This window comes from Cynocephalus volans, chromosome 12, assembly GCF_027409185.1.
Source record: "Cynocephalus volans isolate mCynVol1 chromosome 12, mCynVol1.pri, whole genome shotgun sequence".
NCBI classification, from domain to species: domain Eukaryota; kingdom Metazoa; phylum Chordata; class Mammalia; order Dermoptera; family Cynocephalidae; genus Cynocephalus; species Cynocephalus volans.
The window spans coordinates 31,775,257-31,847,345 of record NC_084471.1 but is presented as its reverse complement, the minus strand read 5'-3'; the positions used below and the strand labels follow the sequence as shown (position 1 = coordinate 31,847,345).

Here is a 72,089-nt window from a genome sequence, read left to right as displayed (position 1 = left end):
GGGCTGAAAAATGGAAAGACGAGAAATAAGATATTTACAAGAAAGAGGTTCAAGTAGTAGATTATGAAATTTGGACATATTACTGATTACAGTGAAGCCAGGAAAGATTTGGCAGAGTGGAAGAAAAATGAATGTTGGAGGGTCTGAGAGTCTCAGGGAAGTCAAAGAAAAATGTGTGGTTAGCCTACAGGGAGAGGGGGCAGGATGGAGAGGGGAGAAGAACGCCTGCACTTCCTCACCTCAAGTTCCAGAATGGAAAGTGTGTGTGTGTGTGTGTGTGTGTGTGTGTGTATGTGAGTGTGTGTGTGTGTATGTGAGTGTGTGTGTGTGTATGTGAGTGTGTGAGTGTGTGTGTGTGTGTGTGAGTGTGTGTGTGTGTGTGTGTGTGAAAATGTGATACCATCAAAAGTACACAAAATTAACTGCAAAAGTTGTGAAACATAAAACACTAGATAATTTGAGGTGACAATGTAAAACGGTCAAGAGAACATAAATATCTCTACCGCATTCAAAAAATCTATTTCTCTTTTTTAAAAAGTTGTCAGTCTTTATGAGAGTGAGACATTAGAGAACAGAATAAGAGAATGAAATTGCCAAAGAATAGGGAGTTAAAATTTAAGATTTCATTGGTCTGGGGGCTCCTCATTTTGATGAGCCTCAGGACATGATCACAACGTGTAGTGATGAAGACGGAGTTGAAGGTCAGTGGGGTGGAGGTGCAGTGAGAGACCGTCGTACATGTTGTCAGCGTAGCTAGGTGGAAGGTGGGATCTGAGGGCGGAGAGGAAGACTGCACTCTAGAGGCAATAAAATGACCAGTGCAAGGTGGATACTGTACAGAAGGCTGATGGACGAAGAGGACTGTGTAGCTGAGCCACAGTCCTGATGTGCATCTCTTTACACTAAGATGGTAGAGTAATGCTTTATAAGTGAGGCAGTATTGTGGAGCTGGGACTCATGCCTCCCACCCCCACCCCAGGTCCTATGAGCAATGTATGCTCAGGCAACTTCAAAGGAAGCCAAGTACCTCCTAGGAGCACCAGATTTCAGGAAGATGGAGGTCTGATCTATGAAAAGGTTAAGAATGTTGGGCAAGTTGTTTTACCTTGGAGGGGCAGGCCCACTTTCAAGACTGTGCTCTCAGTTCACTCAAAGGGGGCTTCACTTTCAAAAGGGGATCCTGAACTTGGGGCTCAATGCTCTGTCCCGCGTCTGGAAATTCTTAACCATTTTATCTTTGAATTTGTGTTTTGTAAGTGAAGTCTGATGGAATATTGGATGTGCCAGGGCTTGAAACCTTGGTTCACACGAGGTCCCACCTCCCTGCCTTCCCAGGATGATCTCAGCAACCTGGTTCCCTACCCCTGCCCAATGAAAGCTGCTGCTTCTGCTGGAGGCCTAGGCATGTTCCTGGGGAGGGATGGGGTCAGGCATGTGAGCCCCACAGCTTGAGCTGTGGGTGGGACCCAGGTGCCTGTGAGGGTCTGCACTTGCTCAGCGTGTATCTCCACATCCAAGGCAGAATGACATTAAATATTTTTTTTAATTATATATATATATATATAATTTATATATATTTTTATACAGACACGCACACACACATAACACGTTCAAGAATGAGATGCTGAAAAAAAGTAAAAGCTTTTTTCTGGCTTTCTGTACAGAGTCCTGTAATAACCTTTTGCAATGGGCCCCACAAATGATGTAGCTGGTCCTGATAGGAGGTTTCCAAAGGTCACTGTGGAAAGAGTATAGAAGGAGGGCAAAGGTGAAGCTGTAGAAAGAGGGAACATCAATGAGACTTCAGGGGAGGATGGATGGAGAAATTCAGATAATGGGGGATGATGAATTTTGCCTTTTGGGCAGTGGCCAAGAGTAAGTTTGTGAGAAACAGGGAGGTCTGCCTATCAAAGATCCAAGTGGAACACTGGCCAGAGTTTTAGTGAGTGCACAGAACTCCGGTGCTTAACTTTATTGCGGATGGCCTCTGCTCAGGGCACCAAACAGAAAACTGAGAGGTTCCATTAATCCTTTCCCAGGGGCATTAAGTTAGAGGAACTTCACTTTAAATGTGAAACAGCTCCTTATGGTGAATACAGCAGTAACGTCACCGCATGTGTGGGCAGGAGGAGGCCAAGGCAAGGCAGTGGGGACGGAGAAGGTCTCATTGTAGACAGCTGGTCACAGCCACACACCTATTGAGCTTAGAAAGGGAAAAGAAAAGGCTTTGAGTCCTGGTTTTTCAGTTCCTGCTCTTTAACTCTGATAAAAAATTTTCATTCTTTTGAGGTTTATCTGTAAAATGGGGATAATTCCTGCTTTCTGACTGCTTAGGGTTGTTGAAAGTGTCAAAGTACCTAATCAATGTGAAATTTCCTTGCAAATAGCTACATTAATATTGTTACTTTAATTCTGTATCATTTCTTTTTTTTGGGACAGATTACAGGGTGCTTCAAATTACTCTGACAGCTTTTAGGACAGAAGCTGCCGCTGTGATTCTTCATTGCCAGCCCCATGTCTCTTGAAGGTTAAAGCCTTAGGGTTGAGCAATGGAAAATTTAAAAGTAAACAAAGCAAAAGCAAAAGGTAAAATTCCAAAGCAGAGGAAGGCTAAGTTTATACATAAAAATGTCAAGTGCATATGGGTGAATGTCTTGGGAGATTTATATATTGGGGTAAGATGCCTTTGAATAGAGGAAAAAAGGGTCTTATTTTTCTGAATTTTAGAATTATTTTTACTTTGAATCATTCTTCTACATCTATGTAGTCTCACTGTTTTTCTACATTATTGCCTCTTCCTCTTTTTCAATATTCTATGGGAAGACCAGAGGTGCAGGTGGGCTGAGCCCCCGTCCTCATTCACCAGTGGAATACCCATAAGAAGGAACCATCACAAAAGAGCTACTATAGACAGAAAAAAAGATAAATAAATAAATCAGTCTAAAGTGATCAACAAAGCATCGCATTTAATAACAATGCCAGGGTTTTAGAAAAGAAACTATTGACAATTAGCCCAGAAACTAAAATCTGAGTATCATTTTTCAAAGCCACTTTCATAATTAACCAAAATCTTAAAACTGATGTTTTTGAACAGTTTTCTCAAACAGGTACTTAAGTTTCTAAAGTCAATAACATCCATATCTCCAGTTTTATGAGATTTTGAGAAGAGGCTTTACAATTGTGTCCCAAAATTGTATTTCCCCCGCCTCTGGAGATAAAAATAGTAGCTAGAGAAGGTGTATGTGTATCAACTCAACTGTCTTCGGTGGAGGTGCCCGCATAGCTTCTTTGAAAATATTGCCACCTAGCGGACAGGAACGAGTCATTGCACCATCTGCAATGCACCACACTGCTGCGCAACACGTAGTGACATACGTAAGAAGAAAAAAACATGCAAAGTTCTCATGTAGTGGGACACCTAGGAAACATATTCCACCAAGTAGGCCTGGGTAGTTTTTATTTTTATTCCTGACTCACATTAGAACTACACGTAGCTTTTATTTATTCATTAGGGCTTGATTTCTGTTTTTTCCCTAAATATCTAGAAAGGTTGTAGAAAATAGATATTTTTAGAAAGTAGATATTTATTTATGAGAACAAAACTTACATTTCTGGCAAATTTTTCAATTTAAAAATAATAAGTAGTTTTAATTAGTACCCCAAATGTGTTTAAGATCCTAACATGTAAAAAAAAAAAAAAAAAAAAAAATTCTGTGTGATTTAAATCTTAAAAATTAACAAAGTATTTCTCCTTAAACTCACTTATTTGTTTCTGAAAATTTCTGACTAGGTCTCCAAATAGGAGTAAGTGAAGTGGAATATAATTTACTCAGTTGATTCAAAACAAACCATTTTTCTTTGCTTCCATTTCTGATGTTTTTGATAAACGTTTTAGAGAATCACTGCATTTTCTGAAAGCATATTTCACATTACATATGATCCATGTAGCAATATTCATATATGTGTATTAGTCCATTTTTGTTGCTCATAATAAAATACACGGAACTGGGTGATTTATAAAGAAAACAAAATTTATTGCCTACAGTTTCTGAGGCTAAGAAGTCCAAAGTCCATCTGGTGTTGGCAACAGTGACCCAGGGGTCTCACTTTGCAAGATGGTGGAAGCAGAGAGAGAAGAGAGTGAGAGAGCAGAGAGACAGATTCTCCTTGCGTTTTAATGCCCTCAGAACTACGTCCCTAATCACCATTTTTACTCCATTCACTACTGCACAGTCCTACAATCCAATCACTTCTTCAAGGCTCCACCTTTCAGTTACCCTAATAGGATTTCCCACCCTCTTAACAGTCTCAGTGGGAGCTAAGTTTCTAATACATAAAACTTGGGCGACATAATTCAATCCACTACACTATGTTACAGATATGAGAACTTGAGAGAAAGCAACAAATCTTTAAGATAGGTTCAAATGGATGATTTAGTAGCTATGAGAAATTTATGTCCTGTTTTAAAAAATATGTCACTACTTTCCTTAAACCTACCTTAAAGGTTTGTTGCTTTCTCTCAAGTTCCCATATCTGTAACACAGCATATGAACATTACTACATGGATCATATGTAATGTGAAATAAGCTTTCAAAAATGCAGTGATTCTCTAAGACATTTATCATTAATTTCAAAAGTCAACTCCTTCTAAAAGATCCTAAAAAAGGATTTTAAATTAAACCACATATTCTAAAGATAACAATTTCTGGTTAATTACACGCCTCTAGGTTATGGATTTTTAATACATCAAGAATTATGCAGTAGGCAAGAGTCTATATAGGGAGAAAACTATGGATTGGAAAAAGGTTTATGTATGCTGTGTTTACCCTTATTAGATCAGTTGTCATACTGTTCCGTGACTGCCTATTGACTCATTGTATTAGTCCATTTATGTTGCTTATAACAAAGTACACGGAACTGGGTGATTTATAAAGAAAATGAAATTTATTGCTTACATTTTCTAAGGCTGGAAGTCCAAGTCCATCTGGTGGTGACGACAGTGAGCCAGGAGTCTCACACTGCAAGATGGTGGAAGCAGAGAGAGCAAGAGAGAGAGAAAGACAGACTCTCCTCCTCTTTCAAAGCCCTCAGAATCACTCCCCTAACCACCATTTTTAATCCATTCATTACTGCATGGTCCTACAATGCAATCACCATTTCAAGGCCCCACCTTACAATTACCATAATAGGAATTCCTACTCTGTTGACAGTCACAGTGGGGGGTAAGTTTCTAATACATAAAACTTGGGGTACACAATTCAAGCTTCTTTGAGTTTGGGGGGATATAATTCAATCCATTACACTCATCAATCTTCCCATTAAGTGATAAGCCCCTTGGGGCAGATACTATGTTTTATATGCATTTATTTTCAGGGTGCTATTTAGTGTCTTTTCTGATTAATTGGTGCCCATAGAACCAGTGGTTAAATATTTTTAATATAATGCCTAGATGTATCTATTGCACTTAGAATAATGCCTGACATTTACTGGGATCACAAAACACAATAGGTGAGTGAATGAATGAATGGCCCTCTAAATTAGGCCTGCCCTCTGCTTTATGTGTATGTTTATGGAATATACGCCCTCCCTCCCCCTCAAACTAAAGAGTTATCTACTGCAGAAGGCATGATTAATATGTGTAAGGAATAAACAAAAATAAATTATTCTCATTATCCCTTTTGATATTATTGCTTCTCTAATGATCTTCATAGATAGTCAACAGTTAGTGGTACACCAAAGGGAATTGTTTTTGTCAAATAAATTTTTATATCTATATGAAATTTTAAGAACCGGTAGTATATTTGGTAATAGAATAAAAAGATTCTTACATGAATTGAGACAAATTTATGTACCTAGAAGACTAAACTTGACATGTAATCACTGTCTGATAAAATTATTTAAATTACTTGGCAGTCCACATGTAACACTGCTAAGTTATGCTAAATTCAACAAGCATTGATCATCTTCAGTTTGCAAAGTAGATGTGTTACAAGTGTAAACTTTTGTGTTCTATAGTTTTTGTATAAAAATGGTTAATGATAATAAGCACCCTAAATATTGAAAAACTCTGCATTCTGAAACACAGTTGGCCTCAGGGACTTTTAGCAAAATCCTAGTGGGTTTGCCCTGTGAATGTAATCTAGACCAGCCAGCTTCCTCCGCCTAGCCTCTATCCAAAATGCACCAACATCATCATAAAATTGTATCTTGTTCTATTCCCTACAGGCCCTTTTTTCTTCTAAGTCAATAAATTTGCTAAACTGAATAAACTAATCCATGCTAATATATTCATTGCGGATTATTCATTGCCAACTCTCTCCTGATAAATCTAGAATATAATAGTAGGTATATAAGAAGAAGAAGAAAAATAAAATCTGTGTTAAACTAAAGGAACAGTGAGGCTAAAGATGCAACGTTTAAAATAGATAAGAACATGCCATTGACAAGTAGAGGGTATTTTGAGAAAAGTAGGATTCTAATGTACACCACAGGTTAAACTCCCTGTCCTTTGCCCATGCTTATGACTGGGTATGATGAAATAGGTATTATTCCTAGCTAAGTCCTTATTTTCTATCAAGTCTAATCCATATTTTCTATTTTGATTCTTGCCCACTTTGTAATTCCTGATATTTTTCGTAGTGAACCTTTTTCAGCTTTGTACTTTGATTCTTTCTGATAATCATCGTCTTTCAACAGACCTCCTTGTAGTGACTACTAATTTTATTTGTTATACTGTATTTTATTTTATTTTTTTTCTATTTGTGACTGCCATGTGGCAGCCCTAAAGCCCTTCTGCCAGTAGCTAGCAATTTTCCATTTCCAACCACTTCCATTAGTGACAGCTAATTCCTGATTTAGAGAATTAAGAATTCTGTGATCAGAGTGAGCTTTATACTTTCACCTTAGAAAAAAGGAAAAAGGGGCCAGGAAACTCCTCTAATGATGTGAACATTCTAGCACAGTTTTGCACTCTGCTTCTTTTCTCTTTTTAAAATTTCTCATCCCATAAATAATTTATCGCAGAACCTTTTGGACATCAATTACTGAGACTCAGCATTTTTCCAGGACAGTATTACAATATCCTGTATGACTGCAAAAGTTTGGCTTTGGTTATTGTCTCAAAGTTATGTCCTTAAATAATCTGAACTGAATCTAAGATGTCATCATACTCCCCTCCATTTCAGAGTACAGTTCATGATTTAAGGAAACAGACCATGTGGCTTACAACCCCTGTCACCTATTAACTGTGGGACCTTGGGTAATTTTCTGAATAGCTCCTCAAATTGGCGTTCTCACTGGTAAACTAAGCATATGCGCTCAGCACAGGCTCTGGTACAGGGTAAGAGCTCAGCAAAAGTAAAAAGAAGTAAAATAATAATAAAAATATACAAAAAAATGTTTAATGAAACAAGTAAACGGATACAATAAGTACTGGCCATTTCAAATTCCTAAACCAAGTATCTTAAATTATAGAATGATAAAAATCTTAAAATGTATATGCAGGAGCACTTTAAGAAGGGAAACATTGCTGTGAGCATTTTTGAAGCAGCTTATCTTATGATGATTGTGTGGCCCAGCAAGTTGGAGCAAAGAACCTTTCTGACATTAAAGAATTTCATGTTGGGCCGACCCTGTGGCTCACTCGGGAGAGTGCAGCGCTGGCAGCGCAGCAGCACTCCCACCGCGGGTTCGGATCCTACATAGGGGTGGCTACTGCACTCACTGGCTGAGCGCAGTGTGGACGATACCAAGCCAAGGGATGTGATCTCCTTACCGGTCACAAAAAAGAAAAAAAAAAAAAAAATTTCATGTTGAGTTCTTACAAAGATCTATCCACGAGTAGATCTGACTATTGTACAACAGAGTTTAGAGTGCAAGAGTTATGGCTGGATCCCTACTCACTTTTCCCTGTGCTTTCCTACTGGAAGTGGATTTAGTACACAAGTGAATAAGTAACTGTGCTCCTCCATTAGAACTACTGTAGTTTATTTCATATATTTATTTTTTTGTTGTTGTTCATTTTTTCTTAAGACTGAAATTATGTATTGGGGGCTTATCGGCAGTGGAAATAAAGAGATGACCAATTCCTTGCTTTTCCAGGCAGAAGAGAACCACAGACTAACTATAATTTTAAAAAGAATAATGGAAGCACCCATACAGTGAAGTGTTAAGGAAGTACAATGTGGGGGTACCTACTTTTTCTAGATGTGCTCTGGAGTAACTGATGAATGCATTACTAAGAAACTTGTAAATGCAGAAACTGGCTCTCAGGCTGAGGCAGAGCCAATTCTTAGCACTGATTTATGCTCCCAGTAGAAGTGGCTAAGCAGCTGGAAAGAGCTGGAAATAGGGCCGTAATAAAAATATTAATTATCCTGTGGGTGCCAGAGCAGCAAAAAAGCAGGGTTTTTTTGTTTTGTTTTGTTTTGTTTTCCCTAACAAGTTGTGCTCTAATTAGTGGCCATGACCATTAATAAATTAAACAATGCTCAAGTCCCAGGGGGTGATTGATTATCACAAGTCCTGCTTTTAAAACTAGGTCAGTGAACACATATTCTCATTTTTAAAATTTCAGTATTAAAGTACTAAGCATTATTTAGTTTAACAATTTGGATTTAAAATTTAAGCATATAAATCACAAATTTGTTGTCTTCTTTCCTGTCAGTATTCAAAGCAAAACAAATATATTCTCCCTGCAGATTGCTAATGTTAATTAGGGGCGTTAATGTCAAAAGGAATTCAAAATAAATTCATTGTAGAAATGCCTTTAGGTAAAATATGATTAACATTATAAAATAACATTATAAAATTATTATACACCCTCTGGTAGTTTATGTTTATGGCTTAGTCTCGTTGGTCAAAAAGATAATAATTATTAAACACAGAATCAGATGGTAACACATTTAAATAAACAATACAGATATCTTAATATGATGCTTTGTGCCAACATCATTACAATACTCTTTGTATATGTATTAATATGTGTCCCCCCAAAAATGCATCCGTAAATGCAATGGGAACACAGTGATCATTAGTTCACATTTAAATGTTTTACATTTGCCACTAGGTGGCGCCTATATATTAATAGTTGAGAGCATAAATTCTGCCTGAGAAGGCGAAATAGAGACTAAATGAGAGAAAGAAAAGCTACTTTTACTAACTTTCTTTTGTATTTAAATATTTGTGCAGGTAATAGTGTGGAATTCACAAAACTTTTTAGGAAAAAAGGAAAATATTAAATATTCTTAAAAAAAAAAAAAAGAAGAAGAAGCATCGACTTTGGAAAATCCACAGTCGGAAAAAAAAAAAAAAAAAAAAATAGACCCATTTAGTCTTGACCTCCGCTTGCTATTCTATATTATAATCTCTCAGCTCACGGAAATGATGCCATCAATAAAAAATTAACAAGAAATAAAAGCCTACAATTATATACGGCAGCATTAAAATTCTGCTTTTGGAAGTACTACTTAATGGTAAATGTCATATGAAATGTCCAATCTAATAGTGATTTTTGTGAGAAATGGTAAATTAGCACCACTTAAGAGTCTTGAATTACTAGGACTAAAAATGACATGCAAAAAATCTAAATCTGTTCATAGGAGAGAATACTCATGGTAACAGAATTATAACTCATTATCAAAACTTCAAATGTCATATGAAAACATCAGAAGATGTCAATATTAATCGTTTAAATAACTTCTAAAAATGCCACTTGAATGTCAATCTAAAATTTTTAAAGAGAAATGTAGATTTCTATTCTTAGAATTTAGACGTTTACTCAAAGTAACTTTACTGAGATACTAAAATATCACCAATAGAATTTGAAAGACATGAAAAAGTAAAAGAACATGGCAGTAATCATTAAATTTTTGTTACAGCTGTCTAAGCTCTCTTAAGTATTGCATTGCATTTATTTATTAAAATCAAAATATTGGATTTAGATAGCACAAGCTTAAATAGAAAACACAGTGATATAAAGCAGAATAGAAATACAGCGTCCGTTATCGTGAGCAGAGTACACTTGCAGTTGGTGATTGGTGTCTTAGGTTTAGAGTAACTAATTTTAGAAGCAACATTCAAAAGTTAAAGGGATTTAGAATGACGTAGCCTAGCAAGATGATATGTAGAAGCCTATGTAACTAACAATTGCAAAGGTATAAAGAATTAGAGGGGCTTCACCAAATGATGGTCCAAACACACTGAAGTCTTTGATTTAAAGTTATTTGTTTGTATTTTAATATTTTACAATAACAATGATACTTGTTAGGTACTCTAGGAATCAGAAACCAGAGTTAGAAATACATATATGGTCTGCATGCTGGAAATCAGTTTTTCATACTAAAGTAGACTCACTGGAGCACTATAGCATTCACTGGAGCACTATAGCATCTGCAATATAGAAATGACCCTAACAAGCTGTAGAATTATACTTAGGGGCTCGGGCTCTAAATGACAAGGCACTAGAAGCTAGTGTTCAGTGTAACATAGCATATTGTAGATCTATTATGAAATATCCTATAGCTAATCTGGACATTTAACCCAGTTTATTAGAGTGTGGTGCTGATAACACCAAGGTCTGGGGTTCCATCCTTGTACCAGCCAGCCACTAAACAAAAGAAAAGAAATATACTGAGGCTGTCCAGTACTGAGGGAGGGCAGGTAGGGCAATTGTCAGTCTCTCCTCTTGGGAATCCTTCTGCATATTGAATTTTTTTTTAAAGGAACTCTGCTGTGTGCCTGTATTTCTACATGCATTTATATGTATGTGGATTTTCTAAAATGGTTGACATCCAAAAGTTAAATTCTGCACTTGTTATATCCATCTTGACTGAATGTATTCTGACATAAAAGTATGCTTGATTTGAGGCATTGCCAGAGAAGTATTTAAGTGTAGTTTGGTCCAGGAATACATTCATCTCAAACACTCCCTCCCTGCATCCCACCCTGCCCCCAGTAGTAGAAAAACTATATACTATTCCTATGCAGCAACATATAGGTATAGCAGTATATTCTAAGATGTCTTTCAGTATCTTGATTCCTCCAAATAAATCCCCTTTAATTCCTTTTGACCACATAAAAAGCATTCCTACTGTAGGTCAATCGATTTTAGCCTTAGTGGCCTGGGAAGGGTGAATGAACCTCGCATACCACACTCTCAACATTTGTGTGTGCCAGCATAAGAATTACAATTGAGGCACAGATATCAGTATCTCTTCCTTAGGTGCCTCTATTACCAATCTCACACTGAATACACTACAACCTTTTCTACCCTTCTTGAAACTCAGGTCGAAGTTATCAAAGGAAATTTTGTTCCTAGATCTTTTTAAATAAGGCAACTGGGAGGTATGTTCAAGTAATACAATGGATCTACAACTTTGAACTAACAGTAGTGAAGATGGGACCTGAAACAATTTCTTTCTTTGAATTTCAGATCCTTCCTCTGTAAAAGGAAAATTAAGCATTAGTTCATAGGGTGCCTATTCGTTTTAATGTGATAATGTATGTGAAGAATCTTGTGTAATTGTTTTTTCAAGTCTAAGGTTTATGCTCTGATAGTTTAAGTGTTCTACATAGGTGACTTATAGCAGGTATTTAACATTGTTTGGCATTTTCATATATCTATATATATTTATCTATAATGAGTTTACCTCTAAGTATAATATAAAACAGAACCTTCAATAAAGTGGTCATATTCTGAATGATAACCAGTTATCTTGCACACCTGTAAAATTACCTATAGATTCTTAAGAGTATTTTTCTAAAATAAAATTTTGATTTCATTTTAATCATACATGAGAAGCAACACAACGTTTAGATCAATTTATCCCACTTAGGTATTTTTCCCACCAAATATGTACATATTGACACACATATACATAAAATATCAATCTATAACAAATTGTCATTGTATGACTTACATAGACTATTAACCACTAACAGAAATGGTTTCTTCAAGTATTATAGATGCATGCATTTTGATTTCAAAAAGATACATTTTAATATTCATTGCTTGTATGGGAAAGAATGGGTCGTTCTTAGTACCAGCGATTAGAATATTAACGTCACCCATAAGAAGGAAGAAAACATTGTTGACCTGGGAGTAGAGGTGGAGTTGAGGGATAGAGGACAGAAAATGTTCTTTTGGGAATGAGTTCAGCTCTACAGATTTCATTGGTTCTCATAGTCTGCACAATGGTATGTGCAGCTCAAAGTAATATAAGTGATTGTAGTTATCCCAGGGAAAACAGAATAGAGTTAATGAATCATTTTGTTAATTATCATGGGAGATTTTATATTTATAGTTGCTCTGATTACTAACAAGTAACTTTTAGATACCACATAATATGTCTATGGTTGCATTTGTCTATTTATTGAATACTTATTGTTACAAGTAATAAGTATTAAATGTCACTGTTCTGAGTACTTGGTAAGTAATGGCCCATTTAATCTTCATATCTCATTTAATCCCTTGAGGTATTTACTATAGATGAGACAAACGAGAAGCCAAAATTGCAGTAACATGCCTGAGGTCACACAAGTAGTAAATGGTGGAAATTTTGAATGCACAAACCACAATCTTAATCACTGAATTCCTACGAGGCCTCTGCAATGGATCTAAACCCTAAACCACAGAGCTTCTAGATCTTTAATGTGCATGCATATCACTTACAGACCTTGTTATAAAACATATTCTAAGTCAGTAGCCCTGGGGGGAGCCTGGACTTCAGTATTTCCAACAAACTGCTAAGTGGTGCCAATGCTGCAAGTTCACAGACCACACTTTCAAAATTGTCACTAGACTGCTGCATTTGCACACTGTTATACCAGAAGCCAAAACCTAAATTTCAGGAAGGGCAAGTTGGTTCATGCTTAGTTCAGTGGTAAAAAATATAAAATATCTAGATAGCTCAATCCAACAGGAAGGCAATGAGATGAGAGTTCCTGGGCCTTGCTTATGAATCTAGACTGATCTAATGTTCAGAATTAAGGGAAATGATAACTTTGATTATAAATGCAGTTTAGTGTATATTGATTAACAATGAATTACAGCCTATAATATAACTCTTCCTAAATATTGAGTATTTGGTCTTCACAACTAGCCTAAATGATACTGGAGTATAATCTCTACCTTTGAGAAAAGAGACCCAAGGCAAGTTGTTACCACCACAGGTCTCTTAGGTGGCAGGATGACAAACATCCAGGCCTTCCCACCTCATGCCCAAATCCTTTCCTTCTCTTCCATCAGCTGACCTTGATATTGGGATATATTTCATTAATTAGTTAAAAAATAACTAGATGCAGAAAAATGCTAGTACTGAAACATCTAAGACCCAGCCACATTCCAATTTTGCCTTAATGACACAGATAATGAAGGCCAAAGTGATTCGGAAGCAGTAAGACTAATTTTCAATTGTTTTACATTAATATGATCCTGGATAAATACAAATAACATAGCTACATGTATTATTTTATGTTGCTAAAATCAAAATTAAATTTAAGATCCCTTGCCCCAGATCACCTCCGGGGTGATGTTTGCATCATTTACTTTCCACATCTGTTGGTTGGGTGTAGCTGACAGGAGATTGGTTATTTTACCTCTTGTGTTTATTTTAATGAAATTATAAATATATTGGAAATACTGTCTTCACATACAGATGTTATAAAATTTTATGATATCATACTCAGAGCTCACAGTTGATCTCTACATGACAAGTGTATTTACTATCCTTAGAGGGTTAATATTTTCATAGACAAAAAATCCCTCTAAGTTACTGTGGAGACAAGGTAATGAAAATAAATCAAGAAACACTGACATTCACTACAAGAGGACAATACCAGTAACTCTACATGTGAAAACACCTCAGAGTAGACAGCAAAGATGCTTATCAAGCCTAGGCCTTCTATTCTATTGTTTATAATTTATATTATTTTTCTGACAATCGACAAAATAGTGGCTCCATTCTTGAAATAAATGCCTAAGTGGCATCTTGTTATCATCGTGTTCACCCCATCAAATTTTGAAATAACTTTAACAATGAACTTATTTTGGGAAACTGTTTTTTTCTTCAAGTGTACACTTACCTCTAAAACAAAATACTGGGTTTATCCTGAGCTGTACTCCAGAGCCTACTGACTCTTCATCAAGTTGCACTGAATAAGCTGTGTGGAGGTTCTCCTTGGGAGCTGCGAACTGTGCTGCTCCAATCATGCTGAGCGACAAACCCTAGTGACACTTATGACGTGATAGTGAGAAGGGAAGTCTCTGAAAAGTGTAATGATGGGTGTGGCCAATCCCTCCAACCCCAGCATGGCTTAATCATTTCATCTTTGCCTTCAGGATTAGTAAAGGGACCATCACAGTATGTGGCTAATAAAAAGAGTTCAGTTAGGGAATCACTGAGGACTAACGATTTAGTCATCATTTGGTTTTCTCCTTTTGTTAATTTTTGCTGGTGTCTATTACAGAAGATATGGACAGCACAGGAATGAGCAGATGACGTGGCTTCTGCCTACTTCTCTACTTCCTACTGGCTGCCTCTTCCAGATACTCCCATCCTGCTGTCATCAGTTCCTCAAAGGCACCATGTTCCTCTCAGTTCTCTGCCTATAGATTCAGGGCCTCCTCTGACCACAGTCAACATCCCCAGCCTCACTCTTGGATACCCTAGTGAACAGAGCTCCTACACTGGTATATTTCCTTCAGAATACTTGCAGTGAGCACTTTGTCTAACTCTTCATTTAACCTGTGCCTTTTCTACCAAACTGTAAGTAACATGGGAGTAGGAATTTTCCTTATTCACCATTGTATCCTTATTGCTATTGTGCATGCGGAGGCAATTGATATGTGCTGAATTTTTAAATTTAAAAGTAAAATCCTCTGCAGGAAGAAATTGAGAGTTGTCCAGATGGGATTGTAAAGAAATTCAATCCTAAAGGAAAGGGTTTCTTTAATAAGAACATACTTGTTTGACCTAGTGATTGAGTATCATGACTAAAGGATTTATGAACTATGACTTGTAATGACCCATATCAGGAGCAGGATCCTTGGTTTTCTTCTACTTGTACACATTAGAACAGTAATAGAAATACATATGGATGGCCAATTTTAAACTACTCTTATAGATCATTCAGAAATTGCATCTTGTAGAAAGCAGTGGTTTCTCAGAGTATAATTAAAAGTTTGGTTATTCACTGTTGTAATTTGAAATGTTTGGTGTGATTTTAAAATTCCTACAGTATATATTTTTCTTCTTTTCATCCTTTTGGCCACTGAAGTACTGGACTTATGATATTTAGGTAATAAGAAATAAGAAGCAGGGCATTTGCATTAAATAATTCAATTATTTATATTTTGAATTATTTAACAGCTTAAGCTTGTCACCTCAAAAGCTGCAATACACCAGGATATATGAGTAAAAATCAATATCCAGGTAAAATATCACTAGTCTTCTCTTCAACAAATTAATGCTAAGTTGTGATTCCATCTATACTTAGACATGTAATTTTTGAGAAGGCAGGTGCAAATTCCTCATCTAGGGATTTTGAGGAAATATGCTATAGAGGAATCTTAAGTGCCCAGCAAGAAATGTATTATTACTTCCTGAAAATGTTGGAAAGTCTATTATTTTGAAAGATGTATTTTTCATATGTAATTGTTCAGACATCACCAGAAAGTAGTTCTCACGGTTTCACACTTACACGTCTTTGTTGTACTCTCCTTTATAAGGAAGATAATTTGGTAAATAAAATAAGATATTCCACACCCTCAAAAGGCCCATAAATTAAAAATAAAAAAAAAATCCATTCTGCAAAAATATTTTTATGGTTCCTCTGAACTTATGACAAAGAATATATCCAGGAACAAAGCTTCAAAACCTAAGCTCTGTTCCATTGTTTGCAGTTACCTTGGATTTTAACTAGATGTGCAAGTTGACTTCTGACCATGGTGAATCCTCTCCATGCATGAATTATGGATTGTCGAGGCCATGGCAGATAATCAGCTCCACAGAAGCAACTTCATGTTCTTCTGAGGAAGATCCATAGCACTGTATAGAACAAGGAGTATAAATGAGCAAAACCACAGAAGACTGCAAATGGGGTACCAAAATACAACCCTCAAAAATGAACTCTGCAGGTGAAAAATCTACGAGGAAAAATATTTTAGAAAAATAGAGTTTTAAGATGGCTTCAGTCATGTTAAGAGCACTGGGGGACATTCTATAGCCAAGGCATGTGGTTCTTAAGCATGCAACAGTCAAAATATACGTTGATTCCAAGCTCATTAAGTAGATAAGTTGTATAAATTTGTTACAAAAAGACACTCTTTCAGTTTTAAAAAATCCCAGTTGTCTAGAGAAAACACCAAATGGAAATATTCAAACTATCACCAAATATTTTTAGTGATAAAATATTTGGCCTTTAATCATTTCCAATGAAATTATAGTTGAAAGTTTCCCCGCCCCCACCTATAGTCATACACACACAGACGAACTTTTAAATATTTTATAGTGGCCAAAGAAGGGGTTTACATAGACACGTTTATGAATGGAACTCCCTTTTTAATTGGTTTTAATAAGCTGCTAAACCATTTCAGCTTCAAATGCTCCATCCCATTCCTCAGTCCCTTTCCTGATGTCTAACAGTTAATGTCCTGTACCATGAGCACAGCCTCCTGAGGCGCTTTGGGACTTTTCTGTTTGGGACTCAGATAGGTGCAGTTCATAAAATTCTCTGTGTCTTCTTCAGCTTCTACCAGGATTGATAAAGGCAATCCCAGGGGCAAGTGATTTTCTTCCTCTCTCTGCTCATCCTCCAGTTCCTCCTCTTCCTCTTCTAGCTCCTCCTCGCCCTGCTCTGCATAGTCAGCCTCTTCCATCTCGACCTGCCCCTCTTCCTCCTCCTCTTCCTCCTCCTCATCACACTCCTCCTCATCACACTCCTCCTTTCCATCACACTCCTCCTCATCATCTTTCTCCTCTTCCTGCTCCTTCAGCAGCTGTGGGGTGGGAGACTGGTTTTCCTCGTCTAGGGCAGAATTGAAGCCGAGAGAGGGATTCTGCACAAAGCTGAACAAAGTCTCCTGCAGCTCCGCGTCCTCCTCGCCGCCGCTGGGCGCCGCATCGTTTCCAGAGGAGCCGGCGGGGGAGACGGCGCCGCCCTCCTGGGCCTGCTGCGCCCGCAGCGCCTCCTGCTGGCGCTCCAGCTCCTCTTGCTGCCGCATGTCCTCGTACACTTGGTTCATGATGAACTGGGTGGTGTTACGCGGCGCGCGCATGCCGGGCGCCCGCCACTCGTACAGGCTGACCGGCCGCAGCAGCTTGCTCAGATCCACCGGCGGGCTCCTCCGGGAGGGGCGGCGAGGGTGGTGGCGCAGGCCGCGGTCCCTGCGGCCCCAGCCCTTCTTCCTGCAAGGGGGCCATGCCCAGCCGGGGTGCCAGGGCCCGCGCCAGCAGGAGCAGCAGCAAAGGCAGAGCGGGGGCAGGCCGTACACCTGGATCGCTTGCGCTGGGCCGGGGGGCTTCCAGAATCCCCCTGCAGGTGGGCACCAGGGCCCTCCCCAGGTCCCCCAGTTAGAGGACATGGCCCAATAGGGCCGTCGGGGTGGATGGAACCAAGGACCTGGGCCGTGCTGTTGCTTCGGCTGCTGCCTAGGGGGCTCATACTCGGCCTTGGGGCCACAGCGGTGCCGCCGCTTGTAAACGGGAGCGCCCTTGCGCCTACGGTGGTAGGATGACCAGGTACCTAACGGGGCCCAGGATGTGCAGCCGCCAACCAGGTTAAGAGGATCCTCCCTTTTGTTGAGGGTCTGGGTCATGGTTCAGGGAGCTCCGAGAAGTCTAAGCGGTAGCGTCAAGTGTGGCCAGATCGGGCGGTCTGAAGGGCCTCGTCGCCCTGTGTCTCTGTGCGCAGCGCCACGCGACTGCTGTTGGGATCACGGCTTCCTCTCCTGGAGGCCCTTCTCCTCTCCGCTTGCTCGCTCTTCCCCTGTAATCTCTTGTCCTTCGCACCCGGGTTGTCTCGCCCAGTGGGTTGAGTGGGGCTGGGGCTGGGTAAGGATGGTGGGGGAGGAAGGTGTTGGTGGCCGACGCGCAGTGAGACCCGCTCTCGGGTCCCACATACACCCGCCTCGGCAGAGGCGCGGGCTGGGGACGGGGAAGGCAGGGGTCGCGCGTCACCTTGTTGCTCCCTCTCAACCCAGGTGCTTCACCGTCGCCGTCCTGGCCGGACTGAGGTGGTGCGGGCAGCGGCAGCCTTTAAATACTGGCTGGGGCCCCGCGTGCCCACCGCGTCCTTGGTTGCCCAAGGCGACAGCCAATCAGAGTCGAGATCGTTCTCCCGGTTCGTGGGAGCTGGTTTCTGGCCAGAACAAGGTGCCCCGTGAGCATTCTCAGGGGCTTGTGACGCGGTATCTGAAGGGGACAGCGAGGGGCCAAGGATGGGTGTGTGCTGCCCGACTCAGGCGACGCTTGAGGCAATTTATTTGAACACTTTGTATCGCCTTGAGGCGGGGGGGTTTAGGAGATAGGCCTTCAGCTAAACCCGGGTTGGGGCGGGAGGACTTGTGTATTGAAAGACCTAGAGTCTACACCTTTGCAAGAAAATCTCCAAGAGTCAGAAAGTTGGGCCTCACTCCTGACGTTACGGCCGTGCCCAGTGTTCTTACCCCCGGAGTAGGGACTCATCACACATAACACAAGACCACAAACGTGTACTGTGTACGCTAACTGCGGGCGGGGTGTGAGGGCTCCTGCCAGGCACATAATCACATAATCGTCACATCTACCCCAGGGGTAGGTAGTGTCACCACGTTTCACAGATGAGGTTAGGGAACCAGGTGGTTAATTTGAATTTCACGGCTAATATTTGAGCCTAAACCTGTTTGACCCCAGAGAGAAATTCTTAATGACAATGTTATTCTACCAACCCACCTTAAATAGGACTCTTGTGGTAAGCAAATGAAATACACATGGAAAACACCTTGTGAATTATGATATACACATGTCCGTTGATCAAACTCACATTATTATTACCAGGATGAGTACCATGCGTTCTTGAGAATGGTCTGATTATGTCTTTCCTTTTGTATCTTCAATGACCATACAGCACATACATTGGGAACCTTTAAAGCATCGTGGTTAAGCATATAGGTTTTGATTTAAATAGATGTGCTTCAATTTCACCTCATCAATCATGAACCTCTGTAAGCCTCAAGTATCTTACCCGTAACTTGAGTATAGTTATAGTTCCTATTCCATAGGGTTGTGTTAAGTATTAAATAAAGTTCTTCACTAAAGCACTTAATGCAGGTACCCATAAGTACTCTAATAACTGTCGACTATTATCATCATATTGGAATATTTTAGGACTTTTAAAGGAGTCGGTGTCACAGATGTAAAGATACCTAACTCTGTGTCAGATGCAAAAATAGGCCTCCCCACCCTGTGTCCTTTTCTTGTCCTACTTTGTAGAAACATCAAGGAAGTGCCACCAGGCTTGATCCTAGATAAAACGTCCCAACGTATATCCCGTTATTACTTTCCTGTAGTAGTGGCATTTTGTGAAATGGAACACGGCCTGCTGGGATCCTCAGTCTTTACAAGTCTCCATTAAATGCCGAAGAAGTAAAATGTGCGAAAGCCCTGAAGCTTGCGAAGGCCATTTTTGCACTCCTGTCTGAAAATTGAGAACGGTATGGGAGTTCTTGGATTAGGACTCCAACGTTGCCTCGGGACATGTCGACTTCAGGGGCTTCCCTCAATTTCCTTTGCTTTGTGGTGTGCTGAAGACAGGCCCGCTGCCTTAAAGTGCAGAGTGCTGACACTTTTAGCCTCCAGTATCCTTACTAGATGCAGACTCACACCATCAGCAGTTACTCTAACCCTGATCTGCTTAAGTCAAAACGGAATGGTGACAGTTCAGATTTATTTTCCTAAGGGCATAAGTGTTATACAATATTGCGTTTCATTTGAGAGCTTTAGAAAATGACTATTTGGATGTATTGGAATTCCCATCGGTTTCTTTTTGTTTTAAAAAAAAGACGACTAATTCGTCTTACAGATAATTAAAGACATCATTTTTTGTTCAGTTCATGTGACCTTTATACTCATAATACTGGCTTTATACACTTTTTCCTTAGAGAAAATATTCGTCCTCCCTACTAAGAAAACAATGACTCAGTATTTTTTTGCCCCACTCTGCTTAAGACAAGCAGAAAATTATGATTTGTGATTTTGAGTTTTTCTATGATTGAAGATATAATAAAAATTTTTTATGTACTGGTAAATCATCCAAGAAAATTTACTACCAGAGCATGTTGAACACGACAGTTAGAATCCAATTAAGGAATTTTTAAAGACACCTTTCTAAAAATAGTTTCATTTTATTTTCAGTTGACAAATAATAATTGTATATATTTATGGGGTACACTGTGATGTTTTGATCCGTGTACACATTTGTGGAATGATCAAATCAGGCTAATTAGCATATCTATCACCTCAAATATATATTATCCTTTGTGGTGAGACCACACTTACAGTCCTTTCTTAGCTATTTTGAAATATACAATACATCATTATTTACTGTAGTCACCTTGCTACGCAAAAGAACATCAGAACTTTTTTCTCCTATAATTTTAACTTTTACTAACTAACTCTGTACCCATTGACCAATGTAAAAATATATATTTTAATTGATCCATATATTAGGGTTCTCCACAGAGACAGAACCAATAGGATATGTTATATATATGAGAGGAGATTTATTAGGGGATTTAGCTCCCAGGATTGTGAAGAAAAATCCCATGATAGGACATGTGCAAACTGGATGCCAGTAGCGTGGTTCAGTCCAAGCCCAAAGGCCTCAAAATCAGGGAAGCTGATAGTGTCCTTAGTATAAGTCCTGGAACCCAAAAGCTGAAGAGTCTTGAGCTCTGCTGTCCACAGACAGGAGAGAAGAGTGTATTCCAGCTCCAGTGGACAGAGAGAGAAATTCACCTTTTTTCTCGGCTTTTTGTTCTCTCTGGGACCCCAGCAGATTGGATGGCTCCTGCCCACACTGAGGGTGGGCCTTTCACACCCAGTCCACTCAGGCTGTCATACTAATCTCTGCTGGAAACACCCTCATGGACATACCTAAAAAGATAGCCTTACCAGGTTTCTCGGCATTCTTTAATATAATCAAGTTGATACCTAGAATTAATCTTCACAATCCATATTCTTCAAATACTACAAAATGAAATATTCTGACTCAATATTAAAATACAATATGTTTACCACATTGTTATATATTGTGCTAGTGTTCTGTTGCTGCATAACAAATTACCATACACTTGCTACTTAAGACAACATACGGTAACAAAGCTGAAAAATTCCCACCATCTAAGGGATGTTATAGCCATCGTAATCACATAGTGCAATGCATTATTCACGTGTTTGTAGTGATGCTGGTGTAAACTAATCCATCGCAAAATATGTCGAGGAGGAGTACCCAGCTTACCCACGGGGTGACCCTTCCAAAGGTAGCTCAGACCTTTAAGATAGAAAGTCAAGCATTTGATACATTAGGGCTGACCCCAAATGAAAAGGTTGTTGTCTGTTTTAGATTCTTGCATTTTAAATGATTCCCACCCCTCCTTACAGCAATGTAATAGGTAATAACAGGTAAAAAATCACTGAGCGCTTGCTGAGTGCAGGCACAATCCCTACCTGCAATTTAATTTCCTTGACTTGTGTGGATGGTTTTATTCTAATCTTCACTTAACGGCTGAGGAAAGTGATACACAGAGAGACTTAGTAACATAATTAGAATGCCCATGCTCATGCAACCAGTGGCCAATGTAGATAAGAGGGAAATTCATTATTGTTCCCTTTTGTAATACACTTGAGAACAATGACAAAATTGTCTAATGATGCATTTCTCAGAATGTATCCTTGTAATTAAGCAACACATAACTGTACATTTATTATCTCAAAGCCAGGTGCTGAGTTTAGAAACAGTTTTTGGGTCTTCTGCTCAGGATCTCAACAAGATGTAATCAAGATGTTGACTGGTTTGGGCTCACATTTGGAGACTCAATTCAGAGAAATCTTTCAAGATCATTCATGTTCTTGGCAGAGTTCATTTACTTGTGACTCTGTGACTGAGGCTCTGCCTTTTTGCTGTCTGTTGGCTGGAGGCTACCTTCAGGACTTGAGAGGGCACCCACACATCCCAGGGGCCCAAAGCGGTTCCTAGACACTGTCCACAGTTCCTTACTATGGGCCTCCTCTACATGGCTGCTCATTTCAAGCCAGCTAAGAGAATCTCCCTAGTTCTTCCTAGCAAAATGGATATAGAGATACAGATAAAGATACAGATGCAGATATATACACACACGAGTGTGTCTGTGTCTGTGTATCATAATCTTGGGCTAGACATTTGTCCCATTCATCACTTTTGCCATATTCTGTTGGTTAGAAGCAAAGACCAGGTTCCACCTTTACATGAGGGTGGCGGGGGGTGGGGAGGGGGGAGCGGTGGGGTTTGATAACACAAAGGAACAAAGAAATAAACACTAGGAGGTAGGAAATCATTAGGGGTTCATTCACTACATAGATGAAGCAAATTCAGTAGACTATGTCCTTCATATTTACTAGTTATAACTTTATTTGGAAGATTTTAATCACATTGTTCTCATTTTGAAATTCCAGTCAGTGCCTTATCAGGGCATAGATTATGCTATGCTTTATGTTGATTAGAGTGTTATGATGTTAATTGGAAAACACATTCAAATCTTGGTGCTAGGATTTGTGCATTTGTGTGGCTTAAAAAGAGTGAATTCTAACACTTGATGGCAGTAGTAGCTCATTCAAAATTTAATCAGCAAGCGTCCCTATATCAAACAAACTGTGAAAAGGAAACACTTTATTTTTGTATTTTATTATGAATTCCATTTTTAAACTATTCCAGGTTGCCAATATTAATTACCCTTTATTCTGATGCAGTGGAACTGGGTACATTTGTTAGATGTTAGCATTTTTAAATTGGTATTTGAAAATAAACTTCAGCTAATTAAACTTGCAAATAAAATTCTTCAGAAAGAAGTTGGATAAGGCTGATCTATTTGGTCAGATAAATGAAATTCAACAAATATTTTTTAGATCTATCTATACAACTAATGCAGTGCTATGAGATGCAAAACTAAGTAAATAAATAGAACACATTTTAATCAGACACCTTCTTCCACCACAAAGACATCCACACACAGGGATTTAAAACCAAAGGCCAGCTCTTCCTCATGGTGACAGAGGCTAAGTATAAGGTAGCAAGCCTTTCTAGCTTTTCAAAGGTGAGACAAAGAGATTCAATAGAAAAAAACGGCTATGGTTACTAGAGGCAGGAAAGGGGAAGGGGACAGGGAGGATATTGAGAGATTGTTTAATGGACACAAAATTACAGCTAGATAAGAAAAGTAAGTTCTATTGGTATACAGTAATGCTATGCATCTTTACTTAAGAATAATTTATTGTATGTTGTCAAATGGCTAAAAGAGAGGAGTTTAAATGTTTTCATCACAATGAAATGACACATTTTTGCTGTGATGAATTTGCTAACTACCCTTATTTGCTCTTCACACATGGTATATGTGTATTGAAATATAACTCTGTACCCCATAAGTATGTACAATCAGTATGTTTCAATTAAATTTTTAAAAATTATTCATTGCTTTCTCTCAATAATTTGGGAAGTTGTGGGATTAATTTGAAAATTTGTGAGATGTGTTGTGCATCAGGGAACACCCTTGTGGTATTTGTCCATTTATGAATCCTCAAATCATTTTAAGCAAATTATGAAGAGGAATTTAACTTCGTGATAACTACGAAGACAATGATTCTAGATCTAGAGAAAAGCAAGGATGTCAGTTTTAAATCCATAATAGTCCTATGTGTAGGTATTTGCTATCACCTTTTGGAAATATTATTAATTAATTCTATAGCAACTCAAGATTTTCAGAGGATTAACACAACATATTATAGTTATGACATCTGTGAAACGTATATACTCAGTAATGATTAAGTAGAAATTGTTAGCCTGGAAATGTTTGCTTATAGTTATAAAGTACAATATATTATGGGGCAATAGATTTCAGTGTTTTTTCCCCCCTCTTGGAAAATGCTTGTAATATTTAGATAAAAATAAAAATGTATATCAATTAAATGGGGAAAAAAGTTGGATTATTAAAAGATATATATTGTGTATAATCAGGGGTCAGTTTTAAAATTAGAGCTGTCAATTAAGATTGTGAGCAGTTTAAAATGGTCAGTTAAATATTACACTGTTAGACATATTGCTAAAATGTTATCATCACATTTTTGTGGTTATCGTAAGCACTTTATCCTTCTAGAGTTCATGGGGACATATGCAGAGTAGCCTTGAGAGTAGCCAGTCATAATGCCTGTGAGACTGTCAGTTAGCACCATAACATATACATGATGATGCTCTTTCCATTACAGCATTTTATTTTATTTTGCTTTATTTTATTTTTATTTTATGCTACAAAGTCCCCTGACTTTGTATTAATGGTGTGCTGAGAAGGCAATGAGGACAGAAGTATTCCATAGCATTTGTGGGGCAATTTGATATCATCAGTAATGTTCATACAGGCAAGGCCTCATTCTGACTTTCATGGGCCCCTTCCTTTGTAAAAAAAAAATTAAATAAAAATTATATTTTATGGCTTTCTGCTATAAAGAGTATAATCCAGGTTAGATGGATTACTGCATATTTATTATTGTTATTACCATGTTCTCTCTTTATATTAAAATAAATAAAATTAAACATTTTCGTAGGTTCCTAATACTATTGTGAGCTCTAGGCACCAAACCTATTGTCCCTATTGAATAAGTCATCCCTGCCTGCTAGGAACTCATGGCCCTAGGGATCACAATCCATCTTTCTGTTGATTTTCCAGAGGACAGGTATCTGGAGGACTACTCTGATCCCAAGAAGTGGTTACTCTACTGTGACTTGAAAGAAGGCCATTGGTCATTTGTAAGTCACCATAGCATTAAAAAAAGATTATGCTGATTTCTGCATCTTTGTCCAATCTGTACACCATTTTCTCGTATCACAAAATAGGAGAAAGGCCATGTCTGTGGTATTTGAGGCACAATGTGGTGGAATAGGACAGGATTTGGGAGTCTTCCCTTGACCTAGGGCAGGTTATTTAATCTCTCTCCTCTGGTCTATTACTTGGAATAGTTATTATGCCCAGCTCCTAGGATGTTGTGAGTTAATACAGGCTGAACATCTCAGTAGAGTACTGGTACATATTTTGTATCCAATGATTGATTGTTATACAATGATGTGTGTATATATGGACTAACTTTAAAGCAACATTTAATATGCTTTAAAGTTAAATTCTAGGCCGAAAAATAATTTTCTGACACTATCCACTCTTACAGTCTCTTGTATTTTACCATCTTCTTTTTTATAGGAATGATGTGCTGTAGCTCTTAATATTTTAAATACTTTAACATTGTTTAAATTTTTCATAATAGCTCAATGGATATTCCAAGAGCTAACAATTTGTCTACTGGTAGTGTTAATCATTTAACCTCATTAAAACGCATACACAATAAGATTTAGTAGGTGATTTTTTTCTTTCCTCCATATTACTTTACTACATATCTTCCACAAATGAAACAAAAGTAACCCTCAAAGATAGTTAGGACTAAAGTTATGTCCATATGTTAAAAATAATTGAATTTTGTTAAGGATCATAGCAATTCTTTTTCTTAAACTATAAAATGAATGAAAACCAAATCATTTGTCTGCCTCATTGGCCAAACAGAACTGGAAATGTCAGCGACACTGTTTGTCTGTTTCTTCAAGCATATTGCATTTCAGAGGCATAATAGTAAAATGATTCCATTTACTGTTTCCTTATTCTTACCACTGCCAATATTTTCTATGTGTTTCTAGGAATATTTAAGGCTAGAGAAAGGAGGTCATTATCTGCGGTGAGTCACCATTTGCTTAATACTCCTGGGATTTGGAGATTGTAATAGGTAGAATTTTAAAGATGGCTCTCTAAGATTCCTGCCTGCTAGTTATTCAGACATTCATCTAAGTACCCTCGTTAAAACATTTTGCAGATGTAATTAAAGTCTCATATCAGTTGACCTTAAAGTATGAAGGTTTTCCAGGTGGGCCTGACCCTATCAAGTGAGCACTTTGAATACAGAGAAATTTATCTGTACAGAGCAGAAGAGGAAATCAGAGTGATCAGAATGACAGGTAGGATTTGACATACCATCACTGGCTTTGAAAAAGGAAGGGATCATATAATGGGGAATGTAGGAATCCTCTAGAAGATGAGCAGGCCCCTGGCTGACAGCCAGGAATTGGGGACCTAAATCCTACAACTACAAGGAACAAATTCTTCCAACAAACTAAATGAGTTTGGAAGTGGATTATTCTCTATATCTCCAGGTAAGAGCCTAGCCAGCAACACCTGGATTTCAGTCTTGTGAAATCCCAAGTACAGAACCCACGTGAGTCTTGTGGAATTTCTGACTTAGAGAAACTGAGAAATACTACATGGGTATCGTTTAAGCTGCTAATTTTCTGGCAAATTTTGTTAGGCAATAAGAGAAAGCTAATATAGATACACAACATTAGAATAAAATTATTTTAGTCTGGTTCACAGTAATGTAGTTATGAGAGTGTATCAAAATGGTCAGAACAAAAACTCAATTTTTAAATGTCACTGGTTTGTGAAACTTGATGGTTGGATGGTTATTCTATTTTAAGCTTTTCAGCTGTTGGAGTTTACAAACTTTGATTAAATGCATAATTAGTCTTCTTCCATAGGTCTCAAGCAAATTAATATATACTTTTTTGTTATTAAAGACTTATTGGGGTTTCTACTCAATTAAAATGTCAAAATCTTTATGCTTCTAAAGTGGGAACACATTACAGCAATGCTCTTTGTTCCATTGTAGAAATTATGGATTTAGCTAGTGTCCACAAAAAATGGCATATAACAAATGATGTGGACTAATGAGAAAAAATTCAGATCATTTAGACATAGAAATATATTTGCCTGAAATATATAGTTAGAAATGTATAGATATTGTAATTAACTGTCTCTTTTTTTACTTTAATATATTAACACAGGAATAGTTTATGCAATGATAAAAAAGTTTGATATTAAACCATCTCAGTGAGATTGTAGAGAGTCAGGCACTCTGTTGGTCAAAGCATAAGTGGGTATAACATTTTTGAAAAGCAATTTAGTAACATTTATCAAAATTTGAAATAACATTTGGCCCAGAATTCTACTTCTATAAATTTATCCACAGATGTACTGACAAGTACACAAAGTTATGTTCAAGCAACAATATTCTTTGCAGTTTTGATATAAATACAAAAAAGTGTTCATCCATGTAATGGACTGATATCTGGTTTTCAGAATCCATAGAGCTGTATGTGCTGATATGGAAATATCACCAAAAAATATTTTTGAGTAAAAAAAGCAAGGTTCAGAATAGTGATTATCTTTTGTACTTAAAAATTCATGTTTACATGTATAGATACAGCATAATGGTGATATTTATACACATGTGGCACATGCACATATATATTTGTGTAAAAAAAGAGAAATTACTTATGTTCAAGTTCTTGTTTCTCATGGAAAACTTCATAAAGCTTTGCAAAAAATTAATATTTCTAGGGGGTGGATCTTGTCTTGACCCTGGAAGAGAATTCGTTTTTTGTTGTCTCTCAGTTTATAACCATGTGCCTGTATTGTGATTATACGTTTTAGAAAGATCTACTCTTCTTAGAAGGTATTCCTTAACTTCCCAAAAGGTAATCATATATTTTCCATTTTCTGGGGTTTTTTTTTTTTTTTCCCACAAGCACAGAAATACACCAAGTGACTAGTCAGTTTAGCGAAGGTCTAAAATAAGTTGACATATCTTTAAGATGATAAAATATTATCATTCAAAAACTGAAGGATAAGTGTATTATTACTGGATATGGTTATTTGCATATTGTGATTATAAGAATATTTCCACATAGGCCATTTTAATTTTTAAATATGTTTATTCTGCTCTTCATGCTCATTAATGAATTAGGAAGAAATATGCTTTAGAAAAAAAAAAGATAGAAAAGTTTGATTAAACACATCTAAATCTTGGCAAAATACCTAAAGTGTTAACTTTATTTTTATTTATTATATACTTAATTTGAAATTATGTAGGATATGAACCCCTAAAACTTGCAAGTGATTTATAAGAATATCTGTAAAATGTTATCCATCACTTAGTTTTGCTCTTACTTTACATCTCGTAGATTTATGCCTAACTCATCTGGTGTTTTCTTAAATTACTACATTTCATTGTATTTTAACACTTTTAGTTGTATTTTATGCAATTATATCATCTTTCACAACACAGCGTGCAAGTATCATGCTGAGTTTTGTTTTTGAAGACAGCAGTAAGAGTTGTTTTGTTGTAGTAGGCATCACAATGCTAATCATTATCTGAAATTAGACAAGACTCCCAATAGGCAAACGAGGTAGACACATGTATGCTTGAGGAGTTTTGCTGAGATTGATAGGGTTTCCATCCAATCGAATATCTTCCAGTGCCTTACGAATATAAGTCAAATTTTTAACATTGCAGAAGGTGTCTTCATGCATCTCCAGAATGTTGTTATTCTAAAAAAGATAAAAATAAATTATAGGACAAGATAACAACACGTCCTTAGTATCGATTGATATTATAATCCATTTTACTTCAACCCCATTTTTATTCTTTTGTTCCTTCCCTCAATCAAAATTACATATTATGCGATTATTATATGCCAAGCAGTTTCTAATCAATGGGAATAAGTCAATTAACAAAATAAGAAGCGTTTATTTTAGTAAGGGATAAAAAGATAAAGAAATGAGAAAACAAATTTAGAGAAAAAAAGTTATTTTGAAAAACGATGAATACTATGAAGAAAGGATGGTGACTCTGAAAAGTTATTTTAAGAGGTAGCAGTTGAGCTGAGAATGGACTGACCAGAAGACATAGGCATGAAAAGAACCAAGGGAAGGACATCCTAGCAGAGAGAACATCAAGTTCAAAGCCCTGAGGAATTAGCATGGAATGTTTCTCCCCGCACATTCAACAATCACATCAACTTGGCTGAACTGAAGTGGAGGAGGGAGGAAGCAAATATCAGGAAGATAAGCAGGTCCCAGGACTGAAATTTTAAAAACAGTTTTATTGAATATATTTCACATGCCATAAAATCCACTCACTTAAATTGTACATTTCAGTGATCTTTAGCATATTCACAGAATTGTGTAACTATCACCACAATCTAATTTTAGAACATTTTCAACACCCCCAAAAGAAACCCCTTGCACATTAGCAGTAACCCTCATTCCTGCCCTACCACTCCCATCCCTGCCTGCCAGCCCCTGTCAAGTGATAATCTACTTTCTTGTTCCAAGTATTCTACATAAATGTAGTCATACAGTGCAACTCTTTGTGACTGGGTTCTTCAACTTTGCGTCATGTTTTTAAAGTTCATAAATGTGGTAGCATGTATCAGTACTTCATTCTTTTTATTGCCCAGTAAGTAGTATTTCATTGTATAGATACACCACATTTGTGCTTATCTGTTCATCAGTTAATGGGGAACCAGGGCACCACGAGCAATTTCTATACATAGGTACCTGGTTGACTATAGCTATGACTCTGCCATCCTGGGTCCAGTTCTGTGTTTATAAGGGAAAAAGTAAGGTCCTTGCTGTAAAAACAGTGCAGAAGTCAAAGCACAATCAAAGAGAAATAAAAAGGCCCATATATCAAGGAGACCCAGATGAAGAACTTTTGCCTCCACTATATCTCATCCCTTCAGGGATGCCTGGCCCCAGACAGCCTCCCAGCTTTAGTCCCTTCATCCCCATCAGCATTGCCAGCAGAGAGTCCCGAGAGTCTTGAACTGGTCGGGAGGTGACTCCACTGTGCCCAAAAGGTATCAGCCCTTCAGATGCCCCTGTGGGAGACCTGAGGTGTGTAGCAAGGCAACCCAGATATCAATGTGCAGCCAGGGCATCACCTCTTCTACTACCAACCCTTCACAACCACAGACCTTTTGAATTGGAAAAACCATACTCTGTCATATTTGGAGAAACCTCAGGCAGTCATTGATCTCTTGGAGTTGATTTTCCTCACCCATCAGCCCACCTGGGAAGACTGTCATCAGTTACTTCTCATTCTCTTCAATACTGAGGAATGGTGACACATCCTGACTGTAGCTAGGCAGTGGTTGCAACAGCAGGCACCCACAGCCACAATGGATCCCAAGGCCTGGGCAAGAGATGCTGCTCCAGATGCACCAAGCTGGGACTTCAATGAAGAAGAAGGAAGAAATCAACTCCGTCAATATAGAGAAGCCCTCCTCCAAGGGCTGAGAGCAGGGGCCAGGAAGCCCACCAATATGCCCAAAACAACGATTGTAACCCAGAACCTCAACTAACCACCTGCAGAATTCTATGACAGGTTAAGTGAGGCCTTCTGAATCTACACACCATTTGACACCAAAACAGCCGAAAATCAATGGATGGTCAACACAGCCTTTGTGGCCCAGTCCTGTGTTGACATTCATTGCAAGCTTCAAAAGTTGGAAGGTTTTGCTGTGATGAATGCCATGCAGCTCCTAGAGGTGGCCTACAAGGTATTCGTCAGTTGAGACTGGGAATCCCAGAAGGAAGTGGATAAACACCTGAGACAGAAGGCAGCACTCCCGGCAGCAGCACTCAATCCAGACTGGAACTCTGCACCAAAGAAGATGAAGAACCACCGCCAAGAAGGATGGGCACCCCTACAGCCCAACCAGCATGCTTTCTGTAGGGAGTCTGGCCACTGGAAAATTGAGTGCCCAAAATGGGGGGAGAAACCCCAGCCAATGTCCCAAGACAAGGCATACTCTGGAAAGAAAAAAATATGAGCCTGAACCACCGAGCCAGGAGTTCCAGAACCTCATTGGCCTTGTGGGGATAGACTCAGATTAGGAGAGACTGGGCTCCCTGTTCCTGGGCCCCCAGGAGCCCACGGTCAAAATGGTGGCAGGGGGCCAACCTATGACTTTCATGGTGGACACTGGGGCAGAACATTCTGTAATCACCCATCTAGTGGCTCCATTCTCAGGTCAAAAGGCTACCATTGTTTGTACTACAGGGACACAAGAAGACCAGCCATTCTGCAGGGCCTGAATTGGCCACCTTGGAGGTTACAGGGTGACTCATGAATTCCTGTATTTGCCCAGCTTTCCAGTACCCCTCATAGAAAGAGATTTTCTGAGAAAACTAGGGGACTGTTGATGGCAGGAGGAAAGACAATCAAAAATAAGGAGAAAATTCTCCAGCTCCTTGAAGCAGTATGGGAGCCCACCCAAGTGGCTATTCCCCAGATGGATGGTGGGAGCTCCCAGACCACAGACTGATGGTTCCTCAATGGATAGCCCACTGACTAGTCCTGGAATATCATGAACTGACACATTGGGGAAAAAATGGCTCTAGAAACCATGCTGAGTCACTATTTCTTCATCCCAAAACTGGCCTCTTTTTGTGCCCATGTCAGCTCATGATGCCTGACCTGCATCCAAAACAGTGCCAAGCAAGGACCCCAGCTGATCCCCAGAGTCCAGCCAGTCAGGACATCGCCTTTCAAGGACCTTACTAAAGTCCTGCAGAGGCTATAAGTACTTGCTGGTGATGATATGTACCTACACTGGATGGACTGAGGCATTACCCACATGGTCTGAACAAACCCAAGAGGTCACAAAGGCTCTTTTAAGGGAAGTGGTCCCAAGATGCAGGCTCCCTCTGACTATAGAGTCAGACAATGGGCCAGCATTTGTTGCAGAGGTCATTCAAGGATGGGCCAAAATGCTGGGGATAAGATAAAAGCTCCATACCGCATATAGGCCACAGAGTTCAGGGAAAGCAGAGCACATGAACCAGACCCTAAAGACCACATTAGCCAAGCTCTGCCAGGAGACAGTGCTACCCTGGATAGATATGCTTTCCTCTGCTTTGCTACAGGTCCAGTGTGTGATGGCACCATGAGGATATTCCCTTTTTGAGATTATGGATGGAAGACCACCCCCACTTATAGTTAGACTGCAGGGGGACCCTCACCAGCTGGGGGAGGTAGAGATGTCACAGTACTTGCAGTCACTAACCAGGACCTTCAAGCAAATAGCTAAGACAATTTTGTAATGAGCTCCTGTTCCTTTAGGAAGTTGGGCACATCAGTTCCAACCTGGTGACACAGTATGGGTAAAAAACTGTAAAAAGGTTCCTTTAAAGCCAACCTGGATGGGGCTGCACGTAATTGTACTAACCACCCCTACTGCTGTTAAGGTTGCAGGCCTGACTCCCTGGACCCACCATATGCAGGTGACACAGGCAGCCTCCCTAGATGATGCCACCTCATGGTCTGTGAAGGCTGATCCCTCTGACCCACTCATGGACTGGCTCCAGAGGCATTCTGCAAACCATCATTGTCCTGCTTTGGTGACGCCAGAAGCTAACCAATACATGCACAGCTGAAGCCTGAGGATTCTGCCACCATGGGACTAGCAAGTACACTGATAAACTTTTATGAAATGATAAGCATATGTCATCCCTTGCCGTTAGTTTTTGTTATATTGCTTGCCTTGCTATTTGCCATAGGACTGACAGCAGTTGCCCCAAAAGGTTTGAATAGAATAGAAAAGCTATTAGTAGCATTCCTTTATCTCTGGTCAACAGGGTGTTTCATGGTGGCAATGTGCCTTTTAAATTAACCCTTTCTTTGCTCCATCTACCTGTCGAAACTGTTAAATTTTATTCTGGGATTAATGAAATTAGCTCACCTTCCCATACAAAAATGGTTGGGAATAAATTTCAAGGGAATTTTTGGTAACTGGTTTGATATGTTTGGAGGGTACTAACATCAATAGGAGCAGTCCTATTCATTTTAGGTATCTGCCTGATCTTACCCTGCCTACTCCCTTTGTTGATGCATAGCATTCATGCCACCATAGAAACTGTGGTTGAGAGAAAAACTGCAAGTAGCCTGCTAGCCTTAACAGACTACGCCCCCTTCAAGCCTCTCTTAGACCCCAAAAGCGATGTTGAATAAGGTGATGCCCCCTCAAATGTTTAGAGAGAGCATCTAAGGGGGGAAATGTTGGGAAAATGCCAAAATAATTTTCTCATAAGCCTGTTTTGTCCTTGAAGTAATATTTTGTCTTGAAACAATATTTGCTTGTTACACTAGTCTGGACTCTAATCACTACTTGTATTTTGGCTTCTGTAACTGAGCTTGCTTATCTGCGTAGATCACATGAATTCTGAGAAATGAAACTTACTGCTGTGCTAGCCTCATAAATGTGCCTATAAATGCTTTGTAAGACCTGACCTCAGGGTCCAGATTTCCAAGCATTAGCTTGTCTGGGCCCACCGGCATAATAAACTACCTGACTCTCCAACCCTCTGAGTGATGACTGCTTCTTTGTTCAGTCTGTTTCCATAGCAGCTGCACCATTTTACACTCCCACCAACAATGTATGAGGATTGCAATTTTCTCTGTATCAACCAATACCTGTACTTGTCAGTTTTTTTTGTTTTTTTTTTTATCCAACCAAGTAGGTTTGAAGTTTTACCATTGTGGTTTTGTTCACTGCTATAGTATTGAAATACAATTGATATTTTATATTGATTTTATAACCTGTCACACTGCTGAATGCATTTATCATTTCAAATAGTTTAGTGGATTCCTTAGGATTTTCTATGTACAAGATCTGTAGATTAATTAGGGAAGAATTTCCATCTTAATAATATTAAGTCTTCTGACTCATGAATATGGGGGTATGTTTCCTTTCTTTGGACCTTCTTAATGCCTTTCAACAATTTTTTGTAGCTTTAAGTGTGCAGGCTTGTACATCTTTTGTTAAATTTATTTTTAGGTAATTTTAACTGTGTACCTATTATAAGATTATCTTAATTTCATTTTCAGATTGTTCATTGCTAATGTATATGTATACAATTGATATTTATATATTGATCTTGTAACCTGCCCCAATGCTGAACTCATTAGTTCAAATTGTTTTATAGTGGATTCCTTAGGATTTTCCGCATATAAGATTATGTCATATGAAAATAGCAAACACTACTTCATTTCCAATTTGGATACCCTTTAATTATATATTATATTTTACTCATTTAATTTTGCATAATTGTCCTGGCTAGAACTGCCAGGTGCAAGATAAAATAGATGTGGTGAGACCAACAATCCTGGTCTTGTTTCTAATTTTAGGAAGAAAGTATTCAGTCTTTCCCCACTAAACGTGATGTTAGTTATGGGATTTTTGTAAATGCTATTTCCCAAATTGAGGAAGTTCTCTTCTATTCCTAATTTTTTGGTGATTTTAAGATAAAAGGATGTTGACTTTTGTCAAATACTTTTTATGCATCTATTGAAATAATCACTTGCCTTTTATTCTTTATTCTATTAACATGTTATATTATATTGGTTGATTTTTGGATATTAAACTATTCTTGATTCCTGCAACAAATTCCACTTGTTCATGGTGTGTAATCATTTCTATATACTGATGGATTAATTTGACATGTTTTATGGAGGATGTTTGAGTTGATATTCATTAGGTACATTGGTCTATAGTTTTCTGGTAATATCTTTGACTAGTTTTGTTACTGAGATAATATTGGCCTCATTGAATGGGTTAAGAAATGTTACTTCCTTTTTAAAATTATTTGGAATAGTTTTTAGAGGATTTGTATTAATTCTTCCTTAAATGTTTGTTCTGGGTTTTCCTTTGTTGGATGATTTTAAACTGCTAAGTCCATATCCTTGCTAGTTATAGGTTTACTCAGATTACTTATTCTTCAGGCAATTTCAGTAATTTGTGTCATTCTAGGTATTTTTTCACTCCATCTACATAATTTGTTGGCACACAATTGCTCATGTGATTCTCTTATTATCTTTCCTATTTTTGTAAGGTTGGAAGCAATGTCTTCTCTCTCATTCCTAATTTTAGTAATTTGAGATTTTTCTTTTTTCTTAGTCATTCTAGCTCAAAGTGTGTCAACCTACTGCTCTTCCAAGAATCAACTTTTAGTTTTGTTTACTTTCTCTTATTTTTCTATTCTATATATCATTTATTTCTGCTCTAATCTTTTTCTTTTTCTTTGTTTTTAGTTAAAAGAGAACAATTATTTTCTTTTTCTTTTTATTGAAATGATGGTACATATCTATGGGGTACATAGTTGAATATCATACCTGTGTGCAATATATAATGCTCAAATCAGGATAATTAGTATATTCAATATTCTGCTCTCCCTTCTGCTTTCTTTGAGTTAGTGAGTCAGTCTCCTCTACTTTTTGTAGTGTCTTAAGGTGAAAGGCCAGGTTATAGATTTAAGATATTCTTTTTTTAGTATAGGCACTTACAGCCAAAAAGTTCCCTATAAGCACTGCTTTAGCTCTGTATATATGTATGTTTTGTTTTTGTTTCTATGTTTTGTTTTTGTTTGTATTTGTCTCAGAATATTTTCTAACTTCCTTGAGATTTCTATTTTGTCCCTTTGGTTATTAAGGAAAATGTTGTTTAATATCCACATATTGGTGAATTCTCAAATTTTCCTTTTTGTTGATTAACAATGTAATTCCACTGGAATCAGACAACAAACATTGTATGTTTTTAATTCATTTCAATTTGCTAAGGCTTGTTTTGTAGCCTATTATATGATCTGTCCTGGGAAATGTTACTTGTGCACTTGAGAAGAATCTGTATTCTACTATTGTTGGGTAGAATATTCAGTAGATGACTAATAGGTTTAGTTGGTTTTCAGTGTTAACACTTCTGTTTATTAGTTAATACTATAGCTACTTGTTCTATTCATTATTTATAGTGGATTGAATTATGTCCCCCCAAAACTCATTGAAGCTTGAGTTGTGTCCCCCAAAGTTTATGTATTAGAAGCTTAGCGCTCACTGTGACTGTTAAGAGGGTGGAAAATCTTATTATGGTAATTGAAAGGTGGAGCCTTGAAGAGGTGATTGGATTAACCATGCTGTAGTTAATGGATTAAAAATGGTGGTCAGGGGTGTGGTTCTGGGGGCTTTAAAAGAAGAGGAGAGACTGTCTCCCTCTCTCTCTTGCTCTGCTCTACTCTCTCTGCTTCCACCATCTTGCAATGTGAGACCCCTAGGTCACTGTTGCCACCACCAGATGGAATTTGGACTTCCCAGCCTCAGAAATTGTAAGCAATAAATTTTGTTTTTCTTTATATATCACCCAGTTCAGCATACCTTGTTATAAGCAACAAAAACGGACTAATACATTATTGAAAGTGAAATATTAAAGTATCTAACTATTATTATTATCTATTTCTCCCATGATGTTTCACAGTTTTTGCTTCATGCATCTTGGGGTGCTGTTGTTAGATGAATATATATTTGCATTCATTATATCTTCCTTATGAATTGACTCTTTTATCATTACAAAATGTCCATGAGGAATACTATAGATTTAGTGCTTATTGACTCCAATATTTGCTTTGATAGGTGATAGATTTATGTTGTTAATAATAACTGTGCCTCACATTTAAGCACTTATCATGTAGCAGTAAATGTATTGTCCACTTTATAAACTTTATCTCGTAATCCTTCCAACCATCCTATGCAGTAGATTATCACTTTATTAACATGAGAAAACTGAGATTCAGGGAGGTTCACTTGTTAGATAGTATTGGTATTGGGAATGGAATTTCAGGCCAGGGAATATGCTTTCTCCAGAGCCTTCATCTTTAATTAATGTACTATATGCTGGCAAATATTTATCAAATGAATCAAAAAAGGATATTTTATATGGTTATTAAATATACATATAAATTGATGCGATGTAAATAAAAAAACAACTATATACTATGTGTTGGTGAAGTGGTTTTGAGAGAGAAATATTTTAAAAGGTGCATTTAATGCTTTTTAAAACTTAGAATGGGAATGTAAAATTAATTACTTTAAAAAATCACCTCAAATTGTATATACAAGCACATCATGTTTAAATATAACATCAGAGACCTGGTCACTTTGTAGAGTCAATACCATCCTAGACAATAGTAATAAAATGTAATTCATAATTGGAAAACACATTCCAGTATGCCTTTGAGGATTCCCTTTAAAATCCTCCTTCCAGTCATAAACAAGGCAAGAAATCTTTATATGCATAAAAATTTACCCCTAAAAAAGGAGAGAGAGAGAAAAAAAAAAAAACATCCAGAAACAGAATGAGGGCTAGAAGGGACACGTACATTAAGGAAGTAAGTAGAGTCAGAAAAACCCAGAAAAGAGACAGGAATCTAAGACTCAGAGAGATATACATGAAAAGATACCCAAAAATATGGAAAGATATATATTAATAGGAATGGTGAAAAAGGAATAGAAATAAATATTGACAGAATTCACCGAGAAAAACACAAGAATCAGAGACCTGCTGTTACATAGCACAATCACTTTTTATGTTGGTTGGTACTACTTCTGCTAAAAAATTATAATATTGGGCCATTATGTTGTTTCTTTGAGCATTCAATGGATGTCTTCTGTACATATTTATTACATAGAACAGATACAATTATTACAGAAAGTTTATTACAGCTGTAGACCAAAAGTTACTCACATCTGAAACGAGATGTAATTTATTCTTCTTTGTTTTAACAAACAAAACTGTTTGTTTTAACAACCAAAACTGTTTGTTTTAATTGAACAAAATTTTAATCACTAGGGTGAAAATGAAATACATTTAGAAACTGTTAGATCATAATGTTTTTAAAAATGTGTTTTCATTCATTATGTCAAAGATAAAATGTAGCTTAATGGTATTTTAAAAAAACCAAACTTTCACATGTTTGTTAAAAACAAAACAAAACAAATGAACAAAAATACCTGCACTTTCTTTATTCAGAGAGATGGAGTCTTTTCATCTCTCAGCACATGAGAATACCTTAGAATCGAAAATTCAATCCATAAAACCTAAAATCAAAAGCTGAAATTGACATTTTTCCTACTAAAAACTAGACATCAAAATTAGATTTTTATTTCTCCCTTTTCTCTTTACTTCTAATCCTTATAAATGTCTTCATCAGGTAAACGTTTCAATTGTTTTTCAAAAGAAGCTCTGTGTACCAAAAAAGATGCATTTTGATTTGGAAAAGAACAAAAAAGACTAAGTTTAAATCTATCAGGATAGGGCCATGAATGTATAAATACCTTATACTCAGATGAAGAGAGAATGAATGATGGAGAGAAAAAGGAGAAAAATTGTTATAGTGTGCTATAAATAGACAGAAGTTTTTGTCCTGACTTCCTCCTGTTTGTCTCCCCCACCCCCCCATGGATCTTTCTGGCACAACTTACTGGTAGAAGCTTACCTGGAGGTGAAGGGCCCGTAGGTTTTCTGGGAGTGATAGAGGGATGTGGTCCAAGTTGTTATCAGTGAGGTAGAGATGATGGAGATTATACATATCCTGTAAACATTCCAAATACAGAGACTTGGTTCCACAATTTCATTTTCTATTCCATCTTCATTCAACTATTTGTAAAATAAAACATTCTTGTCCAGGTCTTGTTTTGTAAAGTTGAGGCAGATTAGTGTTCTGTTACTAGAAAATTCAAATGAGTTTTGAAAAAATTGGCTGATATGAGTAAATATTTTTTTCATGAAATTGAAAAGCATTTCCCAATCTCTAGAAAGAACCTTGCTTTCTTCAGTCAAACTTTCTCAATTTAAACAAGGCAGCTACTTCCCATTGAAGACATTCTGTAGGCTGAGCACATCCCCCCTTTGCCTGGAAGCAGGCACAAGAGCATGCCTGGGGTCCTAGGCAGGAGCTGAGGGCAGCACCCCCCACCCAGAAGCAGGCAAGATAGTACACTGAAAACACCGCCTCCATATGGGTGGCCCACGACAGCCACCACCATAGCCATGGCTGCCACAAAACAGCTCGACATCACAGCAGCAGCCACAGCCACTGTGCAGGTGGCCTGCCAGATATTTGACTGCATTGATACAAGTAGTGTCACCAATGCAGACCAAAAAAAAAGAGGATATCTGTCTCCTCAAAGCCCATTCTAGAGTAATAGAAGAAACTGCTCTACCAAATGACTAGACATCAAGGTAGAGATTACTAGAAATACAAAAACCTAAGAAAATATGACACCACCAAAAGAATACAATAATTCTCAAATACCAGACTCTGTAGAGCAGGAAACCCTTGAAACGACTGAAAAGGAATTCTGAGCAACGATCTTAAGGAAACTCACTGAGAGACAAGAAGACTCAGTTAGACAACATAATGAAACAAGAAAAAAATCCAGGATATGAAAGAGGAAATTTACAAAGAGATTAATACCTTAAAAAAGAATGCAGTAGAACTCATGGAAGTGAAAGATTCACTCAATGAAATAAAAAACATAACCAAGAGCTTAAGCAGCAGGCTAGAACAAGCAGAAAAAAGACTTTCTAATCTTGAAGAGAGTCTTTCCAAGATAACCCAGGTGGAACAAAAAAATAATAATAATAATAATAAAGGAAAAAAGAATATTAAAAAATGAAGAAAATCTGAGAGAGCTAGCAGATAACCTTAAACACAAAAACATTGGAATCATGGGGGTTGCAGAAGGGGTGGTGAAAGGAAAATACATAGAAAATCTATTCAGTGAAATAATAATGGAAAACTCCCGAGGTATAGGAGAGATAGACCTGCAGGTCCAGAAGGCTGAAAGATCCCCAAACAGATTTAATCCATAAAGATCCTCTCCAAGACACATTATAGTCAAACTGGCAAAGCTCAAAGACAAAGAGAGAATCTTAAAAGAAGCAAGAAAAAAGCATTAAGTCACCTATCAGGGAGCCCCTGTCAGACTAACAGACTTCTCAACAGAAATTCTACAGGCCGGAAGAGAATGGGGTGATGTATTCAAAATACTAACAGAAAAACTGCCAGCCAAGAATACTATGCCTAGTAAAGGAACCCTTCAGAAATGAGGAAAAAAGAGTATATTTTCCATACAAACAAAAATTGTAATAATGCCCCTACTTTATTTCTGATTTTAGTAACTTTGGTCTTTTCTCTTTGTTTCTTGATCAGCCTAGGTAAAGGTTTGCAAATTTTGCTGATCTTTTTAAAGAATCAAATTTTGGTTTTGTTGATTTTCTCTACTGTTTTTTTCAATTCCCCATTTCACATATTTCTGTTGTAATCTTTGTTATTTCCTACTTACATTTGCTTTTGGTTTAGTTTGCTCTTCATTTTCTATTTTCTTAATGTAGAAGTTTCCATTATTGACTTGAGGTTTTTAATATAGGTGTTTAGAAATATAAATTTTCCTCTAAGCACTGCGAGAGCCATGCACCTATAAATTTTGATATGTTGCACTTTGATTTTTATCTTAAAGTACTCTCTAAATTCCCTGAGTTTTCTTTTTTACTCATTGTTTATTTAGGAGAGTGTTTTCCACACACTTGTGAATACTCTAAGTTTCCTTCTGTTATTGTGGTTAGAGAACATACTTTCTGTGATCTTACTCTTTTTAAATGTATTAAGATTTGTTTTGTGGCCAAAAATAAAAAATAAAAAAAGAAGACATTCTGCAGTGGGATTTTGAGTATTTTGGTGAGACATAGCAAGAACTTCTTTTATTTTATAGGCATGGAGAAATGAAAATTTCTCCCCAGCACAAGCCTAGTAGCCCAAGTACCAGAAAAGTGGCATCCTAGCAAGATGGAAAACATTTAGAAAATTACTGATCTGCTCTAGCCAAACATCCCAGAATAAACTGTGACTCACAACCACTCATTCCAGCTGAGACTGAGTGGAGAGACTAGACTTCGACCTTTACCAAGCTATCATGGGATGCCCTACCTACCTTGTCCAACAATGGTGGTGTCACTGGGGGTCTAGCAGAGAGACAGGTCTTTTACCATCACCTAATGATAACAAGGCCTCACTACCCCCTGTGACCTCCCTGGAAATAATGTGGTGTCCATCCAAAGAGTATTTTAAAATTATTGGTTCAATGTGTATTTAGAAGAGCAGCTTGAATGGAATAGGAGTGCATAAGAAAGCCAGCTGGTGACTGTTCTCAGACTCTATGCTGTTTGTCCAAGCAAACCCTCAGCCCCAAATGTGATTTCTTTACTAGAAAACAAAATTCCTAAGGTTAACTGAATCCATGCTCCTTACATGGTCATTTGGAAATTTTCTGTTCTCAAGACACCCACCACACCATGACCAAGTAGTTATCCTCTTAACTACATAAAGTCCTCTTCCTGAGTGGATTTTTCGGTAAATACCAGTTCTCTGGCTGTAGCATTGTACATGATGCTCCTTGTAGGTGATGCTGCAGGGAGCCACCCACTCCTTATCCCAGCTGTGGTTTCTGCTTTTGGTGCTTGGCCACCCTCAGAATGTACGGGAACACAGTGTTTGTCAAAAGCATGATAGATATGGTTGTGAAGTTTATTTTGGAAGTTAAGAGTCTCATTAAGTTAAATATCCTTATAGAAATAAAAAGCTAGTTATTGACAGCAAATGGAACAGGGCAATGAAAGTGTCTCATATCAAACCTAAAACTTACTTTGAAGGCTTCTTGCTTTATCCCTTTCCTTCCAAGCCTATTGTTGCTAATATCAATAAACGTCAAAGTGGTTGGCAATTCTGGGAGCTGCCTTATTTTGTTATCACGCAGGATGAGCTCTCGAAGTTGAGGCAGTTTTCGGAATGCATCTTCATCAATCTCAGATATTAAGTTTGATGTCAGATCAATCTTTTTTAAACCATCTAGAAGCAAAAATGAAGGAAGTAGTTGAATATTCCTGAATATGTTATACTCACATAAAAATATGAGTATGAATTTTCCCACATGTAGCAAACATAAATATGAATTAGAAACAGATAGTTAATAAAATAATTACCTATTTTGTAAAATTGTTTCCTTCAAATACTATTTATATTTATGCATTATAAGAAATTATATCTTTAGCAAAGAAATTGACACCTTATATTTAAAGTAACTGGTCTTTTTTCCACATTCTTTATAAACTTTGTCCGCATTTTACTATTTAAAATGCTTTCCTCGGTGATGGGAAAATGTTGAATTTTCTAACAGTCAAAGATACAGGCATTAAACAGAAATCTTCAAATGATTAAAACACTTTATGAAGAGAAGTGCCAAAATTCTTTTAAGTTGGAAACAACTGTAAAGTTGGAATTTAGGCTTGAATTCATCAGTCATGAAGCAGGTATACTTTAATGGAAGCTTATTCAGAAAAGCCAAATTCTCATAAATACATGACCATTTTTCATTCCAATATCACATGATAACTTTTATCATATAAAATATAATTACTCGTGATTTATAAATAGTTGAAAATAGTTCATTTGAAAACATCAACAATTACATAGTTTCACAATGATCATTAATTATTTGTTGTTTTTTCCTTATCTTAATTAAAGCAAATCCTCAAGTATTTAAATAAGAAAAGATAATTGATTTATGAACAATATTTTGGCATTCAAGTTTTATTGTCAATACCAACACTTTACACCATAAAAATTTTAGGGAAGTCTGTAAAAAAGAGGAGGGCATTAATACTGTCACTCCTACCTAGGCTTGCAAAGTCATTTTTGCTGATCTTTTTAATTCTGTTGAAGCGGGAATAGAAATAAGCAGTGTTCTTGGGCAGCGGAGGAACAGCATCAAGTTCATGGTCATCACAGTACACAGTGGTACTTATACAAGTACACAGAAGGCAGGTTGGAAAGTCTGAAAGGTAGAGGAAGATAATTATATGTAAGGGACAAAAGCAATTTCTAAGAAATAATATGGTTAGGAATGTTTAGTAAACAAGATTAGAGTCTCACGGAGACCACCCTGGCGTTTTTCATATTTTCTCATATAGTTTTCTGCAAATGGGATATTAAATCAGATATATCAATTATAACTGTCCCAACAATTAGTATATTTCTTGTAACATTTAAAAAATTTATTTTAAATTACTGAGTGGATATAACATGGTTGTTACTTTTATATTTATTGGAAATTATATTTCCAAAATGTAAATTTTAAGATTGTACTTTTTATTAAGTTAAAATACCATATATAATATTTTTGTTAGGTTTTTGGCTTGAGCTTTAAACACTCCAATGAAATAAAATCTATTTCAAGAAAAAAGAGGTAGTAATAATTAATATTCACTGAATAGGTATTATTGAATCCTTTTTATGTAAATGACACCATGCTAGCTGGTGAATCAGCAGTGAGTACAAAGAAACACAATTCTATTTTATGATCTGTTATGTGAAATAAATGTTAATCACACAAATAAATAAAATTATGACTGTAATAATTATCACGAAGCATCATATGAGCATAAAATAAGGAGATTTGACCCGTCAGGAAGTCATGGAAGGGGTTTCTGAGGAGGCGATAATTGGATAATTAAGTTGAGAGCTGCAGAGAGAGAGAAGTTGACTATGCAAGTAGGAAGGGAAGAGTATCCCAGGCAGAGTAAGCTGCCTAAGCCAAGTCCCTTCACTTGGGAGGAATGCAAAAATGGCCCATGTGGCCAAAACTCAGAGAGCATTGGACTGTGCGGGACACAACATGCAGGGCCTTTCTAGGCTATATTACAGGCTTTATTCCTTATCCTAAGGACAAACGGGGATATGATGCAATCCAATTTTCATGTTAAGAGATCACTCTGCTTGAAGGTGTGGTGGAAGACTGAAGGAGAGCAAGTGGGAAGAGTGGACATGAGCTGTAGTCTGGATAAAACATGATGGCTAGGATAATGGTGACAGAGAACACAATAGAGCCAGAAATGCTTATGAGGCTGGTTTGTATCTCCACACATTGATCTATTCTCTCTCTCTCTCTCTCTCTCTCCCTTTCTCTCTCTCTCTCTCTCTCTCTCTCTCTCTCTCTCTCTCACACACACACACACACCACTGACCCTCCTTCATTATCTGTTTAGTGGTCTTGTAGAGAACAGGGAGCTTCTAGAGAAAGACAATGATCACAGGAAAAGAGGAAAAATGGAATAAGGCAATATTGTGGAGGCCAAGTGCAGGGAGAATTTTAGGGGAAAGGAAATAATCAACAGACTAAGGTTGCTGATGACTGAAAAATGTTCTTGATTATTTATTGCAGTGATTATCAGAGACTTTACAAAAGCTGTGGAGTGATGGGGCTGAAAGCCAGATTAAGGAGGAAGTTGGAGGTAAGAGAATGTTACAGCAAACACAGATAGTGCTCCTGGGATGTTTGCGAAGAATGAGGAAGGAGGGATTGTGATCATTATAAGTAGATGTGTTTTTAGTTTGTATGATGAGGACTGGTGATTTAAACATGAGGGACTTGAAGGAAAGAATCCAGAAGAAAGGTTGATTATACAAGGGATCCTGAGAGGGCAGTAGGAAACAACTGAAAGCACAGCGGAAAGGATGCACATCTCACATGTGTGGAGGCCGACCCTGTCTCTCTGGTATTAGAAGGAGAGGGATTTTGGGTGGCAGGAATGTAGATGTAAGTAGAGTATGTGTCTGGACACAGAAAGATCAAGGAGCTGCTGACTGGGAGGTTGCATTTTCTCTGGGAAGTAAGAGGTTAGGTTATCTGAAGAGCTTGAGGGGTACAGGGAGAAGATGAATAAAGGTTGTGAGATGTGAATGAATGGAGAAAGTGAAATATCTGTGACAGAGACTAGAAGCGGAAAGTGGTGGAAGAAATGTCCTGGAATTGCTCAGTGATCAATTTATCTTGGTTTACCCGGGCCTTTCTTGGGTTTAGCATTGAAAGTCATTTGTCTCAGGAACTCCTTACATCCAGACAAACTGGAACATTTGGTTATCCTAGTTGAAGAGTCCAAGTGTGATTGCGATCAAGATCTAACAATGCACCTACTAAATTCTTATTGCTAGCATTAAAAAGGAAAATCATTTACAATAAGAACTTCAGGAAGGAAAACCATTTTAAGACAGAAAGCCAACAAACAAAGTGTTTTAAGAGGGAGCTGCACAATATTTAATACTCATACTTGTTAATTTTTCCAGCCATTATAAATTAACATTTTCCACTTTCAAAAATTCTAAAAAGTAAGGTATTTGATTCTTCTATATTCATGGTCTTGGTAATTTCGCAATAATTGCTTAGGGTAACTTATGTATATTAACACCTGTTAAAATTTAATTCTACTTTTTCTACTCATAACTCAAGCCTACATTTTATAGCTTTAAAATATTATTTTTATAAGTTTGAGTTAATAGTAAAAATATGATATATTCATTTTTATGTTGTACATATTTTTAAACTATTTAACTTTTTTAAATATTGTTTTGAAACTGACATTACTGAGCTATAACTTTACTAAAGCTTTTTAGAAGATTGGGTATTATGCTTCTCTGTTGTTCCTGGCTCAGATGAAAAACCCAAGTACAGGTATTGATGCCAAGTCAATCAATTTTCGAAGGATATGAAATTACTTAAAATTAAGTAATGTTCTAGGGATATTTAATTTTCCCATTTTGGGTGCTTTCTGTTGGGCATTTACATTTCCTTCTCACTGAGTGTGTATTTCCCTAGCTCTGTTTAGTGTTCTACTACATAGAAATTTACCTACGTGGACAGAATATGATGTGTTTGTTAAAGACACTGACTTAGGATTTACTGGTCTGTGTTTTCATTCCAGGACCACTAGCTATTACTTCTATGATTTTGGATAAATTTTGTAGCACGTTGGAGTTTAAGTTTTCTTATTTATAAAATGGGGCATGTACACAAAGACACTTTAAGTGGCAGGCATATAGAAAGCATTTGATAAAAGGTAACTTTTTATATTATTTATTGGTAAACAGTTAAAAACTCATAGAAGAAGAGAATAGAGTAGATTGGTGGTTACCAGGGGTTGAGTGGGGAGGGGAAATGGCTATAAATGTTCAATGGGTATAAAGTTTCATTTATGCAGGATGAATAAGTTCAAAAGATCCACTATACTATATAGTACCTATATTTAACAATACTGTATTTTACACTGAAAAATTTGAGAGTAAAAAAATGGATAGACTCTTCTTTCAATAATAAAATATTGATAATAATTAACATTTATTATGCTTACTATGGGCTGAGAACTACATTCATTCATTTAATAACAACAACAACTCTTTAAGGTAAGTTCTGTTATTTCTTATCTCATTGTTTAGATGAGTAAATGAAGGCACAAAAATTTTGAGTGCCTTGAGAGTGTACTTGCAGCAAGTCGCAGAGCCAGGATGTGGATGCGAATGGTTCATCTGTTCTGTCTCTGCAAGACGCTCTCGGTTTGACTCCTGCACCCTTGCCTTATGGTATATTAATCTTCTCTCCCTTTTTCCTTCCCAGTGTGTTCTGTACAGACTTTTCTCATAATACCTGCAATACACTATTGCTGCCTCTAAAATTTTTTTAAGTCTGTCTCCCTGTACTAGACAAAAATATGCTTGGGAAGAGTGGCCATTTAAAAGTTAGTTTTGTTATCTACAGAACTTGGAATGCAGAGACGCTTAATGCTAACTAATCCTTTGCAGCTGCAACCCTTCTCATTTTTCTACTCTCTCTCACTATGCCGTTCTCTGTGCGTACGAACGTATTCTGGTGAGGGTCGTCTTGGGACCTCCAATGTTGACACAGGCAAATTCTGACAACAAATATAGACAAATCATAAAATCCCACTTAGCACCAGGAATTCCTTCATATTAACTGAAAGGCTGTGGTTTAGGTCATCTTCGTGAGATGATCTAACGTGAGATGGTGTCCCACATTATGGAATGTTTTCCTCTCTTCTCCCTCCGCTGCTTCCTAGGACTGAGTGAGGACAAGAAGCCTGTTTTCCAATAAATACACAGACAAGAATCCAAACACACTGGCTTCAAATCCAGGCCACTCATAGCTTTGTGATCTCTGGCAAGTTGCTATCCTCTTTGAGTTTTCTCAGGGATGAGGAAGAGTAATACTGACACCTTCACCGGGTTGTAATAGGCACAAGAGATCCTGTGAAGTGCAGAGCATTGTGGCTCACAGACAGTATGTGCTCCGTCAGTGTGAAGTACTAGTATCACTATAACCATCGTCTTCGTCTTCCCCATCGTCCATGATCACCTTGCCACCTTGAACTGCTGTGGCCTGATCTCAGAGGCATAGATTTCATCTTGCTAATCAAATACCTTTCGTTTTAGAAATGCATTCCATCACAAAGGTTTTGAGTAATGATGCCAGACAAATACTTCCATTCCAAATCTTTGGTGGTTTGATCATTTCCTTCAGGCCAAAGCTATATTATTAAAACTGCTTTATATTTGAATACAAAATACATGTGTGACTCCTGCTGCAAACCTAGCCTATTCTGGAACTTTCTCCTTGGGTCATGCGGGTTCCCTGTGAGGTTAGAGCTTGGCAATTTTGAAAGATGTGAGTGGACTCAATTATAATTCAGCTTTGATGTACCTGACCTTCATTGGTGTGCGGGCCCAAAACTCCCGTGAATTCAGGCTCCTGTGGGGAAGAGCCATCGATCAGCCTGGGAGTCGATTCCTCCTCCTCCTCCTCTTCTTCCTGGGTCTCCTCCGGCTGTGGGGGTGGAGAGAAGAGCTCTCTGTTCCCCAAAGGCATCACTGTCGCTATTTTAATCTGGAAAAAAAAAAAAAAAAAGCAAAATTTCATCAGGCAATCTCAATCACCCTCTGTGGCAGACACAAATTTAAAATGTACCCATCTATGCCACAAGAGGTCACTCCTGTTCTGAAGTTCAATAGTGTAACTGGATTCATGCTTCGTAGAGCACATATGGTTTTAGTAACTATTATTGCTGTTTTTAATTAATCTTGTTTCTCGAATCTTAGAGATTGTTTCCAATGCCTTTTTTTCCTTTGATGTTCTTGCTCTTTTAACATGTTTGTTCATTTCATAGGTTTAAAAAAACCTCGTTTATTGTTTTCTAATAACACATAGCATTACAAGAATGCATTACTGTTGTGAAAGATGCAAATTAATTTAGAAGTGTGCAGAGTAAAATCCAAAAGTCCTCTTTACCTCCAGCCCTAATTCTACTCCCCTTGAAGATGATAACTGATAAGAAATTGGTGGGTATTTTTCTGTTCTTTTAATACTTTATTTCCTCGATTCAAATATTCTGTTTCTTGACAACTATTTACACTTCCTTTAATGGCATTTTATTGAAAGTATTCTTTCTACTAAAATAAAATATACAGAGACATAGAAACTATAAGATTTGATTATGGTCTTTCATTTCTCATATATTTTTAATATTATTTGAATAACAAATATTACCAACAATCCTTGGGCATGCTAAAACTGACCTTTTTCAGAGCTTGGACAATAGGAGGCATTTATAAAATTGCAAAAATATTAGAAGATTTTTTTCAGAGATTATATTTTAGATTATAGTTGCTTTTCTGTCTTCTTACTTGCATATTTTAAGCAATGAGTTGTGGTTATAAGAATACAGTTTGCATTGAGTAAAAGCCCTGACTCTCAGCTCCCTTCCTGTATCTCATGTCTACTCCTCTGTATTCCTTAATAAATTTCTACTTCCCTGATGATCTTGTAAGGTTGGGCTGGAAATATGTTCAAAATCTAGGACCCATCCTTTTTGGTTCAGTGTCCTCATGGTATCTCCAGAAATTCCAGATTCTCCCTTGACCACACCAGTACATCCTCTTGCTCCTTTCTCCCCTTCTCCTTTATTTGCTTTCATTAAAAAAGCAAAAACACACATAGATTACTTTCTAAATTAATACCAAAATGATGTGCAAACAATTACTTTCATCTATAAAATAAGTACATAATTAGGCCAGATATTTTCTGAATTTTTGCATAACTGTAAGATTTAAAAAATGCTTTTGATAGATTTGAATACATTGTCTCAGACATGAGAATTATCCTTTTTAAGAAAGACAAAACTTTCTTTTGTCAGTTTACATCTCTGAATTGTGCCTCCTCCTGTGCTTTCATAGTCTCTCTATAGCAGACTTATCTACACTATGTTCTATTGGTTCCATCAATTTTCTGTGCAACCAAGCCTACTAGATGGTAAACTCTGAGTTATGTCTTTTATCTTTGTACCTCTAGGCAGTAGCATAATAAATGATTAACAAGAACTTATTAAAGTATATATTTTTTAAAAAAATTGTTTGTCCAAAATAGATCTAATTTACAGCTCTATGCTTAACTTAGAGATTTGGCTGAGAAAAATCAATGAATGTGCTATTGCTTGCTTTAAAGCATTTAAAGCAAGAAATCAAACCAAAAGCTGAATGTACTGTATTTATTAGGTACATTAGGAGCCATACATGAAGATACTATAAAGCTTAACTAAAAATCTCCAGCTGAGAAGGTTGGGCACATTTCCTGAAACAGAGAGACATACGGTTTCCATCTGTAGGGTCAGAAGGAGGCAGATTCAGAAGAAACAGATTTTCAGAAAGACCAAAAGGAGGCTCCAGGAAGAGCGGAAATTGAGACAGATGTTTCATGGAATGGAGGCAGCCTAAAGGGAGAAACACATTCCAGATACGTTGCCTTGAATCTTTTGCTTAGTAGGAAAAATGTTTGCACATACATTTTACAGATAATTGTTTTTCCACTGATTTGATGTGAAGTTGTAAAATCTCACTTGCCATTCAATATAATGAGGCAAAATAGCTTTTGTGTTTATCAGAAATTGTTTTTTTCATGCTTACTTGTGAATAAAATGTGAATGCTGAACAACTTTTAAAACCAAGGAAAAGGAATGCTTTTTCAGTTCAGCAAAATTACAGAACTGTAAACTCAAAGTACTGTGCCTGGAGGGGCTTCTGCATGGTAGGCACATTTATTCTTACTAATAGAAGTAATTTATGCTTCTGTCTTTTTCCCTCTTTTAACAATCTTTGTACTGTGATTTGAAGTTGTGAGGCAAGGCAGGCAAGAGATGAAGCCAGGGAAACATGACCACCTGGCTCTTCGTGTGGCAGACATTTATGCTTATGGTGCAGAAACCTAAATTTGGACATAAATGCAAATGGTCAGAAAGCATCTCTGCCTCCTTTTCTCAAGCTATGATTGGTAGCACTCAAATGCAAATATAATTGAGCCTCTTATAAATATTCATTAATTCTACCAGAGTTTTCCTTCATTCATTTTCCTTTCTCTGATTTACTTCCTACTGAATCAACTTAATCTGTTGATTATATTTACTTAAAGCTTAAAAACATTATAGATCATTACCACATATGACTTTGATCTTAGTCATCACTGCACTTGCATATCTTCTTGCCTAGTACAGTTACATCCTTGAATTGATTGGTTTGAAGTAAGTTATCTATTTCTACTCTCTTGTTTACCTGGACTTAAAACTGTAGATAATTTATGTCATTGTAGACTGTGCTTAGGAGTCCATTCTGTGTCAATGAAAGAGTATATTTATACCAGAGATGACAAATGCATAATCTACAGACAGTGACCAGGGTAGAGTGATGCCTCAGCAAATGTCAGCCTGGAGAGATAACTGCCAAAAAAGTCTCCTTAGGCCTGTGCTGTGGATTGAATTGTGTCCCTCAAAGTCCATGTATTGAAGGTTAATCCCCACTGTAACTGTTGAGGGTGGGAGATCCTATAATGGTAATTGAGAACTAGGGCCTTGAAGAGGCAATTAGATTGTGAGAAATATGCCCAAGTGAATGGATTATTCCATTAGATGGTTTAATGGCACTCATGCACGTGGTTCAGAGGGCTTTAAAAGAAGAGCACATGAGGGGCTCTCTCTCTGCTCTTCCTGGCTTTTTCCCAATGTGATACCCTATGTCACCACCAAAGAAGATCCTTACCCAATGTGTTCCCTGGTCTCTGGACTTCCCAGCCTCCAAAACTGTAAGGGATAACTTTCATTTTCTTACAAATTATCCAGTTCCAAATATTTTGTTATAAGCAACAGAAACAGACTAATACAGCCTGCCTCAGCCTCTGCACCCTGCACAGTCTTGACTCCTTGTAAGCAACACAGCACCCCAGTACAATGTCAGGATAAAGGGGACTGAAATGTCCTAAAGTTTCAGCTCCCTGGAGAAATAAAAGAGTCTCAATAGAAAATAATCCATTTACATTACTTATATCAGATTGTACTGAGCTTTTTACCAGCAATATTTATGTTGTTATTGGTAATACCACAATATATTTAAGACTTTCTTTAATTTTTTGATAATCAGCAGAGTTTTTCATAGAAGATTCTGTAAAAGTACTCAGCACCATTTTTAGTGACAATATGTGGTTAAAAATAATTTTGATCAAATCCATTTGTCCCTTAGCAAAAACACCTCTAAATTATCCATATAACTATGTTGCTGCCATTAAGCCTACTTAATTTATTTGTCGTAATTTCAGAGTAGAAATATGAAAACTAGTGTGTTCAAAAACAGCACTCACACTTCTTCCTCATTACTTTATTTGCCACAAAGTTTCTTTCGTATAGACCTCTTGTTGACCATGCTGATCATATGTGTTTATGGTGGTCACAAACCATTTGCTGCCATTCAGCAATGTTTTTGAATTAATAAAACTCAATGTGTTTTTTTAAATATTTTGATTTTTTTTAATCTCAGCACTTAATCTGCAGCTAAATTTCCAATAAGGAACTCAGTGAAAATATAACGTGTGTGACAAAAAAAATGCTGTGAAGGAATTCAAGTTACCAATATTTGATTTCTACCTTCATGAATGAATGAAAGGATCACTGAGTGAATTCATAAGTGATAGAAGGTTTTCCAGTCTTTATAATTATCCAATCAGCCAGACTGAATGTTTAAGCCAAACTTTATGCTTAAGTTAAGAACAACTGTCCATTTCATTTGTCAATATTATTTTCTGAACATCTATCGATGTCATTATTTTTTCTCCCTATTTACCACCATCACCATAATTTAAATTATTATCTTCTCTTGCCTAGAATACAGCAATAGTCTGCTTATGGGAATTTAGGATATACTCCAGTATATATGCAGTGAGAATATACTCTTAAAAAGACAGAAATGATCATGTGACTCCTGTTTAAAATTCTTTGATGGTTTTTTATTGTTTTTAATAACCACAGGAACAATGGCCTTGCAGAAGCACTATAACATACTGGTTAAGAGGAAGAACTAAGACTAGATAAGCGGCCAGCACTGTCTGGAGGAGAAAAATACGAAATTTGTTGAACATGAACAAGACAGTCAATAAAAAGATCATCTCTGACATTGAAAAGAGATGTTTCACTGGATCTTATCATGGGATAGATGAAATATTCCCCAGTTATGAAAATAATTGGCATGAGTTTTGTACTCAGCCAAGTAAAACTCTGCTATATCATCCAGCTTCTTAGATATCCTTATTCTGAGAATGAAGGGCTCTGGGTAGGAGGAGTGAGCATTGTTGTCAATAGGAAATTCCTACTCACATTATAAATTCATGAATGGATTTTCTTGTTCCTATTTTAAGCCTCATATGATCTTTGCTTGAAATTATTTATCAACCTAGACTCTGACTTGACCATGACTGATTATGCTTATAAAGTTCAGTTGCTGAACCTGAAGGCTAAAGTCCATACCAAGATCATGTAGCCCTAAGGGAGCACTTTTCAGTCAATCCGTCTTCCCCGGAAATTGACAAGTATGAAAAATATTATTTAACATTCATGCAGGAGAATTGTGGAATTCAATCAGCATTTGTTATAATTTTCCCTTACTTTAATGAGAAATAAGTTTTGTGTCAGAATGAAACTTTAGCCTGGGTCCACATGATGGGTGAGAGAATGCCATGTGTTCACCTACTTTACCTTCCTTCTGGGCATTCAGCTAAAACACATTTGCTATTTCCTAGGTTGGGTCCTGTGGCTAGTTCTAGCCAATTGAATGGGACAGGAGGTGATGTGTCATGTCTGGTTCAAGTCAGTGGAGAGCAAGTATATTTTCTTCACATTCCTTCTCTTCCCTTAATCTGTCACAGGAAGAGGCCAGTGGACCTTGAAGTAATAAGTTGAAAATGGTGAAATTCTGCCATGAGAGCAGTTTGGGTGATTGAATAACTACATGGAGGAAAGTAAACCTGTTGATCATACTGACTAGACAGTCATGTCAGCATATAAACTTTTATTATGTTAAGCCCCTAAGATTTTGGAGTTGATACAACTAGTAATGTAATTTGCCCTAATATAAACATTTTCCATTTTTCATTTTTTATCCATTTCCTAATTATAATGAGGGAACAAGTTTCAATACTTTTATGGGTTCATTTATCTGCACATTTCATTGGCATTAGAAAAAATGAATGCAGATTTTTTTGTTTTTGTACCCTCTCTGATATTTCTTTTACAAACAATATTTTTTTGTTCTTGGTTATTTGTATAGTACTTACTGAAATATTATACCACCAAATTTGAGTGAATTCACCATTATTTCAATTTATTTGTTTTCATGTATCAGTATTTTACAAACAAGCAAAAATTAATAAAGTTATGTAATCAATAAATATCTGCAAGTAAAATACCATAATTAGTTAATGGCTTTTTGTTTATTTGAAAGAAGCATAAAATCATCATAATATTTGATGTTGATTTGGTAGGATATCATGTATTTAGGACATGTAGATACTTTCTTAGTTGTTTTTTCTTTTTCTTTTTCCCAGTATATCCCATTGCATGGTTATTTTTCATAAATTCATAACTCTAAAAGGTAATGCTTATTTGTATTCAGTGTAGAGTTTAAGTGAAAAAGTCAATGCAAAAGTAACAAGAGCTGATTTAAAGGTTTCATTCAATCATATTCTTCTAGTCTTTGTCTCTTAGGATCTCAGTATTTCTTTCTTTGCTCACATGTTTATTTACTTATTTCCATTTCTTGCTGTCAGAAAATGGCAATATTCCATTTTTAGTTGCCAGAAAGATTTTCTACTTCATTTTTATCCCAATTTATTCAGTACTTTATTCACCTTCATCTCCTTAGACTGCAGAAACTTAATAGGCTTCTAACATATTAGTTCTTACGAACTGTATCATCTAGTTCTAGTTGAATGTCTCCAAGTAGTATTGGTAGGGAACTTTGGCAAAGGATTTAGAAACATTATCTAATAGCAAAGTCAGTTCATGCTCCCTTTCCCCTTACTGCCCTTGTCTCCCAAGTGAGGATGCCAGAAGGACAATTTAGACAATTTAGTGTGGGCTTAAATCAGCGATCTCATGAGGATGGGAGTAGAGGGAGGGAGTCAGTCAAAGTAATTGAAAACAAAAAGGTTGGCCTGAAACCAAGATATTTGGAACCTTCCAAACTCTAGTTCTTTATTTTTGATGCAGTAATTGAATTTTGTTTTTTCTAAGTTTCAATCTTTCCCATCCTAACATGAAATAAATTGCTCCTTGTAACAGCCTTTATTGAGGCACAAAGTATAATAAAACATGCCTTTTATTTGTAGAACTTCTTTGCATAAAACTATTATGCACTCATAATGATGATGATGATGAAGACGATGATGATGATGATGATGACAAATATATTATCACAGGGTAACTATAGATATTTTGAATAGAAAAAATGTGCATTTACATACGATGTTCCAGGGAGGACCAGCTAACAGCCAATTGCCTTTGAAAAGGATACTTATAACATTTGAATTTTTTTAACTGTCTAGTATCAATAGCAAATTCTTGCAAAATTTTATAAATTTAGAAACTTGCCTTTATCTCTCAAGTGCAGAACAACTTTGAACAAATTCAAAAGACTGGATTAAACCAGAATGCAAACTTTAATCTTCTTATTGCCACCAGTACATTCTCTGTAAGTGGTCCTACTTGGGAATCTAATTGTAATCAGAAGATTGTTGATGACCATGAAACCAGAACAAAGGACTTTAGATAAATCAGCTCTATAATAGCATATGGCAAAAGAAGAGCTGTTCTCCAAGGGATAAAATGTCTTGGCTATCATAAATTTTACCATGCCAATAGCAGAAGACTGCTGAATAGTGATTTATTGGCCTGGACAAACATTAACCTCTGGGATCTAAATTTTTTCTCTCTGCAGCCAAAATTTACTGATCCTCTTCAATCTCCATTCTCTCTTTATAAATGTTACATTTTCAATGTAGTTATAGAAGAATAATTTTTATCTTAAATGTCCTGGATTTGATTTCTTTCATTTTTTGTCTTTAATCAGAGTTTTGATATCATAACTCCAAAGGGAACACACTTGTTAAAAGATTTAATTCAGCCTCAATGTCTTTCAGATATATTTTCTTTGCACTTCTGTTCAAATGCATCAGGGAATGGAATATATAATAAATATTTGCATATACACCATTTAACTCTTTAAAGCCCACATTGAGTGTTAGCAAGGAGACTGGCACAAAGCCATTGTCATTACCCTTTATAGTTCACCTATATGCATCTCATATTGGCTGCATTGACATCACTGGCCAATAATTGTACAATCTGATGGATGGAAACGTTACCAAGTAAGCATTCTTGAATTATGTCAATGTTTGTGTGTCAATGCCTGTGGGTGGACCTTGACAAACACAGGGTAAGGCTCTGTATCCCTGGAAAATTCACGACAGGGTTTACCAGAACTTTTCCTAAGAGTGCAAGAATGAGACATTTGTGGAATTAAGGAATATCCAGTGAAAATTAAGCATATTAATGAAGGGCTATGCAGGATAATAAATAGGTCTAGTTTAATCATGGCTTAAAAATTAGTCTAATGGGAAAACATGTCTGGGTAGAGTTGTCCAAATAAGTGATATGAAGATTTTCAAATATTTTTTGAACAGTGTTCCTTTTGGCAGACTCATAACTTACTGACTTTATATCTGACACTCTGGAAGATATCACAAGACAAAATCTAGAGGATTATGTTAGAAAAACAAAAGTGTGGACTGGAAAGAAAAGAGGAAATAACTAAAAGAAAAGAAACCTCTCATCTAGAACACAGTACTAGAGAAGTAAAGGGACCAAATTAAGCAGCATACTAACATGATTAAACAAATACACCACTGGACAACACCAAAAGAACAGCTGAGGGAAATAAGTCAAACATCAAACTTGGGTCTCACCCACAAATATTCTGATTTGAGTAGTCTGGGGGGTGGTTTAGACATTGGGATTTTTAAAAGCTCTAGAGGTGATTCAAACACATACCCAAGGTTGAGAATCACTGCACCAGAGAAGTGACTTATTCTGCACAATAGGCTATAGGAGAGAGTAATGCTAATTAAGTCCTGGAAGATTGAAACATTGAGCAAAGTCCTGATGAGAATGTGGTAGAGAGAATGTTTTTCACTAGGCCCCTGGGGCAAAGGCTTCAGACACATCAACAGGGATCTGCTGAGGTTAATTCTTCAGCTGAAAAAAGGTGGAAAGTAGGGGAAACTCTCTGGGTGGTTGACTTGTTGAATTCCATAGCAGGAGTGAAGGGCAGAAGCCACTGGGCACATAGCATTCATGCTGGAGAACACTCTGGCTGAAAATTCTTGCTTACAAGGGAGTCTGTCACCTGACAAAACACACACTACATGCAGCATCAGGTGCTAGAAACACAGGCTTAGCAGAAAAATGGGAATTCAAAGGCTTTGAATATGCCGAAAGAAAGAGAAATAAACTTCAATTAGTACCTGGTGACTGATACTGCCAACATCATATATTTATAAACTGTGCTAGAAAACAGGAAGATGTTAAATGCTACTTTGAGAAAAAAGACATTGTTAAGAGGATTTTTCCAAGTTCATTGTTTCTCAAATCCTAGGTTTATCAGAAGGACCTGGAGGGTTTGTTAAATCAATGACCACTGGATTCCCCTCTGAAGTATCCAATTCCTTAGGGACCTGAGTATTTGAACTCCTGACTAGCTCCCAGGTGATGCTAATGTTGTCAGTTCAAGGACCACTCTGAGAAACACCGCTCTAATATTGGTAAAAATTAGTGCTATAATTTAACTTTCTCCACTTTGTGTTTGAGGGCATAGTTTGTGGACCAGACCCAGTGAACATAAACTAGCCAACATCTGGATGAAGCTAAAGCAAGATTTCTTCCATCTTCTGACTGTCCTCAGGTAACATCAAGTTTCTTAGGTCTCTGGCAACACTATATCCTGGTTTCTGAGAATATAATTTTGCCTGGAATAACTATTTTAGGATTACCTTGTTCTCCAAATTCAATGGGGGTAGGGCCAGAGTTGTGATAATATTGTATGTGCAATTAAGGCTTCATTCTCTTTAAATATGAATCAAAGTCATGGGAGACCTGGCAATGAACTAATACAATTTATGTGCCAATGAAGGAACTGTGTCTATGACTGTAAGAGTCCATTTAGGTTGTAGCTATTGAAAATATCCAGCTTGACCCAGGCTAAGAACCCATCTAGGTGAAATGAAGCAAAAGAATTGGGGAGGGAAAAATGTTGTACTGCATACTCTTAGAACTTTTAAATCACAAGGCGAGAAACTCTGATTTTGTGCTCTTATCCCTTTGGATTTAAACAAATTTAGACTTTAATTTGCAAGAGGCATTAATGTGTAGTCTTTAATTTTTTCCTCAAATTTGTGTCATCTTTATGTTTCTGGAACTATATTATTGAAGTATATTTATTTAGCATTTGATCTCATTGCTGAACCTCTCAAACTCTATTAGATAATGTGACTTGATATAATTTGAAGTAGAACACAGAACTGAGAATGAATTTTCAACCTTGAGTACAGAGGCCTTTGAGATAACATCACTGATGTGTTCTTCAATCCATGTAAGAGCCTTCTGGTGGGTGGCATAATCTACACACCTGACAGTGATGGTTGGCATGCATCTAGTTCTTATAAAAGTGGGAGCATGACTGTCCTAAAAATGAGCAGAGTTCCTTTCTTGAAAAAGACAATCATATTGGACTTAATGGCTAAGCCACATGGCTTGAGAAGATAACATCCTGGAGAGAGGGTGCAGCCTCTGTGGGTTCCTTTACTCACCCCTCCTGAGAAAGGAAGAATGACTGGGCAAATGGATGAGTGAGAGAAGGAACTGGCCCTAGGTGGCCCTATCTTCCTTTTTGCAGGGAAATTGTCTGCCTGTTTTGCCCCTCCAGGCACTGAGATTTACTAAGATAGGCTCTGTTCTGTGGCCTGTGGTTGACCAGCATTGCCTGGGACTGATGGTATAGTTTATTTCTGGAGTTTTGTACTAGGAAGCCCATAGTTGCTTCATGCCTAAGTCACATATTTGAGCCAAGCCTTTATCAGTTTTAAAAGGGATATTTTGAGCTCCATTTGTCTGAGTCCCATGTCTGTCTCTCAACTGGTCTTGAAATTAGTAAGGACTATAAGGAGCATATATGAGATCCCTTAACCTAACACTTATTGCCCAGAACAAATTTGGTATTATATGTTTCTATATTGGTTATAATACAAAATGGTATTTAGATAAATGTACTTGTATTAGTCTGTTTTCTGTTACTCTTAACAGAATACATGAAACTTGGTAATTTATTAAAAAAAAATATTTCTTACAATTTTAGAGGCTGGGAAGTCCAAAGTCCAGGTGATGCATCTGGTATAGGCCTTCTTCTGGGTGGGAGCTCTCTGCAGAGCCCCGTGGAGACACAGGCTCCATGGTGAGAATGGCAAGAGCACTTTTACTTGTTCACTTGTTCTCCTTATAAAGTCACCAATCTGCTCCCTGATAATCCATTAAACCATTAACCCATTAATCCTTGAATGCATTAATCCATTCATGATGAGAGAGCCCTCAGAATCCAATCACCTCCCAAAGGCCCTGCCTCTCAAACCCTAGCTAGACTTTCCACCCTCTTAACACTGTTACAATGGGGATCAAATTTCAAACACATGAAGTTTCTGGAGTCACATTCAAACAATAGCAGTACCTGACTCTCGACTTCATATTATGTTCCCAACTTTTAATTTTTCTTTGCCTCACTTTCTGAATTAATTTATATTTGTCATCTCATAACGTAATAAAACACATATGTAACACAAAATTAGTAATATATAAGATACAATATTGTGGAGAATCTGATATAATATAGTCCATATTACATATATTTTATATATTATTTTGAAACAAAACTATTATATGTAGATTTATATTTTTAGCTTTATATATTTATTTATGTACACATTATAGCATTTATTCATGTAAGCATCTTTAAATAGTGTTCGGAAAATATGGTAGATAAACACACAAGTAAAATACTTTATATCTCGGATTACCTGGCAGGTCTGCAACTAATGACAGATTTAAGAACATAATTTCTTAGCATATGCTCTTATTTTGAGAGTGAACTTATAGAAACTTACATTACAAAAGCGAACTAAAGATCTTGTATACATATATCATATATGTATCTTTATTCACTTCCTCTATTTTGTTGAAATTATCTATAAGACTACCACACTGGGAGTTTTGACAGACAGGAAAGGACTTGATCTAATTTTCCTCTCCCAATTCTTGGCTCTCAGAAAAAGATTGGTAAGTGGACCTAATGTGAACCCAAGCGCAATGGAGTTTAGCCTTCATGAAAGCTCAAATCCCATCTCTTTCATTATAGCATCCGTGATTACTAGTACATAAGCTTCAGTGGCTATGATTGAATGAATGATTTGATGGTAAAGCTACTCACATTTACTAAACATTTGCTATGTGCCAGGCTTTTATATTATACAGGCAACATGTTTATATTATTTAATTCTCCAAAGTTGTCTTATAAATAGGAAGCTGAGGCACAGAGGGGTTGTGTGACTTGTCCAAGGTTGTACATTTGGTGTGACAGACTTGGGACTCACATCCAGGGAATCTGACTCCAGAGCCTGTATCACTCAACATTGTGACAAACAGTGAAATGGGTGTATAAATGAGTAACTCCCAAAGCCAATCGTTTCTCTCACCATTCTTTGTAATGTGTTTGCTAATGGTTTACATGCCCAGGCAAAGCCAGATTTGGAAGCAAATATCCTCACCTATTTATTCACCTAGTTTAGGATACCCACTGGACCTGTCAATTCCTAAATAGTAAACCCAGGCCTTCAGCAGATAATATTTAAATTAGGTCTGTCTTCCATTTTTTACAAAAAATATTTGAAATCCAGTATGTTATGTGGATTCTTACTCAAGCACAGACTAAAGTTTTCATTAAGAAAAATGAAGTTTTGAATTCTGCTTCCCAAACTGTTCCACACAGTTGAATAAATAAATCTTGAAGTTATTACTCGTTGTTGCCATTATGTCAACCATTGGCTTTCAAAAATATTAAAAGAGTTTGAGCTGTTCAGCTGGGTTACTAAAGACGTATTCTTATGGGTTTAACATACTGGCATTTAGACATGTTAAGCATGATGGAATTCTACTTTAAACATGAGCCCAGTGCTCAAAATTACTTAAGTGATCCATATTAATTACCTAAAAGAATGTGACCATGAACACTTGGCATTGAAAACTGTATCTTATTTTCTATTTTATCTTGAAAATGGATGAGGAAGAAATGCAGTTGGCAAAGATTGCTCAATCCCCATATTTCTGACAAAGCAGCTTTCAGTTCAGAAAGATCCTCTTACCTCTCGCTCCCTTAAATACTTTGACAGCTAAAAGAGAAGCTTGGATATTGTGTCAATGGTATTCACTTGAAAATCATTCTTCATCTGATTCCTAATAATCAAATTATATAATTCCAGAGAAAAAGTAACATCAATATTGGACAGAGCTAAAAGAAGTAAAGATTAAATAGAAGAAACAGAAAAATAATGGAGGTGTATAGTGCCAAAGTCTTTCTGCTTTTGCTTTAAAAGAATCTGGTATGAATTTTACTCTGAAACAGATGAGCTGAATAACCTTGGGCAAAATTCTGGTCATCCATTATTCTTCCTAAATGGGTACAATAATATATTCTTTTCAGGGCAGATGTCTTCATTAACTTATGTCGGTGGTCTCATAAATAACGTATAATACAAACACAAAGAAGTCACTGGAAAAGACTGTCAGTATTTACTTTTCTGATGAGCTTCCATGATTGTGTATTACTTGTTGCTTCGTATTTTAAGGGTTTCAAATAGCTTAAAATAAGAATCAAATGGTTAAACACTATTTTTAAAAAGAATCTTGGAAAACAGATCAGACAACCATATTAAAAGCTCATCAGCAAAATTCTCTCCCTTCCTTCAGAGTATTTTCAGTGAAAAGGGAGGTAGTTTTTATTTTTCATCATATTCTGAAAAGAATATTTAATTCAGATTGATAGAATAAAAGTCTCTTCTTCCAATATGAAGTTTAATATGCAAACCTTATGTTTGAAACATTAAAATATTCTGTATAAATTGGCCAAAGTGAGGTGTAATTTTAAATATAACGATAAAAGTATTGCATGTCTTTTGTCACAGAGGAAATAAATAGTTCAAATATTACTAATTTAAGTACTGTTTTTTCAGAAAATACAGAGATAATTTTTGAGACAAACTACTCTTTAGCATCAACAAAGTTCTACACCAATTTATTATATTTAGAAAACCTAATGTTAAGATCCTTTATATATATTACTACCTAAAGTGGACTTTGATTTTTACTAGTAGTACAAAATTGGCTTCACACTCCTTAAGCAATTTCCGGTTGTTAAAGGGCATCAACATATATTCTAAAATTATTTTGTATGATGCTGTATTATATTGATGACAAGTGAAAAGAAACCATTTTCTAATTGTTAATTGATACAATTGCCTTCATTGAGTTCTCTCCCATTCCTGCAACTTTAATTTGCATTCCTTTGAACAGCTTTACAGCTTCTTCATTCCTAAATGCTATTTTTTCAAGCTAAATTAATTCATTTCAATGGCAGTTTTCTTTGTAAGGAGGATTTTATAATCTAGCCACTTGTTCTCTTCATTAAAGAGAAGAATTGGCCTCGATTTAAAAATCAATAGAAAGGTAACAGAAAGAAAAGCATCCCTCATGCAAGAAATTTCCTATGGCCAATTATTATTATTCCTTTATTCATTGTTATTGTTATTTACTTATAAATGCATACTCCATCTCATTCCAGAAAGGATATGAGACAGTTTTAAAACAACATATGGTAATACTTAAAAAACCCGCATGAGGAGTTAGGGTGATAAGAAAATAAAGGTGGAGGAAGTTATATGAAACCAGGAAAGAATGAGGCAAAAATTGGGCCCCAGGTTTCTGGGCAGGCAAAGCAAAATGACAAGCACCATCAGTTGCATGATAGAGAGCCAAGAAAACAAGCAAATTCCTTAAAAGTTGCAATCCTTTCTGGCACCAAGAGCAGCAAGGGCAGAGAGAAAGTTCTCCTGCACATCTTCATAAAGAGCATTGTACGGTGTTATTGTAAATGCCCTACACATCATCCTATAGTAAATACAACTGAGAGCTCCATGGGGCTCTGAAGGATAACATTTCTTGGTGTTTATTGAAGACACAGGGACACTGCAGGTGAAATTAAGTAAAGGCCATTACATAAGTCTAAATTAATGTAGTATAGGTGAGAAGTCAAATTGGATGGATGGAGCCAAAGAAATTTTACTGGAGGAATGAGCATTAACATCCTTCACTAGAGCCTCTTTATATATTAATATTTCCACTGAGCACTTTGCTGGGAAAAGACATTACCCATAGGTAGGGTCAAGGTTTTTCTTAGAAAACAATTTAATGCCTCCTCCAACTTAAAAGAAATGGACTATCAATAACCCTAAAACTATACCATGAAAATGGAAACACCAAATAACTACCTTCATCAAAAACATAATTTCAATTTAAACCACTCAAGGAAAGCAACTTCTAAATTATGTAGTTTTCTGACATATCGTTTAAGGTAAATAGAAAAATGTTTTCCTAGACCACTAAATACGTGATATATATAAAATCAGGTTATTAATCAGAACTTAGATATATATGTAGAGAGAATGTATATCCACAATTAATCTTTGAAGTAGTCTTCAGCCATTCTTTCTTACAATAATTAGTAACAGTACAAAGTCAGTTATCTATAAAGGTTATTTCTAGCTCACATTATCTACTCATAGAAGAATGCTTTTCTTTCTCTTTTAGGAGTGGTGGAGCACCTGGCATTTGGCTCAACTAAAGTCAGTATCAAGGTAAAAGGACAATTTGGAACAAGGTATAAAATAGAAGGAGGATAATACTATCTTTTATATCCCTGCTGGAAATTATTTTCTGATATAAGAAGATTGCATCACTATGATTATATATTGTTACTATTTAATCTTAGTCCATTTACTTAACTGCTCTTTATCTCAATATCCTCATCTAATTCAATGGGAATAATTGTAGCACTTCATAGTTCTATTGTGAGAAACAAAAGAGGTAATACATGTAATATGCCTTGAACGGTACCTGGCACAACATAAGTGCTCACTCAGGGTTAACTATTGTTCATTAGAAACAAAAAGTCCGTATTTTTATCATAAAGCCTGTAACAAATTTCTATTCACAACTTCAAAGTATAATGAAACTTTGTAAAAACTGCAACGGTTTTATCACATATCAACAAATTTATCCACTGGATAATATATGGCACTATGATTGAATTGTTGGGTCTAAAACCTGAACCTAACATAGAATCCAGTGGGTCCTGAATATTCTAGATCATCAGAAATCACATAAATCATCACTCTGGAATATTATTACTGTATATAGTTTTCAAAAGCACAAATACTTTAATGAGCCTTTCCCAGGCACAAGGCAATGAATGTATTACCACCAATAGAAATCAACAAAGTTCAGTTAAGATTCTAGCACTGGGTTTTGGGGTGATTTGGCTTATTGACTAGCTAAATCGCTGTGCTCAGAAATGCAAGACTTGTAGCAATTCAAATTTGGTTTTCAGAAAAAAAAAAAAAAAGATTACGTTATTACATGTTGCATTAGTATTCTATTGCTGTCTACCAAATTGCTATAACCTAGCCCCTTAAAACTATACTCATATTTTTGCTCACAGTTTCTGTGGGTCAGAAGTCCAGGACTGGCCTGACTGGATTCTCTGCTCAGGATCTCACAAGGCTGGAATCAATATGATGGCCAAAGCACTGATCTCACATAAAGCTCAGTGTTCCTCGTGTCTGTAGGCCTGAGGTCTCATACGCTTTCCAGCTATCAGTTTCTCTCAGCACCTAGAGAGGCCTTCTGCATTCCTTGCCACATGGATGTTAAAGCCAGCAACCAACAATTTCCCTTGGGTTGAATCTCTCTCATTTTTCAAATTTTGTCCCTAACATCAGGATGCTGATTTAAAGGGCTCATGAGCTTAGGTCAGACGCACCTAGATAATCTCCCTTCCTTACGTGCAATTGTGCCATATAACATAACCCAATTACAGGAGTGCTATCTCAATACACCCATGATGTTAAGGATTAGAGAGGGCATGGGCATACCAGGAATGGGCCGCTTAAAGGACATATTAGAATTTTGCCTATAACATATATAAAAGACCTTAAAGATTAATCAGCCAAAGCCTAGACCAAAGGGTCTACTACATTGGCCCAAGATATCGAGGCTTAAAATTCATAAGAAAGAAACTAGCATATATTTCCAAACCATTGTTCAGTTATTCCATAAATTTACAATTTTAGAATATAAAGTTTCCTTTTCTACAGATGAGTAAATTCTAGGCTAAAATAGGCAGAAACATACCTTTGGCATTGAAAATAATAATAATAATAATAATAATAGTAATAGTAATAATAATAATAATAATAATAATAATAATAATAAACTGAGGAATTTGATCCCACCTTTCTCCGTGTGCTTTATTTAGCATGATTTTTTTTATCAACTGTACCCTATGTAGGTGTGTTACCAGTGTCCTGTCAGAAAGCTTCATATAGGATCAAGAACATCTGAAACAACTGACCTTAATATATAAATACAACATAGACAAGCTTACCAAGAGGCATCAAAATCTGTACTTCCAAGACTGCATGCAAGAAATTCATATTATGAGTAACTATGTTCTAGATCCGTTTACATGACTGGATCTATTAACTTTATTTCACATCATCCCATAAGGAATCATATATTAGTTTTTGTTTGTCTATAAAGCAATTTCTATTAGTAATTTGTTAATATCTGAGCTGAAGTTCTTCCAAATTTTATTCCTCATGTCATTTTGTTCCTCTATCATACATATTTTTTGATTTTGTATTTTTCCCCCCACCCCACAGGTAGTGGGTAAAGGGGTTGGTTGATTACTTTGTGCTTTTGGACCAACTCTGTAAATATTTTTTAAGTTATGTATAGTTTATATTTATTTATTTATTTTTATTTTGGTAGCTGGCCAGTACAGGGATCAAAACCCTTGATCTTGGTGTTATAACACCACATTCTAACCAACTGAGCTAACTGGTCAGCCCTACACTTTAAAATGCAATTTTTTTTTATTACACCATATGAATATGCATATCTATATCTCCATACTTATCTATAAACTGGTTTTCTGACAATGATTTTATCACAAAGGATTGTTAAGTCACAGATAACTAATATATTTCAATCAACCACAAGAGATTGTTAGTGGCTCTCTAGAGTCCTCAGTTATTAAGGTTTCTGAGTTTAGCTAGAACTAGAATTGTCTATTAAGAATTCTCTGGAAAATTAGGGATGTTTGCATGGGGTAAGGAGTGGGGTATGTAATTATATGTGCCATATATTCGTTATCTAGAAGGAAGGTTGTTACTTTAGCATGTGCAAATGCTGAGGAAAGGTTGTATATTAAATCACCTTTATCCAGATATGTTTACTAGCTTAACTTTCTTGATACAGGAGAAACTTCAGAACCTCATGAGAATATGCAGGGCTTTGTGGGCAATATAAAGGATCCTGAAAGCAAGGAATGGGTTAAAAGAGTTCTGCAGATATAGCTGGTCTCCACTATTTTGCCTACAGAAGCCCTGGTCTCCTATTCCTTTTACTGTGCATTTGGTTTTCTGAAAGTAATAAACAGAACCCTGAATCTATTCCCCAATCCTGCTCAAAATGGAGGATTCATTTATGGTAATCATCAAACCTCTTTGATCCTACAGAACTTTGTTTTTTTTTTGTTGTTGTTTGTTTGTTTGTTTTTTGAGGAATGACAAGTTTGAACTAAAATATTTAATTTGGTAAATAAATGCAAATATGCACTAAGAGATTTTTCCTTAATGTTTATGCAAGATGCAAAAAGGAGCAAGGCAGATGAGTTAGCCACTGGAAAACTTTCTTTTTATGCTCTACATCGATGCATTAAATTGGAGATATAGAAGTCACATAGAGCAAGATTGGTATTGAGGAGTATGACCTTTCAACAGAAAATCCGCTTGACATAACAGAAGTCACAGAGTGAAATAAATCAAACAGCAAATATTGATAAAGATGGAAATAGAGTCAAAATCAAATGTGCAAAGAACGTGATATGCTGTTGAGCCTGAAACTTTAATTTAAAGAGGAATAGGGAGAGGAAGAGATGGAGTGAGAGAGAAGTTGAGGAAAGTTGGTGGGGGGGAGGGAGAGGGGGAGAGAGAGAGAGAGAGAGAGGAGGGAGAGGGAAAGGAAAAAGAGAAAAGGGAGATTTGTGAAAACTATCCTATTGTGAAAAATCTGACTCTTGTACTTCATAAGGCAACATAAATAGTATTGAAAATTTTTACTATCTCCTTAATAAAGAGATATCTAAGCTCCGTACTTGAAAAACTGCCCCAAATATGTTATGATCCTTGAAAGGTGGTGTAATTTCCCTTTTTGTTTATTTATAGTCAATTAGTTTTTGTCAATGTTGTACATTAATTACACTTCAGCATTTCAAGGTCTGTTTGCTGATTCATAGAAATTAGTCTGTATCCTTTAGTTATGTAAAAAGCCTAGAATTTAATTAGGAACAGGTCATATCTGATTTACGTAATGGGCTGTAACCTCGCCAATGCCTACATTACCGCTGGAGAGACAATCAGTCATTTATGAAAGCACATTCAGTCTTGGGTACAGCGGAGTTCCAAACCATTGCCCTTTCTCTGCATTCTTTCTACTTTCTTCTAATCTATTTTAATCTCACATCTTTTTCCTGTAGCTCAAACTTTTTGCATCATTGCCTGCATATTATTTTAACTCTTCGTTTTCTTGCTGATTGCCTTTTCCTCTAAGTTTCTCTGTTCTAACTTGACAGAAACTCCTATCATTATTATTATTATTATTATTTTGGACAATTTGGTGAGGAGATTTGAAGGAAATAATATGAACTGTAAGAAAGCAAAAGATTGTCCCAGTGTTAACCTCCAATCGATTGAATATGTTTCAGAGAAAAAGTTAGTATGAAATTATGAAAATAAAACATCTCCATTTACAAATAAAGAAAAATATATTTGAAGAGAGTAATCACCAATCATCCCTTATTCAATGCTTTTAAAAGTCTCAAGATGGAAGGAATCAATTACCTCAGCTTGATCAATGGGTATGTCTTCATAGTTGTACAAATCATCCAGGTCATCCAAGGTAGCATCGAAGTTTTCTGAGTCATAGTTGATGGACTCGAGAGTTGGGGCCGTCACAGCAGCATCAAAGATGACAATTCCCAGAACCAGTCTTGCTAACATTTTCATTTTTCAAACTTTCCTAATCATAAAATATTTAAAAAGTATAAATATTTAATTGATAATAACTTAGGAATAGTTTGCACTTGAGAGGAATGATAAATCAATGTCAACATCAAGGAACTTAAGCTGGTAGCTTTCCCTACCAGATAATTTATAAAAAAAAAACATGACCTATCCATATTTTTACAGTGGATAGTTTATTTATAGTGGAATTGATTTTATTTTATGAAGAAAATGAGATGCAGAAAGATTGTGATATGCTTATTCAGAAAAGCCTTTCCATTATCGAACAGTTTTACCATTTAATAAACATTAAGATCCTTTCATCAATTCTGGAGCAGAGATGAAGATGATGAGGAAGAGGAGGAGGAAGAGGAGGAGGAGGATTACAACTGTTGCCCATTTCACAGGTGAGAACACTGAGCCAGAGTCCACCAGTGATACAACTAGGATCAATAACTCTTTCTTGTACATTCAAGCCCAAGGCTTTTTCCAGAACAAAATAATGACTTTTTTTCCTCCTGTTACTTCCTTGTTGCCTCTGGATATCTTAATACATATATAATTTAATATGTATATAAATTAATATTTTATGCAATATTCTTCAAAATGTTCTTAACTAAATGGAGTAGAAAAATTATTTTTCTTTTATTTCTTAGCATTTTATTTTAATTTTTAATAGCTTCCTAAGGTTTAGACTCAGAATCAATAAGAATGCATGTTTAAAAGGCACTATTAGGAAAGATTCTCTTAGAAGAGGATTTGCATATGTATGGGATTAGGGCAATATTTCGTTTTGTCATTCTTTAATAAGTACAATTGTTATTTTGCATTACAACATAATGTTTTGGGGGGATTCAATCAAGATCTTATAATTTTTATTATTTTATTTCTCAACGTACTCCTTCGAATACTTTTTGGTTTAGAAAAAAAAAAAAACTCATGTTTAATTTTAAGCATTTAAGTTGGTCCTATCAAAAATGTTACATAGTGGTCATTTATTGAGCAAAGTTTATAAAAGTTTATTAAGCATGTCTCATTTTAAAATGTTTTCTATTTTAGATATACTTCTTGGGTCTACTTTAAGAACAGTATATGCACACATATAAAAGGGAATTCATGATAAATGTAACTTTTAAACTTGAATGCACTGGCAGGCAAACTGACCTTCAGTTACTTGAAAGAAAGTCTTTATGAAGCAGGTTTAGGCAGAAGGACATGAAATTCCTGTGAGAATAAGAAGCAGTACAAAGACCTCCTTTTTATCCCCTCTATGCTTTCTTCAAATAAATTTTTTATTCACAGTGGGTAAACTAAGTCTCTGTTTCATTTGCCATTGCAGAGGTCTTTGAAGGATTGCAGATTTGGAATTGTACTAGGCAATTACCAACAAAGTCCTACTTACTAAAATAGTGTGATTAGCAAGTCTTCCAGGAACCATTCTTCTGTATTCAAGTGGGAAGCCTTAACAGTGGCTAGAACTAACCTAAAAAAATATGGTTCTTGTACACTTCTAGCAACTTCCATTGCTCAAAGAAATTATGCACTTGCTGATTTTTTTCTCACTTCGTACTTTATATTTTAGTATAAATGTCTGCATATCAAAGTTTATTTGCATTTGACACATCCCCTACAGCCATCAGAAATAAGGCAGTCTATGTAAACCTTAAAAATGCAAAGAGCATCTATCTATGCTTAGTTTAAAAACTCATATTTCTTTCTTCAAGTAATTATATTAGTATTTAATATAGTTACTTAGTTAAAACTTTGAACTTATTGTCCACTTTACATCATTTCATAATATTTTGAAAATGTATATTTATTTAGAACTTTAAAATAAATAGCTTTAAAAAAGGCATCCTGAATGCATAATGCCATATAATCATCAGACTATTTTTAAACACCTGCAAGTTCACTATTTTCTTCTTTTGCATAATATTACAATCAGTATTAATCAATAGTGTCTGTTTATATTGGCAAAGGCTGTGGTCTGTGTCAGGGTACTTGATTTAAGGCATATATTGGAAACTAGTATAATTTTATTGGCATCTGTTATGACTATTAAGATCAACTATTTTGCTGTATGTTATTAATTCCTAAGCTAATTTAGATTTTGTATTTTCCAAGAATAATATACAGAGTCAATAGCAAAATTAAACCATTTGAGTAAAAATAAAACCATTGAATCATAGTTTACCAGGAGATATTAAAGCAAGTTGAATTATGTTTCAAAGGTTGTTACAGTAGGGTCAAAAAGTCTCTACCCCAAGAAGAAAGCAAGTGTAAAAACTTACCTTTGGCTCCGACTTGGTGAAATGGCACAAAGTGACGAGGACGCAGAGCCAGTGGTATTTGCCCCTGACCAATGGATGTGAATTCTGGTCTGTGGGAGGTGGAATTTGTAACACTCAACTTTCTGTTTGGAACAACCTGAAGAAATGCTTCTCAGTCTTTAAAAATCCTAAATTATTTTATAGTCTCCAGCACTAGGCAGTAGAATCCAGATTACATGGTATAGAAAAGCTCTTAAAATTATGTTAATGGAGTAATAATTGCAAATGTGTTACCTTAAAATTTCTAAATGGTAAAAGTCAGTTTTAACATATCTCATCTGTAATCAATTCACCGATTAAAAAAAGAACTTAATGTATATAGGGATACTACAGATGGCTATTTTTGAAATATTCTAATAAGAAATAATTTTCCCAAACTGCATGTCATGAATTGCCTTATTCACTTTTTATTAATGTTAACTGAAATTCAGTAAATGTTGCAAATGCCTTACCTGTTTAATGTTGGATGAGTCAAAAAAATATATATATATACACATATCCAAATTATTTTGATTGCTTGTGATGCTTTGATGTCAATGAACATTTTGCGTATTTTTTTAAAATTATGTCTAGGAATAATTCATAAGTATAATCTGAGTGTTCTAAAAAAAAAGAAAGAAAAAGACTCCTTTTTTCACTCTTTTATCTATCAGAGCCAAACACATCAAATTACACAAAAAGAAATTTTCTCCTTGAGTACAAGATTTGTTTTAAGATCTTGGTACCTGAGATGGTTTGTGAAACTGAGTTTTACTACAGAAAAGGAGAAAAATGTAATATATCAAATTTCCATTCCTCACTTTCACACTGTAAAAGTTCTAGAGAAAGATGAAACTTGCATCTTGTATTCTGGTAGGCTTTACACAAGTCTAGGAGTCTGGTTCCTACTTGTGCATCAGGAATCTTTCTTCCATGACCAGAAGTGAATAGCTGTATTGAATTCCGAAAGCAGCTTTGGTCCTGGGTACAGTGATGGGGAGAAGGACATCTGTCTTCAGGACTCTCACTCCCCTTTTTGCCTTTCCTCACTCCTTTCATCCCCTCAAAATGTCTTTGCCTGTGTAGTCTATTCAGGGCACTCTCATGCGTTATCCTTATCATCCAAACCTGCTTCCAAATAATTTGTCTTTAGTGTGCATTATTTTTCTCAGGACCAATCTTATTTGGAACAAAAGAAGCGAGAGTGGGTAAGGTATGAAGTCTACCAAGACCTCTCAAAAGGTAGAGAGGCCATCGTGGAGGCAGGGACTTCTCAGCCTCACTGAAGTCTTGCTGCAACTATAGAAGCTACTTTTGCTAGCATCGCTGGCAAGAGGCCTGAGTCTAAGTTCCTGTGCTGCCTCTGTTTAGCAGCAAGCTCCCACACCGGGTGTTGGATGATTTATAATGTATTATTGTTAATTCAACACATTCTTAAGCAGAGTGGTTATCACCATTCACAAATGGGAAAAATTAGATTCAGAGTTAAATGATCCAGCAACATACATGACACAAAGAAGGAGAAAACCAAATTGGATTTTCTCTGGTTCAGGTGCCCAGATGTTGCTAAGCTCATCTGAGGGGGATGAGTGAACGTAAAAAGATAGTGCGGCTCTTGGTGCCTTAGGTTCTATGTCAAGCCCTGTTTAACTGTCACTAGTTTTTAGGCTCTGTCAGAAGCTTAGAATAAAAATAGATTAATGGAATATCCATAAAACACTTGACATTTCTTCCTCTTTGCTGGTTATTTAATCTTGTGTTCCGCACATTGTCATGTGAGAGAGAGGTGGGAGCAACCGACTCCCTTGCTTTTTGGAGGGCTCTGACTAAACCTGTAAGACTATTTCCAGAAATAATATTTTCATACTATTCTTTGGTGAACTTTTGGTGTTTAAACGATGCCTTCCTTAGGTTTCAGGACGCTATGTACGAATGCAGGTGAAACTCAATTTTCAACAATTTAAAAGCCAAACTACTTGTCTTAATATAAGATTGAAAGCAGAAAATACCATTCCTAAAACTTCTCTTC

At 36.5% G+C, this 72,089-nt stretch overlaps 2 protein-coding genes across 2 annotated transcripts; both read right to left on the bottom strand.

The window, feature by feature from the left end:
* Positions 1-16,636: 16,636 nt before the first annotated feature.
* CCER1 (coiled-coil glutamate rich protein 1) lies at positions 16,637-17,815 on the bottom strand. Its single transcript, XM_063074611.1, has one exon. The coding sequence runs from the start codon at positions 17,813-17,815 to the stop codon at positions 16,637-16,639; it is 1,179 nt and encodes a 392-aa protein (XP_062930681.1).
* A 10,719-nt stretch (positions 17,816-28,534) lies between these two features.
* On the bottom strand, positions 28,535-67,754 carry EPYC (epiphycan). The gene is made up of 6 exons (XM_063076393.1): positions 67,590-67,754; positions 47,597-47,774; positions 42,720-42,878; positions 41,691-41,893; positions 38,483-38,578; positions 28,535-28,705 (listed from the first exon to the last, which is right to left on the bottom strand). The coding sequence occupies exons 1-6, from the start codon at positions 67,752-67,754 to the stop codon at positions 28,535-28,537; spliced, it is 972 nt and encodes a 323-aa protein (XP_062932463.1).
* Between the last annotated feature and the right edge of the window lie 4,335 nt (positions 67,755-72,089).

What these genes read in the sequence shown, in the direction of transcription:
- CCER1 (XM_063074611.1), bottom strand. Translation starts at nt 17,815, where the DNA reads ATGACCCAGACCCTCAACAAAAGGGAGGATCCTCTTAACCTGGTTGGC.
- EPYC (XM_063076393.1), bottom strand. Translation starts at nt 67,754, where the DNA reads ATGAAAATGTTAGCAAGACTGGTTCTGGGAATTGTCATCTTTGATGCT. An exon ending in GGGCCCGCACACCAATGAAG is followed by an intron (nt 42,879 to 47,596) that starts GTCAGGTACATC and finishes TCTACCTTTCAG; the next exon opens with ACTTTCCAACCTGCCTTCTG. An exon ending in AAATGACTTTGCAAGCCTAG is followed by an intron (nt 41,894 to 42,719) that starts GTAGGAGTGACA and finishes TTTTGCTTCTAG; the next exon opens with ATGGTTTAAAAAAGATTGAT.